Below are 68496 nucleotides of genomic sequence, written 5' to 3' on the forward strand. Positions count from 1 at the left end.
GCACCTGCTGGCCCATTCTCGGCCCCCAGTGTCAGAGGTGAGGTGCTGTGGGGGTGGGGAGTTTGTGGGCTTAAGGAGGACTAGATCCAGAGTCCCATGGGATACAAAAGACACCATTCCTCTAGCTAGATCTACCTACCTACCTTTCTATATTTCTTCTTTCTTTCTTTTTTTAATCCATTACAGACAGAGAGTGTGTGCAAGCAGGGGGAGGGTCAGAGGCAGAGGGAGAAGCAGGCTCCTCACTGAGCGGGGAGCCCAATGTGAGGTTTGATTCCAGGATCCTGGGATCATGACCCAAGCTGAAGGCAGACACTTGACCAACTGAGCCACCCAGGTGCCCCTAGATCTTTAGATCTGGGTTTTCGCTCAAGCGGGGGCATTCTTGAGTTGAGCTTTGCCTTTTTATACCCTTCAGTGGGACCTCAGCCAAGATCCACCAAAGCACAGAGACTCTGGGACCCTGACCCTGGGATTGCTCCTCCGGCCTGAGGGGCTGACCAGTGTCCTTGAGCTGGGTCCAGAGGCCAACCAGCCTGAGGTGAGGAGCCGTGGGGTCTGGGGATGATTTGGGCCTGTCTTGAGAAGTCCAAGCCGTGCGCTGGCAGAAGTGTGGATTATCCTTATGCCACTTAGATTGCAGTCTTTCAGGGGTTTCTGATAGAGCCCATCTTTGTTGATTTCTCCTACCACCCATTGCCTTTCCTCAGGCTTCTGACTTCCGCCGGTTCTGGGGATCTCGCTCAGAGCTTCGGCGTTTCCAGGATGGAGCCATTCGGGAAGCTGTGGTTTGGGAAGCAGGCTCTATGGCCCAGAAGCGCCTTATTCCCCACCAAGTGGTCACCCACCTCTTGGCACTGTGAGTCTTAGCATCTGGATGCCGGGAAGTAGCCATGGATTGGGGAGCCTTTTAGGAGAGTCTGGCCTAGGCTTTGGGCTGAGCAGCTAAAGTCCAGTCGCTTATTCCAGTAGCCTCAATGCCCACACTGAGTCTGTGCTATGCCCCTTTCCCAGCCATGCCAACATCCCAGAGACCTGTGTCCACTATGTGGGGGGCCTTCTGGACACATTGATCCAAAGCCCAAAAGAGGTAAGGGTTGTGTGTCAGGGCTGGGGTCAAGGTGGAGGGTGGTTGCTGAGCAGCCTGTGGGGTGGAATTAAGTAGCTATACCTGAGCCAGACTGCACTTCCCATAGTGTCCAGCAGAGGGGATGCTGGCTCTACCACAGCCTTAGCTGTGGTAAAATCCCAGGTGGGTGGGGGTGGAGTGGGGGAGGGGGATGGGTTCCTAGGGTCCTGGTCTCCTGACTGTATTCTCCTTCTTAGACCTCCAGCACAGGTGAGGAGGCCCTGGCAGCAGCTGTGCGTTGCTATGATGACCTCAGTCGCCTCCTGTGGGGGCTGGAAGGTCTCCCGCTGACTGTGTCTGCTGTGCAGGGAGCTCACCCAGTGCTGCGGTATACTGAGGTGAGGTGCAAGGGGACAGGGAGCCCTTTCTGCTTGGTGACCCCTTCGCCTCTGCCCCACCCACCCAGTATTGCCCCTTTCCAATTCCCATGTTCACTCTCCCCCTGTCTCAGGCCCCTTCCTCAGCCCTACTTCTTCCATAGGTGTTTCCACCTACCCCAGTCAGGCCAGCCTACTCCTTCTACGAGCAGCTTCGAGAGCGGGCCTCGCTGTTACCCCGGCCTGACAAGCCCTGTCCAGCCTACGTGGAGCCCATGACCGGTGAGGATCCTCTTGGGAGGGATGAGATGAAACTTTCCCACTCCAGCCCACAGTCTCGAGAACTCTTACTTTTCTTCCTAGTGGTATGTCACCTGGAGGGCAGTGGTCAGTGGCCACAGGATGCTGAGGCCATACGGCGGGTCCGAGCTGCCTTCCAGCTGCGCCTGGCAGAGCTGCTGACACAACAGCACGGGCTGCAGTGTCGTGCCACGGCCACACACACAGACGTCCTCAAGGTTAGGCTGGTGCAGGGTCAGGAGGCCCCAGGGAGGGAGGAGATGGGGTGTGAGGGTGCTCCAGGCTGACCTGGATCTCTCACCCCATCCCCTCTTCCACCAGGATGGGTTCGTGTTCCGGGTTCGTGTGGCCTATCAGCGGGAGCCCCAGATCCTGAGGGAAATGCGGAGCCCTGAGGGGATGATCTCCTTGAGGGACACACCTGCCTCTCTCCACCTCGAGAGGGAGACGAGGCACTTGCCCCTGCTCACCAGCGCCTTGCATGGGTATGGCCCTGTCTGAGAGGCCAGATGTTATAATAGAGACAGGAGTTATGGAGTCAGGCAAATTCTAGAACCTTCGCCCTGCCACTTCACTGGCTATGTCCTTTTTGGGCAGGGCAGGCCCCCTGCTCCGGCCTTATTTCTTCTCATGTGTAAAATGGGAATTTTAGAGGACCAACCTGTTGGCATTAGATAGGGGTATGTGAGATTCTGTATAGAGTGTGTTAGCACAGAAGGAGACTTCAGGGAAAGGTTGAGTGGAGAGTGGTGGTGGAGATGAAGTACTGTTCTAGGGCCCTGATGTCCTGAGGCTCATTGCCACTACTCTTCCCCATCCGCAGGCTCCAGCAGCAACACCCAGCCTTCTCAGGTGTGGCGCGGCTGGTCAAGCGGTGGGTACGTGCCCAGCTTCTGGGTGCAGGGTTCACGGACGAAAGCCTGGACCTGGTGGTTGCTGCTCTTTTCCTGCATCCTGAGCCCTTCACCCCTCCCAGGTGATTCTCTCCATCTTTACCTTAGACAGAAAGTTCCCCTTGGGGCCGGCTTTCATCCCTTAAGCTATACCTTAAGAAGAAGGGAGAAGGTAGTTGAAATAGGTGACAGAAGGGGTTCTGAGACACCCTCCACCCCCTAATCCCTGCCAAGGGGTCTAGGTTGTCTAGACCACTGGGTGAGCCTTGGAATGTGTGGTTGGGCCCAAACTCTTTGCTCACTTTTTTTTCTCAGCTCCCCCCAAGTCGGCTTCCTTCGGTTCCTTTTCTTGGTATCGACCTTTGATTGGAAGAACAACCCTCTTATTGTCAACCTCAACAACGAGCTCACTGGTAAGTGGTAGGACTGGGGTCAGACTACTGCAGGAAAGACGGCTTATGGATTGCAGAGTAGGGCACATGAGGTTCTCCCTGTCAGTCTGTGAGGTGCCTTTATGTGTGTGTGCCCAACCTTTCCCGGATATTTGTGCTTGACCCCAGTGGCCTTGGTGTGGGGGAATTACTAGGAAGAAGAGGCCCAGTCCAAGTCTTTAGGGAGTTCTGAGGCTGGAGAGCTATGGTTTGCTCACACGATGATCAGAAACAGAATGGGCTAAGGGTGGTAAGCAGGCTACCTGGTGGGGGCTGTGAAGGGAAGAAGGGAGTAGAAGGGGACACTGAATGCTGGGTCAGAAGTCTTGTGTGGAGCAGGAAAGGGCCCAGATTAGATGCCCAGACCTCTTGGGGAGTGGGGGTGATGATTTCCAGTTGTAACATGAGGAGCTCCTGGTCCCAGCAGAGAGGAGGGTGTCAGCTTCCTAATTCCCCAGGTGTGTGGGAGCATAGGGTGGGAGGGGGTCAGGGGCAGGCCTCAGCTTGTGCAAGCCCGGAAACTAGACTGGGGTGCCAGGCAGTGGAAAATTCTGCCTCTGGGCCGAGCTTGGGAGTTTAGTGCCCCACCCAACAGGGGCAGACATGGTGTCCTTTTCATTGCTTTTGTCTGTTGGGGGAGGGCCATCAGAAAATCCCTGCGATGGGCCAGCAGAAGACCTGGGGCTGTAGAACATGTCGGGAAAGGAGCAGGCTGACCCAGGACCCCGTCTTGTTCACAGTGGAGGAGCAGGGAGAGATCCGCGGTGGCTTCCTGGCAACTCGGACACAACTCCCGGTCATGGTCATCATTACACCCCAGGATCGTAAAAACTCTGTATGGACACAGGATGGACCCACGCCCCAGGTGCAATCCCATTCCTACTTCCAAATTTGTGTTTTTCTTCCCCTAAGGAAAAAGTAGGCCCAGTCCGACCGCAGAGAGACCCGTGGTTAGGTCTGATCTGTTTGCTGTATGTGTATCCCCTCTAGATTCTACAGCAGCTTGTAGTCCTGGCCGCTGAGGCCTTGCCTGTCCTAGAGAAGCAGCTAATGGATCCCCAGGGGCCTGGAGACATCAGGGTAAGCCCCTGACCAAGAGTGGCTCTGGGGTTCTGGGGAGTCTGCCTTTGAACATTGGAAGTCTGGAGGTGTGGGGGCCCTCACTGGATGCTCTGTCTTCTTGTTTGGTGAGACTGAATCCACAGAAGGCATCAGAGCTGCCCACGGTGCCTGACAGTGCTGGAGCCTGCAGGACAACCAGGGTCCTGGCTCTCTCCAGGCTGCATACCTCTAGCCTCTGCTCCTCCTGAGAGGGTGAAGCTGACCCCAGCTGGGGCTTGGTGTTCCCACCTTCAGATGAGCATTTGGGCCCATATTGGGGGGTGGGTAGTGACAGACAAAAGAGGAGGAGGAAACCGAGGTGGGCATGTAGGAGGCTTTGTGGTCCACCTCTCAACTCCCAGTGGGCACTGCTGACCCTGTCCTACCCTTCCTTAGACGGTGTTCCGGCCGCCCTTGGATTTGTATGATGTGCTGATCCGCCTTTCTCCCCGCCACATCCCCCGGCACCGCCAAGCCGTGGACTCGCCAGCTGCCTCCTTCTGCCGTGGCCTGCTCAGTGAGCCAGGGCCAACTTCCCTGATGCCTGTGCTGGGCTATGATCCTCCTCAGCTCTATCTGGCACAGCTCAGGGTAGGCCCTAAGGGACTGACTAAACCTGGGGAGGGGACTTCCAAGTGAACCTGGGGCCATGGAGGTGATTCTCAGGTGTCCAACACCTGTAGTCTTATCTGTGTCCTGCCCTTTCCTAGGAGGCCTTTGGGGACCTGGCCCTTTTCTTCTATGACCAGCATGGTGGAGAGGTGATCGGTGTTCTCTGGAAGCCCAGCAGCTTCCAGCCCCAGCCCTTCAAGGTGTGCTGGCTGGTGAAACGTGTGTTCGTGAGTGTGTGCTTACAGTTCCTTGTGGGCACGCCTGTCTGTATGTGGCGTGCTCTCTGAGTGACCGTGGGTCAGGTGTGGAGCACGTGTCTTGCATGTCTGTCTCCACTACTGCTGTTCCCCTCCGCTGCCCATGTGTTGTCTCTTGTGTACCTTTAGGACACTCAGTCCACATTTCTCTGCTTCCCCTAGGCCTCCAATGTGAAGGGGCGCATGGTGACGTCTCGAGGTGGGGAGCTGGTGATGGTGCCCAATGTGGAAGCAATCCTGGAGGACTGGGCCATCCTCGGTGAAGGCCTGGTGCAGGCCGTGGAGGCCCGAAGTGAGAGGTGGACCGTGTGATCTCCAGCCCTAGGAGCAAGCTGTAGGTGACAGCTGGACTTCAAACCTCTGGAATGGCATGACCTCCACCCTTGCCACATATGGATCCTTTGTGGAGTACCTGCCAGTCTGAATGCACTGAGATGTTCCCCCAAAGAAGCCCTGCTCCAGTTTTCTGTCTGATGCCTCAGCACTGGGGCAGGGGCCTGGGATCCTAGAGAGTTCCCTGGGCCTGTCTGAACTCCCAGAAGAGGAGGGTGAGCCAGCTCAGAGAGGGAGCTAAATGAACCCAGAAGATCCATCTACCTGTCAGCCCTGGCCTGGGCTTCTTTTTATCTTCCTAGGATGTTTCCAGAAGCTTGGAGAGGAGGACATGTGTCCAGGGCTGAGGCTCTGTCTCCTTCCTGTTGCCAGGACATGTGCCTAGATCTTACAGTATGCCCTTCAGTGTAGGGTCTGAACTTTAAATAGGGCCCAGAGGGGGACAGCTGGTCCTCTAGTCCAGGAAAGCTGCAGAGAGCACCTGTGCTGTGCTGGCTGCTCAGTGTCTCAGTCCCTCTGGCTCTGTACCTCTGCCCATTCATGTCACAAACTGCCCCCACCTTGTCCCTGCAGCGGGCGTGCAGAGGAGAGCAAGACCCTGATCCTGCTCTCCAGGAGCTCTCCATATGGGGGGCGGGTAGTGGGGTTGCTGCCTCCTTTCAGCCCAGTACACACCCCCTTCCGGCAGCCTCTCCCTTCTCCATCTCCCCTAATCCTGGATGTTTTACAGACTCAGCTCAAATAGTGCTTCCTCCAACCCTTCTCACACCCCCAGTCTGAGGTGCTCTTTTCTCTGAAACATTGGAGCAGTTTTTGTGTGTTCAGCTTACTTGGTGGTCACATTCAGTGGCATGCACCCTTCTGTTGTCTTAAACTTGGATCTTAAATTAAATTACTTTTGGGGCACCTGGGTGGCTCAGTTGTTAGGTGTCTGCCTTTGGCTTAGGTCAGGATCTCAGGGTCCTGGGATCGAGTCCCATGTTGGGCTCCCTGCTCAGCAGGAAGCCTGCTTTTCCCTCTTCCGCTCCTCCTGCTTGTGTTCCCTCTCTTGCTGTGTCTCTGTCAAATAAATAAAATCTTAAAAAGAAAAAAAAAAATCACTTACTTTCCCCATGTTCTTGGCTCTTCTGCTTTCTTCACATGGTTTTAACCTTGTCTTCTACACATAAGCTCTTTGGGGGCACGTGACATGTAGAGTTCTTGGTGCCTTTGTGGCACCGAGGACAGCGCTGTGCTCAAGAAGGGTACAGATGTGTACAGAGGGCTGATGGGAGCAAGCACCAGACTTCAAAGAAAATCACGATTTTTACTCTGCCTAGAATGCGTGGGGTGGTGATGGTGAGCGGATAGTCATAGAGGGCTCGGTAAATGCTGGGTGCTATTAGGTTTTTTACATATCTTCTGTGTGGGAATGTGCTCACACAGTAATACCAGCCCCATGAAGTATGTGCTTTGACTTCTCATCTGAATGAAGGAGCAGGTTCAGCAGCAGGCAGGCCCTTGGCTGCCTGGTCATCAGCCTTCATCCTCAAGATGATAAGCCATTTATGGGAACCCTGATCTCCTTTTATCCCAATTTTGTGAGTCTTTGTGAACCTATGCCAGTCCCTAGCTGTCACTGTTAAGGGATTAGAAATGGGCATAGAGAATATACCGTTGGGCTGTGTGTGTGAGCTGAAATTGGCATTTCCCCATAATCCACAAAGGAAAGCACGAAAGGCTTCACTGTCAGAGAAACAAATACCTTTCAGCGCTCATGGACCTTGGGTGTGTGGTTGTCCCTAGCTGCTCCTCACTCACTTTTCCCCACAGCCCATCCCTGAGGCTCTGAGGAGGGACAGTGCTGGCCTACTTCAGGCAGTCCTGCTTCATGCAAAGGTCAGCTTCAGTCCTTGGTTTCTGGCCTTTCCACAATTCAGTTCTAGAGGATCCCAGTGCAGGAAGGAACAGAATCGGCTCCTAGGGAGAATAGCAGGTGGCTCCGAGAGGGGAAGACAGTGGTCTCCACTCTCGAGATGAGCCCTGGCCCTGCTACCTCCTCATGTGTCCTCGGGCAGGTCACACACCCTTGCTGAGCTCAGCCTTCCCACCTTGAAAATGGGCATGGTACTGGCTTTTTCGGGTGCACAACGTGGCAAGGGAGGAGGCCAGAAGACTCAAACTCAAGAGCTGGGCCATCCTTTCTGCACTCCCTGCTTAGTTTAGAGGGTGGGGTGTGGAGAGTGCTAGAAGCCCAGCCCCTAATCTCAGTCCCTCATACTGCAGCCCCAAGCCGTTTTCCTCATATCTCTGGGAAGTAGGTGAGGAGGCGGTGTGGTCTAAGATGATCTGGAAGTGGGGGTGGCCTGAGGAGCTGGACCTTCATTGGAAGGGAAGGAGAGAAGACTAGAAGGAACTGTGTAAGTGAAGGTGTAGGTTACAGCTCCCCGTGGGTGCGTCTGCCTCTGTGAGCTTCTGCATTTAACTTTGAAGGTGGACAGGGATGGGGTGGGAGTCTGTCTGATGTATGGATTTGTCTGCTCCGTGTTGGCGGGTGTGGATATGTCTGTATGCTCCAGTCTGTGTGCACATTTTTGCCTCTAATTCTGAGTTGCTGTAAAAGGGGAAATATTTTTTTAATCTTAATTTTAATTAATTAATTAATTATTTTTGACAGAGAGAGAGAGAGAGAGCACAAGCAGGTAGAGCAGCTGGCAGGGGGAGAGGGAGAAGCAGGCCCTTCGTGGAGGAGAAAGCCCAATGCGGCTCTTGATCCTGGGAACCTGGGATCATGACCTGAGTAGAAGGAAGACGCCCAACCCACTGAGCCAGCCAGGCACCCAAATCTTTTTTTTAAAGATTTTATTTATTTGTTTGACCACAAGAGACATCCCAAGTAAGCAGAGAGGCAGGCAGAGAGAGCAGGGGGAAGCAGGCTCCCCGCTGAGCAGAGAGCCCAATGCGGGGCTCAGTCACAGGACCCTGAGATCATGACATGAGCCGAAGGCAGAGGCTTAACCCACTGAGCCACCCAGGTGCCCCAGGGAGACTCTGTTTTTGAAGAGCAAGTTGGAAAAGAGCTCTCAGATAAAAGGCAAAAACTCAATTTTTTCCCTGTGGATTTAAAGGCTTTAAACAAAAGCCTTTGCCTTGGGGCTTTGGTTTCTCAGTTCTGTCAGACTTTTTATTTTTTTAAGATTTTATTTTTATTTATTTGACAGAGAGAGACACAGCGAGAGAGGGAACACAAACTGGGGGAGTGGAAGAGGGGGAAGCAGGCTCCCCACTAAGCAAAGAGCCCAATGCGGGGCTCGATCCCAGGACCCCGAGATCACAACCCGAGCTGAAGGCAGAAGCTTAACAACCGAGTCACCCAGGCACCCCTCTGTCAGACTTTCTAAGCCTGTTTACATCGTTAGATTTAGTGAACTCTCAAATGGTCTGCTCTTCTGACTGTGGTATCACCACGTCCTCCAAACCAGAATCCTTTTGGGACTTTTGGGTGATGCAGTGGGTTGGGGATCCGACTTGGTTTCAGCTCAGGTCGAGATCTCAGGGTCGTGGGATCGAGCCTTGGGGCAGACTTCACACCAAGCCAGAGTCTACTTGAGACTCTCTGTCTCCCTCTGCCCCTCCCACTCATGCTCTCTCTCTCTCTAAAATAAACAAATCTTCTAAAAAAAAAAAATTAAAAAGTATTAAACCAGAATCCTTCTAGCTGAAGACCTATTTTCCTCTGCCCCATACCTTACTTTGGAGTAGAAGAGCAAGACCCTTGGGGTCCTTGGAGCAGGTTACATTCAATGAAGTCCTGAGGGCTGCTGAGATTTGGGCTAGCCGGAGCGCCCCCACCCCAGTAAATAAACATGTAACCCCCCCAACATCCGGTACTTGCTTTGTGAGTCATAGATTAATCCAGGTGAGAGATAAAGGGGAGGGGAAGCCTGGGGCACGTGAGTCACCCCTACCCTACTCAGTAAGAGGCTAGCCTGCTTGCCCATCCCTCTGCTGCAAAGAGAGAGGAGGGAGTGTTGGGGGGAGACGGGACTCTTAGACTGCCCACGGCACTAATGGGGACCAGGGTGTTCCAAACCCAGAGGGAGACTCATTTCCCTTTCCCACTTCAGCTTCTGAGAGCAGGATGGGGAGGATAATTTTTTTTTATTTGCACGAGGCCCAGAGAGGTCAGAACTTGTCCGGGGTCACAGAGGGGGCTAGGGGTGGAGACCCAGAGAACCCAGGCATCCTGGCTCCAGGCCTTGCTGCTGAGCCTGGGTTTTCCTGCCGCCAAGGGCTGGAGTGAGGAAAATACAGGAATGGAGAGCTGAGTTCCAGATCTGTGCAGTGGGGCGGAGAGGCGTGCAAAGCCTGGCCCTGTCCCCTGTTCTGGGTCACCTGCCAGCCTTGCTGCTTCCCGTCCACCCAGGGCAGTTGACCGAAGCGGTTAGCAAGACCTAGAGGAGCAGAGTCAAGGATAGGGGAGGGATGGGGGTGTGCACACTCTGGTCCACCTTAGCTCAAGCCTAAGTCTCCTCTGTCCCCCTAGCTGACAATATGGTATTATAATCAACAAACTTGCTAAGAGATTAGACCTTAATTATTCCCGCCACTTAAGAAAGGACAATTATGTAATGGACGTCTAATTATCGCTACAATGGCAATCATATTATACGGCATAGAGAGATATGGCATCTTGGCCTTTGTCTAATCTGCCCCCACAAAATCCCCATCCCCATCTCCCAATCCATGGGGTCTCCCTGGAGTTCAGTTCCCACTGATCCCAGGTCTAGCGATCCTCAGGAAGTCATACTTGAAGTCTGACAGCAGAATCTCCTGCTGGAGCCTGTCCCCTCCCTTAGATCCTTCCCCTCGTGATGCCTCTTCCCTGGGGGCAGGCAGCTGGTAGCTGCCCTGTAATTAGCGCCCAGACTGGGCTGGGATGAGGGGAGAGAATACTGGGTCTCACACATGCCCATGACATTTCTGGAACACCAGATGGAGCCTCCTTCCACCACCTGTTCCCCATCCTTCCCTCTTCAGACCACAGGCCTCTCAGAGAGCAGTTGTCTTGGGCCCCAAATCAGGTTCAAGTTCCAGTCTTCCCAATTCTGCTTGCCTCCATTTTAGTTCCTTGCCAACCTGCCCTCTTCTCTCTGCCCCCTAAATGCCCAAATCAAATCCTCCTCACTCCCCGTAGCTATTGCCCTGCATCTGGTCTCTTTCGCTCCTCCATGGCTTCCTTCCAGGCCTCCTGGCCTCAGCCTCTTCCCTCCAACATATCCTCCACTTCACAGCTGGAGGGATCCTTCTAATGCCTTCCATTAACTGGCAGATGGAGACCATACCACTCCCCTGCTTTAAACCCTCAGGTCTCCGATCAGCTTTTATTCTTAGCAGTGAAATATTTGTCCATTATCATCCTGTTTAGAACCCTGATATAACATGGTTAAAACACTGTGCTTGAAGCAGGAGGCAGGGCCAGGGCTCTGCCTCCTTGGCATCCCTCTCCCCATTTCCAGTGGCAGAGTCACTTTGAGAACTCCCTCAGAGCCCTAGGGATTACAGAAGCACAGTTTGAGTATCTCTGGATCCTCAATAAGGTCCAGGCCCTTAGTACAGAACCCAAACTCCTTCCCCCAGTGGCTCTTCCTGGCTTGATGTACTATAGGTGCTCTCATCATGGCCTAGCCCAGCAGGCTCTCACCTTGAAGACCCTCCTTAAAATCCCCAGCCAAATGTTCCCTCCTCCAGGAAGCCCTCTAGTTGCCTCAGCCCTGCAAGAGCTTCACCCTCTCTTCTTGGCTGCAGGGATTTGCCAGGCCCTAATTCAGGCCCCTCAGGAAGCCCATGAGCTTTTCTTCCTCCTAAAACTCTGGTCATAACCCCTCATTCTCTGAGGCACCCATCCTTGTTCCAGAAGTTTCCTGCTAGTGAAGGAGACAGGAAGACAGAAAACCCAGGGGTTCTGAGGATCTGATCCCTGAGGTGTGAACCTGAGCCTTCCAGACATCCTAGGCCTGTTCACAGGGATAGCCTGGTCTGTGTCAGCTCCATGTCACTAACTCCCCTCCCCCCAGGCTGGCATGGGACAAGCCCAAAGTCTCCAGATTTCTCAACAGATCCCCATCCTCCGTCTCTGTTTTTTTTTTTTTTTAATTTTTTTTAAAATATATATTTTTTAAAGATTTTATTTGCTTGACAGACAGAGATCACAAGTAGGCAGAGAGGCAGGCAGAGAGAGAGAGAGGAGGAAGCAGGCTCCCTGCAAAGCACAGAGCCTGACGTGGGGCTCGATCCCAGGACCCTGGGACTATGACCTGAGCAGAAGGCAGAGGCTTTAACCCATTGAGCCACCCAGGTGCCCTCCGTCTCTGTTTTTTGTAAACACTGGACCCAGAGCCACAGCCAGGCCCAGGCAGGGACACACAGATATCATACAGAGCCCCTGGGACACATAAATGCACACACAGGCCCTCATGGATATACACACACATGCATGGACCCCATGGTTGTCCACGTGTCCATGCAGGCCTCCATGGATACACACACACACAGTCAAGAACACACAGGGACACGTATGCATATTCACGTAGGAGGACATGTGGCTCAGATTAAGGAGGCAGCTTCTAGAATGAGCCTTTCTTTCTATGTTGACTATGTAATACAGTTTTTAAAGCCTGAAGCACCCACAGTCTTGTTTGGTTCTTACAGAGGCCCTGGGTTGGGGGATGGGAGGACCCCATCTGGAAACTTCCAGATGACTGATGAAGAAACTGACACTCTGAGGGCTGGGAGAAGAGAGTTGTCTCTCTCTTCTCACTGGGAGAGAGACAACTCTCTTCTCCCAGTGAGAAGTGGCCAAGCCAAACCTGGAGCTGAGATTCCGGGTCTGTGAGAGGCCTCTGTCCCATCAACCTAGACTTTCTGACTCTGGGCCATTCCTCAGCAAGGATTCTAGGCCTCTGCCCCCATACCTCTTGCCTCCTCTAGGACTTTCTGCTGTCCCCAAAGGGGGGCAAGGGCACCTGAGGGACACCAGAAGGTGAACCCACAATCTTCAGGATATGGGTCTAAAGGTAGATTTTTCTCAGGTTCCAGCTGGACGTCTAGCTGGAAGTGCCAAAGGGGTAGTTTGTGTTTATGGGCTCTCTGCCATCTTGTCTGGAGACAGGGGGTGACTGTTGGCGCAGTGGGAGGAGATGCTAGCCCTCCCCCCAGTCTAGGGACGCTCATAATAGGATGATTCACCTCTGCTATCCACTCCCAATTCCAGTCTGGAGCCAGCCCCCAACTCTTGAGGCCTAGGAGCAGGAATAATGTCCAGCAGTGGCCTAAGAGTGGGACACATTCTAGAAAGGGAGCTCAAGTGTGGAGAGACTTAGTGGGTTCCTGTGTTCTGGCTCCCCACTCCTCCTATGCCTCAGACCTGAGGCTCCCTGGCTTCTCTGCCCTTCTCTACTTCTCCTCCTCATCCCCATGGGGTTTGAGAATCCCAGCTTAACACTTAGTGGCTGAGACCTTAGCAGGTAACTTCTTTTCAAACCTCAGTTTTGTCCTCTGTGAAGCGGGGAGGGATACACTCACTTTTGGGGGTTGCTTTGCAAATGGGGGGATGTGCTTTCTAAACTTGAAAATTTCTGCATGTCTGCTTTGGTCTGCCACTCCCCCCATCCACTCCAATGCTCTGGAGGAGACTAGGGGGTTTGAAGAGGCTGAGGGGACTGTAGCATGATTTGTTTTCCAATGTCTACACTCTTCTCTACCCCACTTGCTGACAGCAAGAACCATGTATCTTCTGATGGTTCAGGCTGCTCCTATTGAAGCAGAAAGAGTTTGGGGGGCAGGAAATGAAGGGTGTGCCACCACATCCCTGCCCCCTTACAGGCCCCAGCCGGCCCCTCTGGTCAAGCAGGCTTGGACCTGCATCTTTAGCCCTTCCCTTGGCTGGGAACCCACTCCCCCAGCTCTGACCTCAAGGAGTCACAGCCTCCCACAGGGTGGATGGGCGGTCAAGGCCCCTTCCTGGGCTCAGCCCTCCCGCCCAGGTGAGACATAGACCTTGCTCAAGACGCCCTGGGAGGAGGTGGTGCCTCATCTGCATCCTCCCAGAGCTCCCAGGTGGGCTGGCTTCTAGCCTGCACTTGGCACTGGTTTTCCTTCTCAAAGCACAGGAGGGAGCCCAGAGAGCTATAAGTAAGCTATGTGACTCAGAGCCAAGCCCTACCAGGCTTTAATCACTTCTCCATGAAGACATGCTTCTTTCTATCTTTTGCCCCAGGGGGGCGCCATTGACATTGAACTATAATGCCCTACAGTGAGGTCGGGCTTCAGCCCCCAAACTCAGGCTAGCCTGGCACTTCTGGACAAAATCCCCAGGTCCTGCCCCCCCCCCCCTTGGAAACAGCTTATTTATTTATTTGTCAGAGAGAGAGAGAGAGCACAGGCAGACAGAGTGGCAGAGGGAAAAGCAGGGCAAGGAGCCCTATGTGGGACTCAATCCCAGGGTGCTGGGATCCTGACCCGAGCCAAAGGCAGCCGCTCAACCAACTGAGCCACCCAGGCATCCCATGTCCTGACCCCTCTTAATCCCACATGAGGACTTGTAGGAATAAAGGACCCTTGGAAGGAATTGTATCCTTTTCCCTCTTTCAGGCCCACTAAGAAGCACGAAGCCCCTACCCATATCGTATCTTCTTAGCTCTGACCCACACCATCCCAATGTGCATGCATATGCATATGTATTTGTATGAATATGTGTGTCCACAGGAATTTTAGATAGGGATGAGTTTGATGGGAGCACTTGGTGCAGCACATGTGAACACCTATAAGCTGAGTACAAACACGTGTGTTTAGGGGCCTTGTGTGTGCCTGTTGGTGGCAAAGCTGCCTCTGTCTTTCTCCAGTGCTCCGCTTCCAGGCCAGGCTAGGATGGGCCACAGTGAGGATGAGGTGCTATGGGCTGGGGTTCCTTACTTTCTTCTAGTGCTGAGGAGCTCCTTGCTAGTTCCTGTCCTTTGCTGCCTTTGCAGCCCCATCTGAGGAATCGAGGGGCTGAGAAGTACAGCACATGATGGGGAGAAGAAAGGGCAGCACCGTGGAGGGTGTGCCCCATTTCCATAGTCTGGGCTCTGGCATCAGGAGTCTAGGGTTGCATCTTGAGTCACAGACTGGCAGTGGGGCGGTGGGTAAGCACAGTGATGTGCCCCTGATTCACCATGGGACCTCCCAGCCCGTGGGGGCCTGGGGAGTGGGGGCGCTTCTCCTTGGGCCTTGGGGAGACCTCTTGTGTGGGTTACATATATGTTTAAGCCCATGGCGAGGCTCTCACGTGAATGGGATCCCATGAGCATGTGAACAGAGCTCAGTGTTTATAGGTGAGAGTGGCTGCCAGCTTTAGGTTGTGTGTGTGTGTGCATGTGCATGTGTGTAAATTTACCCAAAGTGTGTTGCTAAATCTCTGGGCATGAGTCATCTCTGGAGTCCTCATTTCTGACAGCCACTCCGCAAGAGATAAGTCCCCAGGGGACTTAGACCACCTGGATTAAGGACCTCTCCAAAACGTGGTCTCCTCAGTCCCATGGAAGAACAGCCCAGGCAACCACACCTCAGTTTTCCAATTATTAAATGCACTATGGGGAGCAACATGGCCTCATCAGATGGCATCTCACCTCATATGCAGCCGACAACCCTCACAGTTTAGCCAGCTTAACCTCTTAAAGCTTCAAACTTTCCCCTGGCTGGGGAATCAGTGAAGAGTGGGGGTAGGGAGGGTTAAAAACAGTTGGGACTCACCCTGCTGGCAAGCATATGGCACGTGGCGTGTCAGGACAACTGCCGCTCGGCCTCTGGAGCCATGTGCAAAACACAGGCAGGTCCACGTGTGGCAAATGGAGTTAAGCCAGCCAGGTTGGACAGGCATATGAACAGCCATGAGAAATGTCCAAGTGCGATCTGGTACACAGGTCAGATGTCATGTGTGGACACAGCTGTGGACAGAGCTGGTCAGGACATGCAACATGGGACAGGTAGTCAGCACAAGGAACCACGGCCCATGAACGCTGAATATATGTTCTGTGAGCGCACCCAAGTCCGGACTAGGGGAGGGTCTCATCACCCTTCCCGGCCCACAGCCTCATCCCCCCAGCCCCCGACTGAGGAGGACTTGCTGGGGCCCGCCACCCTGCAGAGCTGGGTGGGGCCAATCCTTTCCTTTCCGACCCGTCTCTCTCACTGGCACGGTCGTGCGGATGACTGTGGGGCTCCAAGGTCTCCAGTGGCGGCTGCATGCTCCCCAGCCACGGTCCCGCACCCGCCTGTACCCCACCATTACCTCCCCGCAATCGACCCGCGCAATCCCCTCGGCCCCCAACACGCCTCCTCCTCTAAGTGCCCTCCCGGAGCAACGTCGTCCCTAAAGCTCCTTACAGCCCCCCGCAGCCCCCTCCCTTCCTCCTCAGCTTCCCACAGTCCAGCGTCCCCACCAGCTTACCTGGGCAAGCTTTGGGGGGCGACTGCCCACACCTCGGGCGGGCTCGTGGCTCAGCGGGCGGGGCTGCGGGGCGGGCGGGCGGGGCGCGTGCCTCCAGCTCCTATAAAGGGCGCCACCCGGCGCTTCGGGCCACTGCTGCTGGCCCGCCGCGCTCGAGAGTCCGGCCCGCCCGCTCCGGTGCAGCTCCAGCCATGGGTCGACAGAAGGAGCTGGTGTCCCGCTGCGGGGAGATGCTCCATATCCGCTACCGGCTGCTGCGCCAGGCTCTGGCTGAGTGCCTGGGGACCCTCATCCTCGTGGTGAGTGGAGGGACCCGGAGAGGCCCTTCTCTCTCCAGCCCCCATGCTCCCCGACCCCTCTGTTCACACTGGAGGCGCTTTTTTTAAAGGCAGGCGCCACCCCTCTCCCAGCTTTGCTCCTCACCTTGACCCATTCCAGAGTGGTCTTACCCTTGCTCTAACCCCATCACGGCAGTTCTGACTTCTGCCAGAATGCCAGCTGTCACTCCCACTGTGAGCTCTGATCAGTGGCCCTCTCACTAGGGCCCCAGCCTACCAGCTGGGGGCAGTGGTCTCCCCTGTAGTCTGAGACCCCCAGGGTCCTCTCCTGGTCCTCACCTTCCCAGGTTCCCCAAGTCCCTGGAAGGCAGTGGAGGCATTGGCAAATGGGCCAGTATTAGATTATTTGGGTCCTGGATATCTGGCCCCTAATGAATAATTAAGCTCCAGAAAGTCCAAAAGTTCCTGTGGTGTGAGGACAGTTTGCCATGGGTGGGGGCAGAGGGCGGAGGCCACACAGGGGAAAAGAGCAGAGCTGGACGAAAGGAGGATCCAGAAGATAAGGAGGCCGCGGAAGGCAGGTGGGCCCTGGGCACAGAGCATGTGGTGTCCCTAAAGTCACTCTTCTGTCCTGAGTTGCTCCAGGACCAGACTCTGTCCATCATCCAGACAGATGCTATCATTCTCTGTGCCCAAGCACTCTGATCACTCCCCACCCTCTAACTCAGCCTCTGAGTTTGTGGGTTTTCTGAGTAGGCCACTTCACTGCCTGGGTTACTCCCCAGTCCATTTACTCCTGGTTACACCACTTTCGTCTCTAGGTTGTTCCTGGGTGACTTTGTTTGCATTTTTTGGGTCTGACAGACACACCACTTACAGTCTTTCATTTCCTGTCTCACCTGCTCTCTGATTTTCAGCCCCTCATGTGGTTACACCTGTTTTCTTCTGGGTTACTTTTGGGTTCAGTTGCTTTAATGGGGTGAATGGGTTATTCTTTTCCTTGCCCCAGCTCCAACTGTAGGTACTGTAGACCACTCAGCACCCTGTGGACTAGGAGCTTAACTATAGAGGCAGGTAGGTAGGACTGGGGTGGCCCAAATGGGTGGTGGTGGTGGAGCAGGCTCCATGGTGACAAAAGGTCTTTTTTTTTTTTTTTTAAGATTTTATTTATTTGACAGAGATCACAAGTAGGCAGAGAGGCAGGCAGAGAGGAGGGGAAGCAGGCTCCCTGCTGAGCAGAGAGCCCGATGTGGGGCTTCATCCCAGGACCTGGGGATCATGACCTGAGCCAAAGGCAGAAGCTTTAATCCACTGAGCCACCCAGATGCCCCGTGAGAAGAGGTCTTAGACTCACTTTTGGCTTCCAGGAAGAGCAAGGGAGAAGCCAGGTGGGGCCCTCATCCACAGCCCCTCACAGGGCTAGTGGCCCTACCGTCATCATCTTCCTTTCCCCCTGGAAAGAAGGGGAGGGAAAAGGGGCAGGTGCTTTTTCATTGTCCTGTCCCAGAGTCTTGTGTCCCTCATTCCATATCTGATTGATTGTCCAGGACATCCTTGTCCGAGAGTAGCCAGGACAGGGGAAGTCATCTTCCACATTCATAGAAGGGCTCCAGAACCCCTCACACATCTCAGTTAGCCTCTCCCACAAAGAAGCAGTCAGACCTTTCTCTGAGCCCCAGGATCATTTGGCTGATCCTCAACCACAAAAGGAGGGTGTTACTTCTGTGAAGGCTTTCAGGCTCAGGTGAGTGTAAGGCATCTGGTGTCAGAGAAAAACAGAACCTCAAAGGCTGCCTAGAGGGGAGGGGCTTAGGCCTGGGAGACCCCAGAGTGGTGGGTGGGGGGCTTGCCTGCATACCTCTGTGGGTATGCAGAGCCTGTGGTGGCAAGATCAGGGCTGGCCTTGGGATGAGGGGAGCCCCTTTCTCGGGGGTACCTAGCAAGGCAGGGAGTGGGGGAGGAGGAGGAGGAGGAGGAGGAAGAGGAAGATTAGCCCCAAGGTGGTGGAACTGGATCTGACAGCTTCTTCCTCCAAGGTCTCCTGGGTTGAAGCCAGGTTTGGGCCTCAGGCAGGAAAACTCGAGCTGAGGTCAGGGCCTGCCAAGGTGGGCAGGGTGCCCTGGACCCCCATGTGCCCCCCTGCACCCCCCACATACTCATGGTCTCTGATCTTTGCTCTCACCTGCCTCCACACTTTTGCCCATCATCACTGCCGCTGGCTTCTCCACTATCTCTTGGCTGTTCGGAGGGATGATAATCAAAATGCTTAACAGCTCAGTACAGCAGGTCACTGACCCATCTGAATGGATAAGGGCCCTTAGCACGAGTCTTGGGAGCTGCCCACTGGCTAGGCAGAGCACCTAATTATGGGGAAGTAGAAGAGGAAATGGGGGGCAGGGGCTGGAGTAAGCTTTAAGGAACACTCTTCAAGGCTCAGGGCAAAGCTCTTTGTGGCTGGTGCAGAAGCATTTTTACATTTAAATAAGAGGAACAGGGTGTTCTATACTTGTGGGACATCAGGAACTTGAGTCCTCTTGAATCTCCCCATCACTGCCTGAAACCTTAGGACCAGTCTGCGCACTTGCACTGCCCTGCTGCCTCTAGTGAGAGGGGCCACTGAGATACTGTCTTAGGACCTCCACATCTGAGTAGGGAACCTGGACCCCTGAAGGTGGAGAGGTCAGGGTGGGTGGAGAGACGAGGCTCTGGTACAGGAGCAGGGGCCTAATTCTGGCCTTTTTCCCTGTTTCTCTGTGCCATAAGACAGCCCCCACCCCCACCCCTAAGCTCTTTGGGACAAGGAGGGAGGCATGTGTAGGTGGGGGATCAGTGAGCCGAGCCTGACGGGCTGCAGGAGAAACTGCTAGGGTGAAAGTTGCTCCCCTGTACTCCACTCCTACGGAGATTCCGAAAAAGTCAGAGAAGATGGTCCAGTCATTTTTTGGGCTTCCAGTTGTAGACTGTGCTTCCAGTCCCTTCCATGGGGCCCTGTTAAAGTTTGGGCATTGTGGGTGGAGAGGGGGTATAGCTCAGGGGTAGAGCATTTGACTGCATTGTGGGTGGGAGGGCATGTCTGCTTAATCTGCCAGGTACAATTGTTGCAGGAGGGGTGTGGGTTGGATTCCCCTGAGAAGGGGCTTCCCCGAAGTCTTCCAGATGACAGCTGGTGGAGGTAGGTGGTGGAATTCACTCATTTCCTCTGGAATCCGAGAGCTGCTGGGCCTCACTCTCTGCCTGCCTGGTTCTGTTTCCTGATACAGATGTTTGGCTGTGGCTCTGTGGCCCAGGTGGTACTCAGCCGGGGCACCCACGGTGGTTTCCTCACCATCAACCTAGCCTTTGGCTTCGCTGTCACCTTGGGCATCCTTGTGGCTGGCCAGGTATCTGGTAAGGACTTGCTCTCCCCCTTCATTCTTGACCCTCAAATGGCATTCCCACAAGGAACCCAGCTGGGGAAGGGGGTGGTGGAAGACATTCCCAAGGACAAAGCATAGTTGTGGGCTTAGCTTTTTGAGCCTTTGGAAGAGGAGAATGGAGAAGGAACTCAATACTTCGAACCTTTAACTCTCACCTTGGAATCCAATGATTGGAGGTTGGCCTATTACGTAGTCCAGCCTATCATCTGGTACAGGAAAACCCTTCTCTGCACCCCTGCTTATGAGGGCCAGAGAGGGGGACTAGGGAGGTTAGGGATCTTGGCTTCCCCACTGTGGCAAGCTACAGTGACTAATAGCTCCCATCTCTCCTCTGCCCAGGGGCCCACCTGAACCCTGCTGTGACCTTTGCCATGTGTTTCTTGGCGCGTGAGCCCTGGATCAAGCTGCCCATCTATGCCTTCGCTCAGACACTAGGAGCTTTCCTGGGCGCTGGGATTGTTTTTGGGCTGTATTACGGTGAGCATTCCCCACCCTGCCATCCTCCACTACCTCCCTCCCTCTGTTTGGGACCTGTTGGCACCCGGCCTTTGATGATAGACAGCTGGGACCTGCCCAAGCCCCAGGCTCTTGACTCACTCATCTCCCTCACAGGGCCCAAGGTGGGGGGCATAAGGGGAAAGAAACAAGTTGGACAACAATAGAGTCCCAGGCTGTCCACCCGCCCACCCCCTGCCCCTCCACAGGCTCCTGAGTAATACAGCAGTGATATACCCCACCTGTGATCCCCCAGGAGGGGGTGGGTCCAGCCGGAGACGGAAGAGCAGGTCAGCTTCTGCCTTCACTCACTCTGATCTGTCTGATCTGTCACCAGATGCAATCTGGGACTTTGCCAAGAATGAGCTCGTGGTCTCGGGCCCCAATGGCACAGCTGGCATCTTTGCCACCTACCCCTCGGGACACTTGGACATGGTCAATGGATTCTTCGACCAGGTATGGGCCAGGGAATTGGGAACACGGGGGAGGATCAAGCTGCTCAGCTGCTCATGGGTGGCAGGACGGGACTCCCTGTTTACAGCAGGGTTTCTCAGTTGGGGATTGGGGGACACCTACCTCACAATCATGGCGACAGGTATTTACAAAACAGGAATTGGCATCTTTAGCCAGTTCTCCAGGGAATCCCTTGTGCTCCATCACATTCTAGCACCCCTGCTGGAAAGAGCTGAATATGGGAAATGGTAAGACTCTGGGAGCCCAAGGACAGAGGAAGGACCAGATGGTGGGATGGGGGTAGCTCCTCACCCTGTTCTCCCCACACTCCCCAGTTCATTGGCACCGCCTCCCTCATCGTGTGCGTGCTGGCCATCGTGGACCCCTACAACAACCCCGTCCCCCGCGGCCTGGAGGCCTTCACCGTGGGTCTGGTGGTTCTGGTTATCGGCACCTCCATGGGCTTCAACTCGGGCTATGCTGTCAATCCCGCCCGGGACTTCGGTCCCCGCCTTTTCACCGCCATTGCTGGCTGGGGCTCCGAAGTCTTCACGTGAGTGCCGCCCCCACCTAGCCTGCCTTCGCCTGACCCCCCTCTGCTACCCCACCCGCCCCCGACCGCCTCTTGTCTGTCCCCAGGACTGGCCGCCACTGGTGGTGGGTGCCCATCGTCTCTCCACTCCTGGGTTCCATTGCGGGCGTCTTCGTGTACCAGCTCATGATCGGCTGCCACCTGGAGCAGCCTCCGCCCGCCACTGAGCAGGAGAATGTGAAGCTGGCCCATGTGAAGCACAAGGAGCAGATCTGAGTGGGGCAGGGGCTCCCTCCCCACCCCCTCCCTCGAGCACCCACAGACTGTGCAGGGGCTGCTGCCTAGAAGCCTTCACGGCCCCTTCCCAGATGGAGAAGCTCCTGGTCTCCTCCCACTCCAGTGGACAGCCCCCTTGGGGATTCTCTCCAGGACCCTCCCCAAATGGGCTGTTAGGACACTGTCTTTAAGCAGTGGTGGGACAGGGAGTAGGGCCAACATACCCTTAGTTTCACAAAAAGAATGGGCTGTGTGTGTGCGCATGTGTGCGTGTGTGCGTGTGTGCGTGTGTGTGTGTGTGTGTGTGTGTGTGTGTGTGTGTGGTTTTTAAGACCTTCAGGGCAAGGGACCAAGTGGAAAGGATACTAGCTGTGGGAGGAGCCGGGGGGAAGGGGAGGGTCTGTCTGCAGTGTGTCCCTCCCATCAGTGAGTGAGGAAAAGTGCGAGGGGTCTGCATGTTTCAGAGGCTCCATGTGGAGAAGGGTCCAGATATATTTGTGCTGAGTATGGGTGTGTATGTGCCCTTTTTTCTAAGCAGGGGACTTCTCTAGATTTTAGGGGAAGTAGGGTGGGAATATGGAGGGAGGGTGGGGCAGAGGAGGCCACAGCCCAGGTGTGTGTGGAGCTCGGAGCTCTGGCTGTATATAAGTAGGAACAGAGAACATAGTTCTGTCATAATGTAGGCATAAGGGTGGTGGGGGTGAAGTCCAGGCCGTAAGTTTCTCGTGCTTGATTTTTTTTTTTTTAAATACAGCGGATGTTTGTTTTAGGGATGGGGGTTGGGAGACTCTACTTAAAATAGGGTCTTTACTCCTTTAATCCTCCACTGGAAAAAAAAAGTACTCTTTTCTCCTTTTATATAAAAAAATAATAAAATGTGTGCCTAAAACTGCCAGTTGTGCGAATTTCTCCCAGCTTGTTCTGTTGCTATTCTGGGGCTAAAGTGCTAAGCACTGGACTAAGGTGCTTCACTAGGTTCAGCCACAAACACCAGCTAGGACCCCTGCTTGGTGTTTTCACCTGGCCAGGGCACCAGCCTAGGGCTAGTACTTGGGGGCCCTGCTGGTAGGGTCAGGGGCAGGAATCAGTCCCACAGACAGGTCAGAGCCTCTTCACCAAGACTTTGTTTGAACGCAGTGGCCCCACACTTCCCCCAAGCTTTCAACCTCTTGCACAATGAATGGCATCCCTCCTTCCTGACTCCTGCACCCACCCATCATCCCATGAAAGCAGGCTTGAACCTGGCTTAAGAGAAAAAGGCTTTCTCGGGTAGAGCTGGTCAAAGGGGAGGAGGACTGCTGTTTAGGAAGTAGTGAGCTTCCTGTTGCTGGAGGAAACCAATCAATCAGACCATGGCCCTGAATCATCATCTATAGGTTGCTGTTGAGGCTCTATCACCTCGACCTTTGCCACAGCCCCTTTAGCGGCCTCCCTGGCTCTGGGCCTGCCCCAGCCAGACTCTATAGGAGCAATGAAGGATCTTCTGACACCACTGTTGAAGTGGGCGGCTTGTCCATGGCTCTGCCTGCTCTTCAGACACAACCCGAAACACTCCTGCAACCAGCACCCCCATGACCCCCATGACCGGGCCCGTGGTCCCTGTATGCCCTCTCACCACGCTCCGTCGCCCGTAGATGACTAGGTTCCCTTCTGTGCCGTCCTCCCTTTGGACCTTTGCTCCAAAGTGCTCACTTCGGACCAACTCCTGGTCTTCCCTAGCATCTCCTCCTCCAGAAAGTCATCCTTGCTCTTCCCACCCTTCCACTATTTTCTAGAGTCAGTCGTCTGAACTCAGGGACCACATTTAATCCCGCCTCCCCCTCTTTTCAGTTCTTCAGTCTAACACTTCTGCTGCCCGTAAGCCTGGCATGGGACCCACTGATGGTGGTTATCTGGACAGCCCCTCGGAGGCAAGGGGCTCTGCACACCTGAGCCCAGGAAGCTCTGTGAGGAAATCATGTGCTGCTCCTCACCTTCTCCTTCCCTACCTCCTTAACAGTTACTCCTCAAGTTTCACTGGGAATAAAAGGGTAGGCGGGGCCCCAAGCTTAGCCCTCCTGCAGAGTTAACTCCAGGGCAGCCAGAGGATCTCTGGGTCTGGCAGGAGAAATGTGGCCTTTAGAGATGAAGCTGGTGATCCCCAACCACGTCATAGATGAGGGGACTTGGTCCAGAGAGGGTGGGTGGCAAATGCAGGACCACACAGCCAAGAAGACTCTGGGGGAGGTGGCGATGGGAGAATGCAGTTCCATCTCAGGTCTCCAACCCCTCCTGGTCCCCAGCTCCCAAGAGGTGTGTCTGGAATGTTGGAGAGACCTGAGCCAGAGGGAGTGTCCCCTTCCCAGGCCCTGGGGGGAGGAAGGGCCACCCTTGGGAGGGGAATGTGGTTTCAGAATTTCATTCCAGCCACACCAGTCCTGCCTCTGGTGCCCCTAACCTGCCGTCCTCCCCAGCATGCCCCAAACCTTCTCAAATCCTGCAGCTGATCTGGACCAGTCAGTCCTGAGAGGGGCGGGAGGCCCTATGGTGCAGTGGTTAAAGAATGGTCAAACCTGGATTCCAGGCCCAGCTGGCTTCTTTTTAGCAGTTTGACTTTGGGGTGGTCATTTTTCTTTCCCCGAACCTCAGTTTCCTATGAATTGGGAGATACCGAGTCGAGGAGGTAGTGAAAGATTAAGTCATGAAAAGCACTTAGCAGAGTGACCAGCAGAGAGCAAATAGTCAATAAATGTCACCTTAAGATTTTTCCAGCAGAATTGGGGAGGAAGGGATGGTGGTGGTGGAGAGATGCTGAAGGCTGTTTTTTAAAGGTCACTGAATTCAACATCCTCTTCCGCCTCAGATTCTTTCCACGGCTTCTGAATTTCTCTGAGACGGGGAGGAGGAATGGGGGTGATGGTTTGCTGTGCTCTGACTTGAGGGGCCTTTCCAAGAGGGATCAAAGGGAAACAAGAGGGTCACATGCATAGGTGAAGGGGAACGGGCAGCTCAAAGAATGTGTTAGATGGAGGGTGAGACGGGCCTGAGAAGGGGTGGGGCCTGATTAGGTCCCGAGCAGGAAGTCAGGGCAGGGGCTGGCAGGGGCAGCAGTGTGCGTTTTGCGACCCCTCCCGACGTGGGAGGGAACCGTCCCCCGTCCCCACTCCTGTCCAGGTGCGTTTTGCGACCCCTCCCGGCGTGGGAGGGAACCGTCCCCCGTCCCCACTCCTGTCCAGGCTCTGCCTCTCAATAGCTCTAGCTGATAACAAGTCAAAGAAATGTCTTCATCTAGTTTAGGAAAGTATTTTAATCCACTTTCCAGGGTGGGTTTGGAGGGAGTATCACCTTGCCAGAGGGTAGACAGCCCACACCTCAGCTCGGTCCTTCCATCTGGACTCCTTTGAGGCCTCTTCACCGCTCACTTTGGAGTCACTTGTGTTTCTTTAAAGTTCTAACTTGTTTGTATAGAAATCAGCCTCCCTGAAACCTGAGCTCGGTTCCTGTTTCCTTGTGTGCCTGCCTGTGTGTGTGCACATGTGCGAGTGTGCATTTCTCAGTGTTTCTGGGTGTGGCTGGCTTTCAGTATCTTCTTATGTCTCTGTGGGTCTGTGGCTCTGGCCGACCATGTCTCTGCCCCTTTCTGTGTTTCTGTCACTGCCTGGCTCTTTGTGTCTGGGTCTTTCTTTGTGTACCTCTTAAGTGAACATCTTGTGTACCTCAGCCCTTCTGTGTACAGCTTACTTAGGAGTGACTCTCCTGCCAGCCCAGTCCCGCTCGTCTGACCCCAGGGCATGCCTCCTCCTTAATTCCTGGTAATGAGCTCCCTCCTTGTTGCTAACTCTTTCCCCTTGATTTTGTTTGTCTGAAAACCTGGGTGGGGCTCCCCCAGGCTTGGGGAAGCTTGGGTGGGGTAGAGTTGGGTGGGGTGGGAAGGGGAGAGTAGGGACGACTCCACCCCAGGCAGAGACCCCAGAGGCCACAGGTGCCCTTGATCTTCCAAGGAAGGGGCTGTGGGGGTGTTAGCCTAGGCAAGGCCCTGAAAAGCCTCATTGGGAGGAGGGAGCCTGTGCTGGGGTGGGTCCCCGAGTTGTGGGCCAGGGAATGCTGGTAGTGTAAAGAGAGTAGAGGCTGAGGCACTGGGGCCCTCAGGGAGACTGAAGGGGGGCTCACTGTAGAACTCCTCTGAATCCTAAGTGGGTAGCAGCTGGGGGTGGCCTCCTCTGGGACTCAGTCTCACCTGAGGTCTCAGCCTTTGGTGCCAGGTTTATTTGAGGTAAAGGAGAGAGTGGCAGTGGGAACAGAGCTCTTTCTGGTCTCTTGGCTCCTTGGCTGTCCCAGAGTGGCATGAAGGGGAAACTGAGACCCAGAGTCTCACTCAGGATCTCAGAGCAGTGCGGCAAAGCCTGCATTAGAATCCAGTCTCCTGCCCCTAACATGGCTGCCTGCAGCCCCTTTCCCAGACAGCACTTTGCAATAGCTCAGGGAGCAAGGCTTCGGGTCCAGCTCCCCAGCCCTACCAAGCTATGGGACCTTAGGCATGTGGAGTTCTCTATTTCCCCCACATGTAATCTCTGGCCTGTTCTATGTCGAAGGAGGCAGGAGTAGAGTGCACCCCCTGGGCCATCTTGCTGCTAGCTTACCTTGGCTTTGGCAAACTGGAGACATAGGCAGGAAACCAGAGGGCAGGGCCTTCACACTTTTTCCGGAGCTTTCACTGCATCCCAGTAACACTGCTCTGTTTGGCTGCCTGCTCTCAGTCCTCAGGCTAGTTCGTTCCTCTGACCCTGATGGTGCCTCTGAATGTCGTCCCATCCACAAGCTCACGTCAACGAGGCCCTCTGAGGATACCCTGTTCCTGTTGGATCCCCAACAGAGTCCCCCTCTCTGCTCTTCAGTTTCTTCAGCGGTACAATGCGGATAGTAACAGTCCCTCACCGGGTTGCACGAGGTAAGGATTAAGTGAGTAATGTCTATATACAACAATGCCAGATGCAGAGGTAACTGCTACAGAATGTAAAACAATATTATTATGACTGTTATTCTCATGCTTCCTTGTGAGCTCCCTGTATACTGTGGGGGAGGGAATGTGTGAAGCCAAGGTTGGTTTGGAGAGAAACGCCTGACTTTAAAGGCCCTCTCTTCCAGCTCCAGGCTGTTAGCCATCTGTGAGGCCTTAGTCAGCCAGGGGTCTAGCTTCAGTCCCTCCAACTCTCTTGGACCCAGCTTTCCCTGAGAAGACTGGGGTGAGGGGAGATGGAAGCCAGAGCCCCCTTCCCACCCCGGCTCTTCTCCCGAAAACTTAGGCTTCTGAGAAATGGAGAGGTGACTTTCTCTACCATCTTGTGGGGCTTCAGGAAGCTGATAAGGGTTGAGAGTGGTTGTAACAATGAATTAGGGGATCAGAGGGTGGTATATTTGGGATCAGGGAAGAGAGTCAATCCTGGGGAGGTTGAATCCCAGGGGGAAGCAAAATCCCAATCTGTGTTTCCTAATCTTGTCTCACAACCTTATCAGGAAGTCCCACCTCAGGTCTCACTGCTGGCTTGCTTCAGCTACTCAAGAATGAGGCAGACCAGGACAATTAGCATGATCGAGGGGGGCCTTTGCTAGCTCTTACTAGCGCACTGGGAGTTCCAGCAGCTTTGGGAGTAGGGAAAGAGTCTTGGATACTCTCAATGCCCAGCAGGCCCCAGGGGTGGGGGTAGGAGGCACCAATGGGGAGGGCACTGGCCAAGTTTGCCAGTGGGATGAGGTTATGAGTAGGCTTAAAGAGACTCACCTGATTCATCTTGGGGTCTCTTCCCTTGACCATATGGTCCCTTCATTTGTCAGAATGAGGTTTGGTGTGGTGTAGAAAAGGGGTAAATGTTACCTTTCCCATCCCTAGAGCTCTCTGGGGACAAAGCCTTTAACTAGATTAATCACCTTGATCAGCTCCAATTTCTTGCTGTGGTGCTGTGGTGTATTCCCACCATCCTCTACCCTCTGAGTTTTTCTGGAAGCCTGAGACTAGTGATAGGCCTTTGCCAGGCTTCCTCACTGCTCTCAGGACCAAGGAGGCCTCTCTGGGAGAGGCTGGGTGAGGGGAGAAAGAACTCTGAGAGCCCCGATAATCATCTGGACATGGTCCACCTCTTGTCTCTACGGAGACGCCCCCCCCCCCCAATAGCCAAGGGCGCCCCTGGAATGTCCACCCACCTCCCTCATCCTCTGCCTCTCTGCTCAGGGTCACTGCCAGGGCCTGGCCGGAAATGGGCTGAGGGAGGGGAGGAGGTGGGCTGGCCCAAGTTGGGAGGCAGGCTGCTGGTCAGACAGAGCTCTTTTCCTGGTAGAGGCAGCCTTTAGCTTATGGATCCATAGATATGGATCCTTAGTTCCATGTCAGGAATGGAAAGGGGAGAGTGACCCCTGCCTGTGGATAAAATCTTCCCTTTAGGGGTGCCTGTGGCTCAGTGGGTTAAAGCCTCTGCCTTTAGCTCAGGTCATGATCCCAGGGTCCTGGGATTGATGGAGCCCTGCATCGGGCTCTCTGCTCAGCAGGGAGCCTGCTTCTTCCTCTCTCTCTGCCTGCTTCTCTGACTACTTGTGATCTCTGTCTGTCAAATAAGTAAATGAAATCTTTAAAAAACAAAAATCTTTTCTTTATGGGAGTAAGGGTTTGAACGCAAGCCACTTTGGGCCCTTAGACATGCATGTGTGCCCACATACACATGAAGGTATGTCTGCTGTGCCTGGGGAAGACAGGGTCTGTGTTTACACTCACACAAACACATCATTTACACCCTCACTCACCAGCACCCCCCCACTCAATCCTTACTCAACCCATCTATACCTATGCATGCACACTCATACTCTGATTCACACTCAGCCAGGCACTCAGGTACTCAAACACACTTAGAACCACTTATGTGCACTCACGTATGCACATAATCGTATGGACACCATGTTTATACTCCATGTCTTTATCCTTTTTTTTTTTTTTTTTTTAGATTTCCATTTATTTCATTTGACAGAGAGAAATCACAAGTAGATGGAGAGGCAGGCAGAGAGAGAGAGAGAGAGGGAAGCAGGCTCCCTGCCAAGCAGAGAGCCCGATGCGGGACTCGATCCCAGGACCCCGAGATCATGACCCGAGCCGAAGGCAGCGGCTCAACCCACTGAGCCACCCAGGCGCCCCCAATGTCTTTATCCTTACACACACTCACAGTCATGAATGCTCACTTACTCTTAAACGCACACTTACCAACACTCACACTCAAATACACTCCTACTCGTGGGTCTCCAGGGGCCACACACCTGTGGATGAGGGCAGCAAAGGCAAAGGATGCATCTAGCAGCTGAAAGTGTTGGGGGGCAGAGGCGGTGCAGAGACGGGGGACAGAGAGATCGGGGTCACAGGATGTGGGGTTGGTCAGGATGTGGAGTTCAGAAGCCTTTAGGTTTTGGGGTCACAACCCAGATTTTCAGAGCCACGGTTCAGGAGGCAGGAGGTTTAAAGAATGTGGCTGAGAGTCCCAGTGTGTAAGCAGGGCACACAGTAGCTGTTGACAAACACTGGCTGAGTAAGAGAACAGCAGGACTGACTAAAACTCTCCATTTCTAGCTAGTAGAGCCTCCTGTCCGTCTCACTGAAGTTTAGAATCCCAGGCAAGGAGACAGAGAGATGGCAAGGGCCATCTCAACCCCAGCAGTCAATGGGCCCACATCTTCTCGGGTAGTCTACACAGTAGGAGGCTGAGTATAGTTGTGAAGGCTCCTCCACACTGCAAGATGACTCAAGTACAGGTGACTTGGACAAAGCTACTGCATAGGCCCGCCCAGGCAGGGGTCCCTGGTCTCAGAGTACAGCTGTGGCTTCTTTTTCTTTTTTTTCTCTCTCTCTTTTCTTTTTTTACAAGCTTTATTAATTTACTTTTTTTTTTTAAGATTTTATTTATTTTTTATGTATTTGACAGAGAGAGAGCTCACAAGTGGGCAGAGAGGCGGGCAGGGGGGCAGGGGAACAGGCTCCCTGCTGAGGAGAGAGCCTGACGAGGGGCTCAATCCCAAGCCTCTGAGATCATGACCTGAGCTGAAGGCAGAGGCCCAACCCACTGATTCACTCAGGCGCCCCTATTCATTTACCTTTTTTTTTTAAGATTTTACTTATTTATTTGACAGAGAGAGATCACAAGTAGGCAGAGAGAGAGAGAGAGAGAGAGAGAGAGAGAGGAGGAAGCAGGCTCCCTGCCAAGCAGAGAGCCTGATGCGGGACTCAATCCCAGGACCCTGGGATCACAACCCGAGCCGATGGCAGGGGCTTAACCCACTGAGCCAACCAGGCGCCCTGTTCATTTACTTTTTTAAGTAAGCTCTACTCCTAATGTGGGGCTTGAACTCCCAACCTCAAGAGTCACATGCTCTACTGTCTAAGCCAGGCACCCCTTTTAGCTTCTAAACCTAGAGAGACCCATCTGCCTGGGGATAAACAGAAAGTGACTAAGCTCTGGGCTGTCCCAGAGATTTGAGCCTATCCAGGAAAGAGGGGGACCTATAGGAGTCTCTGGAGGTGTGCGGGATCAGGGAGACCCATAGAAATTCCACCCAGGGGCTCCTGGAACTGTCTCGTGTGTAATGTAGTGTCTCTGGTGTTTCTGCCAGAGGTCTTGGGTTTATTCCATTCATTTGCTTGTTTATTATTTCATCAAATAGTTGTTGAGGATCTTTTTTGTGCCAGGTTGTGGAAGGTAGCAAGAGTGCCAGAATGAACACGATGCATATGATACCAGGTAGGAAGTGTCTGGATGCAAAAAAAAAAAGTGGAATTCTGATTCAAAGTGGTGTAGGCAACGGCGCTAACGCACTGGCTTACATAACTGAAAAGTCAGAGGAAACTTCAGGTGAGGCTTAATCTAGCACCCAGGTCCTTTCTCTCTCCCACAGCATCAGCCTCACTGGAAGCCTTCCAGCAGGGAAGAGGGAACATGGGCCTTGGCTTCTCCACGGTGGCACCTCTGTCCCAGCACCTCATCCTATCCAGCTTCCTGGCCTCTGGCCACATCCCCGGTTTTCTTAACTTTCTCATCTCCCCTCCTCACTTTCTGCCCCTTGGCATACTCTCAGTTTTGTTTTGTTTTGCCCAAGTATTCAACTGAGCAAATGGCAAAAGGGTCACCAGCTCAGGGTCCGAGGTTTCCTTTAATGGGACCCACTTTCCTTAGGTTTTGAAAAGCAGTTTGTAGCCCCTTCCCCACCCCAGCCCCCATCACAAGGGAATAGCACGCTCTCTCTCTCGATGATGATGATGATGACTGCTATTGACATATCTATTCCCCAGACCAAGCTTCATGGAGACAGGAACCGAAGGTCTGGTTGGAAAAGCTAGCCCCTTGTATGCTGCAGGGGGCTCAACAAATATTTGTGGGATGAGTGGGTGGGGTTATTCAGACACCCCCATCCTGAAGCCCACCTTCCTTTCTCTCTCTTTCCAGGGAATGGTTATGACAAAACTTTCGAAGCCCCAGAAACTTTTAATGGGGTTAGTTGTGGCAGATTCTAGTGGAATACACCTGGCTAGGGCACTTGTGGCAAAAGTTGTGTTCTCCAAGGAGAGGAAGGTTAGTAGTTCTCGATGGACATCAGATTGGTATGGATGTGAACCCAGGGGGGGAGGAGGCAGAGATGACGCTAAGGTTCCATACTTAGGTCCCTTGATAGGCCTGGACATAGCCTGGGAGGGCATCCAGCCAGCCTCTTTGGCACTGGCTATGCCTGCAGATCTTATCTGGGACCAGGCTGTTGCGTGGTACTGAGTCATTGGACCTGCGGCCTAAGAAACAGTTCTGGTGTTGAAATGGGCCCAGAGGAGGGAGTGGAGTGGGTGTCTCTAATTTGCCACCAGCAAAGACATCATCACCACTCATGCTTCCTGTCATCCCTGGGTCACCTTCATGGTCATCACTCATCTCTGACCTTGTCACTCATTTGTCACCCTCACTATCACCCCTGCATCACAACCACTGGTCCTTTCTTAACCATGCTGCCACTTGACCCAGTTCCCATCCCTGTGTTACCTTCTTTAGCAAGCCACCATCCCTGTCCCCTCCTCGTTCTCAAGGCTCTTGCTATCTGAACCAACCCTGTCTTCTTTATCAACTGCCTCTACCCCAAACCTGTTACTGGCTAGTTCCACTCCCATCTCACCTATCACCCTGATGTCACCACCTGTCCCTGTCATCCTCATCACCTTTGTCACCACACCCTCCACCACCTGTCCCAGTTTTGCCCATCACCTTTAAGTCTTTGGACTATAGTTGGCTCCCCTGTCTCCTCTGTTGGTTCACCAGCACTGTCCATCTCTGCCTCCCCGCTGTCGCTACCATCAACATCCTTCTTCTCTCTAGCTCCTCTTCTAGGTCCCCAGATGGGCTTTCCCCTCTGGTATAGATATCCTCAACATGTGTGCCTAGAAGCCTTTGCCCCGGCCTTTCCAGTCTCCAGCCTCCTCTGGGCTTCCCTAGCTGGGACTGCCATGCTGCTTCCCTGCACGCTCTGCCCTGACACTTGGCTTCATTTCACTCCTAGGGTAGCCAGACCTGGGGGCCTGGCACTTACTCCTAGGGTATCAAAAGCGTACTGTCGGGAGCCTTGCCAGGAAACCCTGACTCTTCTCTACCTGCACCCATGACATTTGGCAATGTTTCCACCCAGCCTGGCCATAAAATCTCCATTTATTTTATTTTATTTTTTTTAAAGATTTTATTTATTTATTTGACAGAGAGAGATCACAAGTAGGCAGAGAGGCAGGCAGAGAGAGAGGAAGGGAAGCAGGCTCCCCGCTGAGCAGAGAGCCCGATGCGGGACTCGATCCCAGCACCCCGAGATCATGACCTGAGCCGAAGGCAGCGGCCCAACCCACTGAGCCACCCAGGCGCCCCAAAATCTCCATTTATTAAATTGATTATTATTTCCCTTTTAGAGTTCCCTGATGCCCCCTCAAACTGTCATTTATCCCCTTATAATACATTCTCATGGCCCCGCAGTACCTTATCATATCACACTTAGGATCAACTGCTTATTTGTATAATCGGAAGGCTGTCTTGCCCACCAGAGAAGGACACTCTGGGAAGGCAGGAACCTTGTCTGTCTAGGCTGCTGCCAGTCCCCAGAGCCTGGCACAGTGCCTCCCTTCTGGTAGGGGCTCAGTGAATGTCTGTTGAGTGAATAAATACTATTAATTGAGTACTTAACAGTACCAGATACAGTGGTAACTGCTGTATACATACTAACGTTCATTCTCTGTCATGTTTTGGTCTCCCTTTTCACTTTATTTGCTTTTGGGCATTTCAAGGGTTTTTTAGCTGATTTGGCATAAGCTATTTTGACAAAGTTCAAGCAGAGAAGCACATTTCCAGTTACTCATCAGAAAGTGAGGACACTTAGAGAAAGTTAGTTACTCACAGAACAAGGAAAAACACTTCCTTGTAATTAGGGCAAAGAGAATTGCAACTTGTAAGGTAACCTCTTGATTTCATTCTTCTGCTCTCTGAGGGAGGTAGGAGAAGCTGGGGGCTAAGGTGAGGGGGCTGGGGAGTACCTGAAGAAGATCCCTTCTCATCTCCAGAAAGCAAGAATTAGATCCTCACCTTACACCATTAAACTGCTGTGTGTGTGTGTTTTTATTTTTATTTTATTTTATTTTTATTTTTTTATTTTTTTTACTTATTTGACAGACAGAGATCACAAGTAGGCAGAGAAATAGGCAGAGAGAGAGAGAGGAAGGGAAGCAGACTCCCTGCTGAGCAGAGAGCCCGACTCGGGGCTCGATCCCAGGACCCCGGGATCATGACCCGAGTAGAAGGCAGAGGTTTTAACCCACTGAGCCACCCAGGCACCCCTGTGTGTGTGTTTTTAAAGATTTATTTATTTGGGGCACCTGGGTGGCTCAGCTGTTGAGCATCTGCCTTCGGCTCAGGTCATGATCCCAGGGTCCTGGGATCGAGCCCCACATTGGGCTCCCTGCTCGAAGGGAAGCCTGCTTCTCCCTCTGCCACTCCCCCTACTTGTATTCCCTCTCTTGCTGTATCTCTCTGCCAAATAAATAAAATCTAAAAGAAAGAAAGAAAGAACAGATTTATTTATTTGAGAGAGAGAGAAGGGGAGGGGCAGAGGGAGCGTCTTAAGCAGACTCTGTGCTGAGTGGAGCCCAATGTGGGGCTCAGTCACAAGACCCTGAGATCACCACCTGAGCTGAAACCAAGAGTCAGTTGCTTAACCAAATGGGCCACCCAGGTGCCCCCAAACTGATGATTTTTTTTTAAAGATTTTATTTATTTATTTGACAGACAAAGATCGCAAGTAGGCAGAGAGAAAGAGGAGGAAGCAGGCTCCCCACTGAGCAGAGAGCCCAAAGCAGGGCTCGATTCCAGGACCCTGAGATCATGACCTGAGCCAAAGGCAGAGGCTTTAACCCACCTGAGCCACCCAGGTACCCCCTGATGATTTTTTTTTTAAAAGATTTTATTTAAAAATAAAAAAGGTTTTATTTATTTATTTGACAGACAGAGATCACAAGTAGGCAGAGAGGCAGGCAGGGAGAAAGAGGAGTAAGCAGGCTCCCCACTGAGCAGAGAGCCCGATGTGGGGCTCGATCCCAGGATCATGACCTGAGCCAAAGGCAGAAGCTTTAACCCACTGAGCCACCCAGGTGCTCCCAAACTGATGATTTTTAAGAGATAAATAAAAAAGTGTTAAAATAAAGCTGGATGTTTCTTATATTCTTTGTCCCAGTTATTTCATCCCTGGGAATTTATCCCTGGGAAAATAACTAGAGATGTACACAAAGCCTTTGTCCAAAAATCTTCATTGCAATGCTGTCTATACCACTGAAACATTGAAATACAAATATGTATTTATGAATGAAAAATATATAAATTTTAAAAGTTGAAAAGACAGATGAAATAAAGTGTGGTCTGACTTTTAGTTACTGAAATCATGGTCTTGAAGAGTTCATTATTCTATAACCATGGCATTCAGTGAAAAGGGCATCATATGAACAGGCATCCGCAGAACTGTTTTCAGTTATATCAACAGAGTACTCAGAAAGATCAAAGCATGAAAAGGAGTGAAAGGATTAATAGGTATTGTGTGGTTTCTGAATTGTCAGTAGTTTATTTTTATTTCTTGTAGTTATCACCTATCTATGATTATCATTATCACTTTGATAATAAAACTTAGGCATTTGTAAAAATAACAAGGGGCACCTGGGTGGCTCAGTTGGTGAGCGGCTGCCTTGGGTTCAGGTCGTGATCTCAGGATCCTGGGATCGAGCCCCTGGCTGGGGGCTCCCTGCTCAGCAGGGAGTTTGCTTCTCCCTCTCCCTCTGTTTCCAAATAAGTAAATAAAATCTTTATAAAACAACAACAGCAAGGAGGCAAGAATAATGTTTTATGTGAAAGTGTCAGTAGTTTATAGCCCTGTATTATTTTTTGATTTACTAGATTGTCAATCCTAGGAGGCCAGGCTACTTGTCTATTTCTCAGTAGCAGACCTGAAGGAGAGAATGACTGGTAAAGTGTGATGGAGTTAATGAAATGTACTTTTCTGGGACCACATCTCTCACTAACTTTTTTCCTTTTTTTCTATTTTTAAAGATTTCATTTTTAACTGATCTCTACACCCACCCTGGGACTTGAACTCACAACCCTGAGATCAAGAGTGGCATGCTTCACCACCTGAGCCAGTTGGGGACTGTTCACTAATTTTCATCTTGATTCTTCAGAATAACCCCTTCCTACCCAGAAAGAGTGTTTTGGGGGCTGCCTTGATCAGCAAAACCAAAAACCCTCACACACGTGACGGCACATTGAAAAAAGCAATGCGAATTTGAGCAATTCTTATCAGAAATATGAAAACAAGACCTGATTATGCACTAAACCTGCCCCTCCTTCTTTGTTCCTGGTTCAGAGCAGGGCACTACCCAGCCAGAAACCCGGAGTCACCCACACCTCCTGCTCCCGCACTCCCGCAGTCCATCACACTTCAGGGCAGCCCAAACCCTTTCCCATAGTTAATGCCACTCCCTGTTGCAGCCTGGGCTTCCTGCCTTCATCAAGCCCAGCTGCCTCCTGACCAAGTTTCTCTGCTCCACTCTTGCTCTTCCCACCCAAATTCATGCCTTACAACCTACGGCCATGCTGAGCTTTCTAATACTCTGATCCACTCTGCCATTCCCCTGTTTACAGCCCTTCAGTGGCTCGCCATCATTCTCAGGAGCAAGTACAAGATGGCTCACGATCTGGTTCAGGCCACCGCTGTCATCACCGTGCTTCCCCCCATCTGGCCACACAGAATTTCTCTGGGTGATGGTTCCTCCGGACCTTTGCATGAGTTGTCCCTTTTCCTGGGGAAAATGATCCTTTCTGTCCCACACTTCCCTGTCTGGCTAACTCCTTCTCACCTCTCAGTTGTTAAAGTGGATGTCCCTTCCTCCATGCACTCGGTTCTGTCCCCCTCTTCTCAACTCCCACAGGCTTCTTTGCTTACTGCCTCTGCTATCTGCATTGTACCTTCTTATTTTACTCACCATCTTCCCTGTGTGCCTTGGAATCCCTCCAGCTCTGGGACTGCAACTAGCTCTCCATTGCAAATAGGCACCTCACCATGGTGGGGCTTCCATGGCTGTTGATGAATGAACGAATGACAAATAAATCTAATACTCTTGTAAGAATTGGTTAATATTTCTTTTTTTTTTTTAAGATTTTATTTATTTATTTGGCAGAGATCACAAGTAGGCAGAGAGGCAGGCAGAGAGAAAGAGGAGGAAGCAGGCTCCCCGATGAGCAGAGAGCCCGATGCAGGGCTCCATCCCAGGACCCCGGAATCATGATCTGAGCCAAAGGCAGAAGAGGCTTTAACCCACTGAGCCACCCAGGTGCCCCTGGTTAATATTTCTAATATGCATAGGAGCAGACATTCAGAAAAAGATGTCCTAAAAGGACCCATAAATTCTACCAAGGAGGTGAAACTGTCTTATGATCAAAGAAATATTGTGGATTTGATAGACCAGAATCGAGGGTCAATCTGTATTTAGGAACAGTGGGAGGGAGCTCTGGGAGTGGTCCATCCCATCTGACATTGTTTTAGGATTACTGTTGTTGGTGATGAGAAGCAGCAAGATTGCTTTTAATCAGGGATGCCTGGGTGGCTCAGTTGGTTAAGCAGCTGCCTTGGGCTCAGGTCATGATCCCAGCGTCCTGGGATCGAGTCCCACATGGGGCTCCTTGCTTGGCAGGGAGCCTGCTTCTCCCTCTCCCTCTGCCTCTGCCTGTCACTCTGTCTGCCTGTGCTTGCTCTCTCTCCCTCTCTCTGATAAATAAATAAAATCTTTTTTTAAAAAATTGCTTTTAATCAGTTTTACTGTTTTTAAATTGTCTGCTGCTGATATACCCTTCCTGCTTGTCCCCAGCTCGGACTGCTTCCACCCTGTCCCCATGTAGTATGCCACTGGTAAGAAATCCCGATTACGGAGTGACCCATCCGTTGATTTTCCTTCCTTCATTTATTTATTTATTTTAAAGATTATATTTATTTATTTGAGAGAGAGAGAGAGAGTGAGAGAGGGAACACAAGCAGAGGGAGGGAGTGGGAGATGGAGAAAAAGGCATCCTGCCGAGCAGGGAGCCCGATGTGGGGCTCAATCCCAGGATCCTGGGATCATGACCTGAGCCGAAGGCAGACTTAACAACTGAGCCACCCAGGCGCCCCTGTTTTCCTCCCTTCAGCTCAGAGCCGGGAGTAATTTCAGAGGTGTCCAACCTCTCAAAACTCCGCTGGGCATTGTTGTCCTTGACCAGAGTTGGGACCCTTCTGTGACTCTTCTGGAACCCAGCTTCCTCAGGGGAACCCTCTAAGTCTGTGACAAGGAGGCAGAGATGGGGGATTATGCATGGGGTCCAGCCCCAGATCCAGCCCTGTCCTTCCACAAACACCCTTGAGGCCTTGGGCTGGTCTCAGGGCCCATGTTCTCTAGTCCTTCATGGCTTTACTTTGCCCACTCATAAAACTGGGGCATTTAGTGACCTGGGCCCTGGGGTCCTTCATGAACTTCCCAAGCTGAGAAAGGGATGCCAGCCATGGGCATTTGCTCCCTCAGGCTCCCTCTTTCTGTTCCTCTCTCTAACTTGAGTGAGACATTCAACCACCTGGGACTCACTAGTTTGGGTGTGTCACCTAGCAGGACGGCGGGCGAGTCTGGACAGGTGGACAGTGGAGCCTGGGCTCCAGGATGGGGTGTGTGTATGTGTCGTGGAGACTGGGTAGACGAGGTGTATCCCAGGCAAAGGTCAAGGATGGGAGAGGTGGCTCCAGCAGGCCGGCTGCCCTTTCTTGGTGACAGCCTTCAGGAACTGCAGAGACAGAAGCTGGGTTGGGCCAGGCCCTGGCTCTGCCATGCAGCTAGGGGGTGGAGAACAGCCCTTTAGTGAGGTCACTTCTAGGGTGGGAGCCAAGGGCCCTTTCTGGGAAGGAAAGGTGATGTCATGAATGCAGAAGGGATTCAGGTTAGACTGCAGGAGGGGCAGGTGATGGTGGATCAGGGAACGTGAGGTGCCTTTAATTAAGCTGTTTCCCAGAAGGGAGGGGAAGAGCTCTACTATTTAGCCCCTCCATGGGAGAGAGGACTGTCTTGTCAGTAGGCAGGGGTGTTAGACAGAATGAGCTGGGGAACAAGATAGCCTGTAGCCCTTAGCCAGGTTTGTGGAATTCATAGCTGAAGAGGAAGTCCTGGGACATCTAGGGCTTGGGTCAGACACCTGCCAGCCCTGGATCTCAGTCGTTCCTCTCAGTGAAATGGAGAGAACCTTCTTGGTCCTTTGCCTACCAAAGACAAAGTGTCCCCTAACCTGGTCACAGAAGACCAGGGATCTCTGTTACACGTTACTTGTGAAGTCCTGGGAGCTAAGAGAAAACTCAGCTGAAATTTGGACTAAGGACGGTGGAGATGGGGGAGCCTGGACCTTCTGGGGGCAGAGTGGTGCCTTTGCATGCAAGCACCTGCAAGCTCCCCAACAGCTAGGGAACATTCTTACCCGGTCTTCCCAGACATTCTGAGCCCCCAATGAAGTCGCTATCATCAGATCCCAACTTCCCTAACCCTGTCTCTTTCCCCCAGTGTCCCTCTGCAAGGCTCCTCAGCCCCTCCTGGTTGCATTCCATGAACATTGATTGAGTGCCTTCTATCTGCCAGGCATTTTTGAAGCCCTAGGGATTCAGAGGTGAACGAGATAGTTGGTCCTGGTGCTCCGCCACCCAGAGGGAAAAAAAGCCAGAAAGTGAAGGAGGTAGCTTAGCCTTCACTGGCCATGAAAGAAAGAAGCGAACATGACTGTGGGAACCCAGAGGAGGCCCCACGTCCACCCTAGGAAAGGTCGGGGCAGAGGTAACGGACCAAGTCTAGAAGGGCCGGCTGGCCTTTGCTGGGGAGGCTTTGGGGGATGGGCGGGGCAGAGTCTGGAACCATCCCAACAGGCTCACAAGAGTGGTTCCAGGAATTTTTACAAACCGCTTACTAAACACAGCCATTATTAAACATTAAATTATATAAATTATTTATTTTTAATATTTAATTTTATTTACTTATTTTTAAGACTTTATTTATTTGACAGATAGATCACAAGTAGGCAGAGAGACAGGCAGAGAGAGAGGAGGAAGCAGGCTCCCCGCTGAGTAGAGAGCCCGATGTGGGGCTCCATCTCAGCACCCTGGGATCATGACGTGAGCAGAGGCTTAACCCACTGAGCCACCCAGGCGCCCCTATTTTTAATAATTAATTTTTAAAAAGATTTGAGTGAGAGAGAGCACACGAGCATGAGCAGGGGAAAGGGCAGAGGGAGAGAGAGAGAGAGGGGATCTCCAGCAGAGTCCCTGCTGAGCATGGAGCCTAACATGGGGAGGGACTTGGTACCAGGACCCTGAGGTTATGACCTGAGCCAAAATCAAGAGTCAGATGCTCAACTGACTGAGCCACCCAGGCATTGCTTAAGATTTTATTTTTCAGTAATCTCTATACTCACTGTGGGGCTGGAACTCACAAGACAGAGCTCAAGAGTTGTACCTGAGCCAGCAAGAACCCCTAAATATAAATTACTTAAAACAAAGGTAATAAACTCATCGCTTTCTAATTGTTACTGCATTTTACTATTGTGTATGCTCTTGTATTTATATCAATTGTAGTTTTTAAAAACTGTATTTACTTATTTATTTTATTTTATTTTACTTATTTATTTAAAAGATTTTATTTATTTATTTGAGAGAGAGACAGAGAGAGCACAAGCGGGTTGAGGGGCTGAGGGAGAGGGACAAGTAGACTCCAAGCTGAGCACAGAGCCCTTAGGTAGGACTCGATTCCAGCACCCTGAGATCATGGCCTTAGCCGAATTCAGACATTTAACCAACTGAGGCACCGTGGTGCCCCTTTACTTATTTATTTTTAAGTAATCTCTACACTCAATGTGGGGCTCAAGTTCATGACCCTGAGATCAAGAGTCACATGTTCCATAGCCTGAGGCAGTCAGGCACCCCTGTTTACATCAATTGCATCTTTAAGATGGAGAAGCTGTATAATGGTGCGCTGCTACTCACGTCTTCCCAACTCCTTGTTCAGTGACGTCATGTAGGCAGAGGAGGCAGCTGAGGCAGCTGAGGCAGCTGAGGCACAGAGAGGTTAAATAAGCGCCAAGCAGCAGAGGGGGAATTGGAACCCAGGAGTCTTCAGAGGCTATCCTTCAACCACTAGAGGTCACATTTTCAGAATAGGAAAATAATGAGACCTAGAGTAATGTTGTTGGTTTTTTTTTTTTTAAAGATTTTATTTATTTATATCACAGATGGAGAGATCACAAGTAGGCAGAGAGGCAGGCAGAGAGAGAGGAAAAAGCAGGCTCCCCGCTGAGCAGAGAGCCCGATGCGAGGCTCGATTTCGGGACCCTGAAACCATGACCTGAGCCGAAGGCAGATGCTGAACCCCCTGAGCCACCCAGATGCCCCGAGAGTAATGTTTTTTATCTTAACGCACGCACAAAGTTGACCATATATTCACAGACATGCCTGGAATATAGTAGGACCTTGAGAACAGTCTTCAGAGCAGTGGGACTTGAGTTGGTGGTGATAACAGATTAGGAGGAGCCAGGGAAGGGGGCATTTACTAGGCTCCCCCATTTGTTGGGTGATACACTCACATGTGCTACTCTGCCCTTACGTTCTCTGTTTGTGGACTGTGCCTCCATCCTCAGGGAGCTTGAATTCTCAGGGACATATCCCCTGAGCAGGAATACAAAGGGCCAGGGGCACCTGGGTGGCTCCGTTGTTAAGCGTCTGCCTTTGGCTCAGGTCATGAGCCGGGGGTCCTGGGATGGAGCCGCACATTGGGCTCCCTGCTCATCAAGGAGTCTGCTTCTCCCTCTCTGTCTGATCCCTCCCTCTGCTTGTGCTCTCTCTCTCTCTCTCTCTCTCAAATACATAAAGAAAATCTTAAACAACAACAACAAAAAGGAGTACACAGGAGGGAGAGGGCAGTGAGACTGCCCAGGCCCAGAGTGGGGCTCTTGGCTCAAGTATATACAGCTAAGAGGAACGAGAGGTGTGAATTATGATGGACAGAGAGGGTTCCTGTGCAGGGGCATAGATGGAAGGCTTGGGTTTGGACAGGGGAGAGGAGAGCCAGTAGGTTCTGCTACCATCTTGGTTTTTCCCATGCCTGTATGGCAGAAGTTCGATGGTAGCCTTCGAGGCACAGTGACAGACAACTCAGCTGCAGATACATATATAAAAATATTATTTATATATATGAAGTTGAAATTTGAAAGGAATAGAGGTGTTTTCTGGGGGAAATGGGGGATTGGGGTTTGCTGGAGGCAGGTGGCAGGGCGGACCCCATGCAGGGTGTTGGTCCCCTGAGGCCACATCTGTCAGCTTGGGGCTTCCCATTCTGCTGGCTCAGCAGGTCCCACAGGTTGGCAGGTGACCCATGGCTCACCCTCATATGACCTTGGTCCAGGAAGGGGCAGGGGGTGTATGGAATGGAGCCCTTGTGTGCTCCTGTGTGTAGGGTATATTCTGTGTTATGCGCTTGTGTGTGAGATGTGTGCCCATGTCTGATTATGTATATGGGCTGCTAAGTCCCTGGGCACACAGCCACACAGAAATGTGGGCCATAGGTGTGGAGGGTGGGCACATTATGAGGCAGGAGTGATGTGGGGGAGCACATAGGTTTCCCTAGAACACATGTGCATGGGTGCAGGTCTCTCCCTGAAAGAGAAATGCAGCTTCAGAGCCACCAGAGGAGGCTTGGGTGGTTGGCAGGTGAGAAGGGTTCTCTGGTGACAGCTCATCCACGCCGAGGAGGGCTTGGTGGAGCCAGCTGGCAGGGCCGGGCAGTCTAAGCCCATGGTGACAGCAGTGGTTTTCCCTAAGCTTATCCCTTAAGCTCCTGGCTGCAGGCCAGGGTGGCTCCCCCATCTTAGCCCTGAGAGGACATGCACACCCTACATGCCACACATGGAGGTCAGGAGCAGTGAGTGTGATGGGTGGGCACTGAGCCAGAGCTTTCTCTCATCCTCTGAGGGCAGGAAGGACAGAGGGTCTGTGTGACGTCTGCTCTGTTGGGATATGAGGAAGGCATGTCAGCCCTGGGCTGCCCGTGCCCCTGGTTTGGGTGGCACTGTGTGTGCTGACATGCAGTGTATGTGTGTACCCATGTCTGGGTGTGCTGGCCCCTGCCCCAGTGCCCGGGCCCTTGGGCTGCCTTCCCATCATGCTCCACGATCTGAGAGATGCTTCAAGTGGGACAAAGGGCCTGGGCTAGGACCCGGGAGGCCAGGGTTCTCCTCCAGGTTTTCTCATAGTGACTTTGGAGAGGTCCCTTTGTCCTCTCTGGGGCTCAACTTTCTCATCGTAAAGCACAGAGGGGCAATAATCCCTCCAGGGCCACCTCTCGAGGCTGAGGCTGCTGGGTGACAAAACGTTTGGAAGGCCTGGTCTAGGGGCTTCACAAGGGGAAGGACAGCATTCCCTGTGTTGTTTAGCTGTAGGATTAGAGGGTGAAAGCAGGTAGTGACCTCTAGGGGACCTGCACCCTGCCCTACAAGGGGTGTTCAAACCTCCTGGGGAAGTGAGGTCTTTAGCGTTCCAGGGCTGAGCTTCAAAACCAATTAATGTTACAGGCTAAGACCTGCCCTTGGTGAGGCTGGGAAAGTCTGCCTACCCATCTCTGCACCTCCCAGCCCTGCCTGCCTGCTAAGGGAGGAAAAGCAGTGCCCCCTAGATGGAGGTTGGGAACCAGCTCACAGCTCACCCTCTCTCGTATTCCATCCCTTCTCTTCACTCCCTTCTCTTCACTCCCTGCCCACCCCCACCCCCCAGTCTCCACCCCCAGATTGCTGTCTTTCAGGTTCACACCTCCTGCGTTTAGAGTTTTTCATCCTGGGGCTGTAGGCTTAGCCAGAGCAGACAGACAGCACTAATGTCAACAACACAAAAAAGAAGCTGCACAGGAGATATACAAAAGAAAACTTGGAAGCTACAGTGAAGGTGTGCAGGCTGGGCAGGATGGAGCCATGTGTCTCCCCTCACAGCAGCACCCTGGGGCTAGGGCTGGTCCTGCCAATATCTTATGGGGTACCTGAGGAGGGGGTTCATGGGGGTGCCTCCAGGGGACCCAGGTCAAAGAAGTGAGATGAGATCATCAGCAGGGGATTCTAGTGCTCAGACTAATGAGTGCTGTAAAAAGGATGTGGTGGCTGGGGAGAGGGGATGCTTCTGACTGCCCCCCCCCCGCCCCGCAACAGTTGCTGCTACGTGGAGGCCAGGGTTGTGAGTGGAAGCAGGTAGGGATTCGGTTAACAGTCTAGAACATGAGCAGGATTGGAGTTGGGGTTCTGTGCCCTGCCCCAGCTGCTCACCTCAGGGCTCAGGATCCTGGAGCCACATTCCCGAGATTCCCAAAACATGCTCCCTTGCCCCACCCACAGGCATAGTCGCCCTCCCTGACAACCTATTCCTCTCCACTCAGGGTAGGTGGAGCTCAGTTCTCTTAACATATGTTTGTTGTGCACCTGCTAGGCACAATGTGCTATCAGGCTGGGGCATCCCCAGCAGGCGGCCTGTCCCAGGCCCTGTCACGCCTGGATCCCCCAGATGCCTGGGAAGCTGACTGCTTATTGATGGAGCTAGTGATTGTAGGGTGCCTGGGGCAGCCCCGCCCCTAGACCCGAAAGGGCAACCAGGGAGTCAAGTCCAGGTTGCTGAGTGGCCGGGCTGCCCTGGGAAGGGCGGAGAGACCAGACTCACCTGGCTGGAGCAGCCTGGAGTCTAAGTGGAAGTCCACAGGCTGTGGTCTTGCTGTCTGTGGAATGAAGGTCGTGTACTCCGCGCTCAGCCCTTCTGGCTTGGCCCTGGAGTCAGGCAAGAGTTGGTCAGGGCACACGGGTGAGGTGCAGGGTCGCTTTCTCAAACAGGCATCCTCTCCACCTCTCCACAGAGTGATTATTCTCTACCAGGCACTTGTCACGCCACCTACCAACTCAGTCTATTCTTCCAACGCCCCTTTGAGGTAAGGAGTAGTAGATCTCCATCGCACAGATGAAGACACACAAATGTCTTGCTCAAAGTCACCTAGCTCCAGTTAAGAAGCTGAACTGGAGGGGTGTCTGGGTGGCTCAGTTGTTAGGCATCTGCTTTGGCTCGGGTCATGATTCCAGGGTCCTGGGATCAAGCCCTGCATTGGGCTCCCTGCTCACTGGGGAGCCTGCTTCTCCCTCTTCCGCTCCCTCCACATGTATTCTCTTTCTATCAAATAAATACATAAAATCTTTTTTTTTTAAGATTTTTTATTTATTTGTCAGAGAGAGAGAGAGAGAGAGAGAGAGAGAGAGCACAGGCAGACAGAGAGGCAGGCAGAGTCAGAGGGAGAAGCAGGCTCCCTGCTGAGCAAGGAGCCCAATGTGGGACTCGATCCTAGGATGCTGGGATCACGACCTGAGCCAAAGGCAGCTGCTTAACCAACTGAGCCACCCAGGCGTCCCAATACATAAAATCTTAAAAAAAAGAAGAAGAAGAAGAAGCTGAACTGGATTCAAGCTCAGACCTGCTGCCCAGGTATAAACCTGAGCCATGAGTCATAACTTACCACCCAGATGGGGGAGGCCCCCCTCAATAGCCAAACCCCAAACCAGCCCCAGACTCAGGTTATAGAACAGGAGGTCCCTGGGTTTTCCACTGCTCTTTTCTGCCACCACCTCAGTCTTTCACCCCTCCCAGAAGGCATCGCCGATCCCGACTCCCCTCTTCATTATAATTATGCTGGTACCTGACACCCCACCATTATTAGATCCCTTCTTTTCTACTGTGGAAGGATTTTGAAGTTGATTAGGTAGAAATGAAAGAAGGGGAATGGTTGATGAGGAACTTGACAAGGGAGGGATCAGGCAGCATCTGTCTGGACCTACTGACTGGTCAGCCTCACCAAGCAATTGGACATTATCTCTGAATAGGACAGGAAAGAAAGCACAGAGCACTATCTACAGGGTAAAGGATCCTCTGCCCCTCTGCCTGCCCTTGACCCTAAATAAAATCACACCGTTAAAACTAACTTCCTGCATATTTTACAAAATGCAGGAGAAGGAGAAGTTAAATGGCAGCACAAAGAACCAACAAACAAAACCAGAACATGGACTTCCACAGAACCACGTTTACTCAACAAGTCAGTGACGTGAACAAATCAAAGGGAGATGGGGAGCAGCTGTTTAAGAGAGACCTTAACCCAGTGTAACGTGTGAGCTTTTTGGATCCTGACTCAAACCAACCAACAAATTAATGCATAGAGACATTTTGAAATAATTGTGGGGACTCTCTAATTCCATGGGCTTGTTCATTTTGTTAGGTATGGCATTGTGACTATTTAAGAAAATGTTCATATATTTTGAAAATGAATATTGAAGAATGTAGGAGGAAAATAACATGGCTGGAGTTTGTTTTAAAATATTTCATAAAAAATGGGGCGCTTCGGGCACCTGGGTGGCTCAGGTCGTGATTCCAGGGTCCTGGGATCGAGTCCCACGTCAGCCTCCCCGCTCAGTGAGGAGTCTGCTTCTCCCTCTCTCCCTCTGCCTGCCTCTCTGCCTACTTGTGATCTCTGTCTGTCAAATAAATAAATAAAATCTTTTAAAAAATAAAATATTTCCTAAAAGAGAAACTGATGAAACTAGAATGGACAGACTTGGGAGAAGTTTCGAGGAGGCTAGACTGAAGCTGGTGAAGGTAGACATGTTTATTAGATGAATGAAAAAAAAAACAAGAGAAGGATGTTAGAGCAGTGGGGTGACATGTGGGCAGGCGACAGGCCTGGGGAGATGGCAGCATTTGTGTGGTGGGAGAGGACACTGGGGACGTTTGGGGCTGACTTTTCCATTGGACACAGAAGGTGCTGTGCCTGCCAAGATCTTCTATTTAAGGGCCCACAAAAATATATTTTGTTTTAAAATTTAAAAAATGAACTCAGTTGAAGAAAAGGTTTTAATACACAACACTGATATATTTGTCTTTACAGCAATGTGTTTGTAAAATATAATTTTTATTTTATTTATTTATTTTTTTTTGTGGAGGAAGGGGCCCGAAAAGGCAAAGGTGACAAGGGCATGTAGGTCAGAATGTGGCCACAGGGTGGGAAAGAAACTGCCCAGAGATGGAATCTGAGGGAGGTGAGAAGCCTCTAAGTCTGCACTGTGGGGAGCACTCACCGTCCTGGGAGTCCTCCTCCTCCTTCTGTGCTCCATCCTTGCATCTCCCAAACAGAGATGCCTGAGGACATCCTCAAGCTGGGCTAAACACCAGGACACCTAGGTTTGAATCACTCTAGACCCTGGGCTGTGCTCAGAGCAGAAGACACTGTCTCTGCTTGTCCAGCCCAGTCTGGCCCAGCTTTCTCTCCGGGGACCAGGGTAGGGTTGGCAAGAACCTCCACTGACACTGGGAGATGCCTGGGAACTGGGAGGCCCCACCCCGCCTGGGGTCTCCGTGTTCCGCTGAGCCTTCCTGGTTGAGGCTCAGTGCCTATGGGTGCCTGTGCCCTAGGCCTTGCCCACATAGACTTATGCACAGGCTCTTTGCGCAACCACTGTATGCCCCAAAAGCTGTAAATTAAATCCCCCCTTCCCACACGCTAGCTCAGTCATTTTTAAAGCTACTTTCCTGCTGAAGGGGGGAGGCACCCTGTGGGCATTTCCTTAGGGTCTCTACCCTTGTTTGTCCTCAGTGGCACATCTCTGTGTGGAAAGGCCTCAGGATTTGGGCAAAGGTGAGGGAGGCAGGAGGTAACTTACGTAGCAGCTGGCTTTAGCCTTCGGGAGGCAGGCAGGGAGGCTGCCCCCTCGGGAGTCCCTACTGTGAGTTGGGAGATAGGGAAGTCATCTCACATTGGAGCTGCCTGGCCTCTGGGCGTGGCTCCTTTCTCAGGCAGAGCAGGAGAGTGGAGAGAGAGAGTTGCTTTCTCTGGGGGAACTGAGATGGGCTCCCTGCCACCCCGAGCCCCCTGTTCCAGGCCCCCAGCTCCTGACCAGATCAGATAGGGCACGTTCCTGCTGTGAGCTGCCTGCTGACTGGGACCTGGGCTGACGCAGGCAGGAAAATATTAACCCAGTGGAATGGGCACATGTAAATGTGCGCATGACTCCATGTGTTTGTGTGTGTGTGCGTGTGTACGTGTATACCCACAGAGGTTTTCACATGCAAGGCCAGACACAGATATGTAGGTATACATACACACCTGTCCATTCACACTTATAGATGCTCACATACAGACATACACAAAAACACAAATGCTTCTCACACATGCAAATTCCCTCAGGATTATCCTCCAAATTCTGTCAGTTAGACTGCCTCCACTAACAGGCCCTCCCTGATAGCTCTAGCTCATACTGGGAAGTAGCAGGCCTGAGCTCTGTGCCTGGTTTCTGATGCTAAATTAGGCAACATGACATAGGCCTTAGAGTGGAACAGGATTGTTTTTGAATTCTGGTTCCTCATTTGTCCTTGGGCCAGTGGCTGTGCCTCCTGGTCCTATCTTCACTGGTCTCTATCCCTTCTGTCCTGGACACCCACGTATGACTCTGAAAAGGATGAGAGGCTGGGCTGAGGGAAGGGGAGTCTGGTCATTGGAGAAGGACAAGGTTACCTACTGTCCTGGGTCCTGCTTGTGCGCCTATCCCTCCCCAACCTAGCCCCTGGTTCTCCTAAGTCGGGGGCCCTGGCCTCCTAGAGCAGGGGACAGAGCCCTGATCTGGATGTTCTAGGTCTGGGTGATCTTGAGCAAGTTGTTACCTTGCTCTGAATCTCAGTTTCCCTATCTCAAGTGTTCGAAAGGTGACACTTACTTGGGTGAGACTTAAGGGCCCTTTCTTTTTTTCTTTCTGACTTCAAGTGATTTCAGAGAGACCAGGGTCCCTTGAAGAACGTGTGTTGTGTTCCCACGGCCATCCCCGCTCCTTCAGCCAGAGCATTTTCTTTCTTACTGATTGATACACAGGCTCCTAAGTTATACACCGTATTCGGTAGCTCAAAAGAGTCTGAAAAACCCCAAGTGTAAAACAATTTGGTTATTTTAAAAATAGAAATACATATAGTTATATATATGTGTGTATATATATATATATATAAAATCTATAAGATTTTATTTATATATTTGACAGAGAGATAAAGAGCACAAATGCAGCTGCAGGCAGAGGGAGAGGAAGAAGCAGGCTGTCTGCTGAGCAGGGAGCCCAATGCAGGGCTCAATCTCAGGACTCTGGGATCATGACCTGAGCCAAAGGCAGATGCAGCATGGACTGAGCTACCCACACACCCCTTAAACAATTTGACCGAAAGTAGTTTGTGTGATACGTTAATCAAATAGAATATTGGTTGAAACAAATAATTAGCTGAAATGATTAGTTTTTTTACACACCACTTTGGTGAATATTTTGGGGAAAGTTCAGAGAAGTTTTAACATCTTTTGGCAGTTTTCTTTCCTTATTCTGATTTTTTTTAAAAGATTTTATTTATTTATTTGACAGACAGAGATCACAAGTAGGCAGAGAAGCAGGCAGAGAGAGAGAGAGGAGGAAGCAGGCTCCCTGCTGAGCAGAGAGCCCGATGCGGGGCTCAATCCCAGGACCCTGGAATCATGACCTGAGCCGAAGGCAGAGGCTTTAACCCACTGAGCCACTCAGGCGCCCCACCTTATTCTGATTTTTAAAAACTTTTATTTGCATTTTCATTCCTAATTTTGGGTTTTGGCCTCTTGTGTCTGCCCCATGCTGTTCCTAATAGGGAGGAATTGGAAACATTTAAAATAGGGGACAGTTGTGTCCTGTATAGTCACATACAAGATATGGATATAGACCTATTAGCATGGAAAGATAGTCTCAATAATGTTAGAGAGGAAAAACGTCCTTTACAAAATAAGTTTCATTCTACTTATTATTGACCAAGTAGGGAGGGGATATGTGTACATATAAAAGGATTAGAAGGAAATCTACCAAAATGTTAGTAATAGTTGTCACAGAGGGAAAATGGGTCTTTTAAGGTTCCTTTGGCTTGGCTTTTAGTTTAAAAAAGAATAAAATAAAAGGATCTGAGATTCTTTTTATTTGTTTTCTATTAAAAAAATTTCCACTCCAATAATAGACAATTATATCTGCTCGACTTGCTTGGCTATGTGTTGATAAATATTTAAATTTTCAGTTAGGTTGAACATTAATGTCCCCAGTTACCAATTCACATTGTAAGATTTTTAGTGTAGTGAGTAAGAAACAGGAGGTGGAGAGGCACCTGGCTGGCTCAGTTGGTAGAGTATGCAACTCTTGCTTTTGGGGTTGAGTTTGAGCCCTATGTTAGTTAGGCTTAGAGCTTACTTAAAAAAAAAAAAAAAGAAGAAGAAGGTTGATGAGCATTGGGTTATTTCCAAATTTTCACTAGCAAAGGGAAAAAAATGTATTGCAGACAAAATGAGAATAAGAAAACTAAATTTCTTCAAGAAGGACTAAATGCTGAGAGGTACATCAACGTTTGACAACTTGCCCTGTAGCACACTAATATTACCACTTCTCTTTTTTTTTTTTTTTAAAGATTTATTTATTTATTTGACAGAGAGAGAGAGGGAGAGATCACAAGTAGGCAGAGAGGCAGGCAGAGAGAGAGAGAGGAAGGGAAGCAAGTTCCCCGCTGAGCAGAGAGCCCGATGCGGGACTTGATCCCAGGACCCTGAGATCATGACCTGAGCCGAAGGCAGCGGCTTAACCCACTGAGCCACCCAGGTGCCCCACCACTTCATTTTCAACCCATTTATCATTTCCACTAAATTTGTTTTTTTACTTACTGGGCCACTGTGCCTCCCTAAACCTTTTCTTGGGCCCGGGTGGGAGGGACCACATATCCTCCCAGCCCATTTCTCAGGTGAGGAAACAGAGGCCCAAGGGCAGGACGGAGCCACTTCTCTAGCCCTCTGCGAGCCACTCACAGAATGGGTTAGGTTTTCTCACAACCCCTCCGGGGTTCAAATGACTTCAAATAACCACCAGCACCGCTCCCTCCCTCGCTCACCTTGGAGCCCTCAGCTTCCCTGTCATCTCTTCCAGATGATTCTTGCCTCCCTCCAGGCTGGCTTAGCTGCTGCCTATATTCCGTCCACCTTATCACGGCGTCTCCTATGTCACCTGCTGTTTACCCATCTCTCATAAGAGACAGACAGGACCGACTGTCTTCTCTACATCTGGGTCTCCCAGTACCTTGCCCAGTAAATGAGCCAAGGTCTCGATCCCTCACTAACCAACATGGATCCTGAGTCCCTCCTTCACCAACTTGATACCCGCCCAATCCAAGTCCACCCAAGCACTGCTCTCATCCAAGACCCCAGCTTCACTTTTGACCCTTACCTTACTCTGACCCTGACAGTACACACCAGAAAGGAATAAAGGCAGGTGTCTCCTATGTCCAAAGGTTACATCTCTCCCTTCCTAAAAGAAGCAGTTACTATCCTGAGCCCACCTGAGTCTGCAGAGTGGAGTGAGGGGCAGAACCTCAGTTGCGGGGGGGTGGGGAGGGGCAGCAGTGGAAGAGTTTGCTCCTTAAGGACAGCTTCTGACCGGGAAGCCCTCAGATTGCAGCCTGCCCCTGCCTCTCTCCCTGCAGAGTGACCTGCAGGGCAATTTGGGGTTGGGACATGGACAATGTGCGTTCAGACCTGGCTTGGTCTATTGGCACCCTCTAGAGGACAGTTCTGCTACCAGAGCTAGCTTTGGGCAACCCAATCCTATATGGCCGCCCCACCAGCCTCAGTGCTCCCGTACTTACTGCCCACTGCCCACCACTCCCCCTGGCAGGTCTCCTCACAGTCTGCAGACCAGCAGCCACTCCCCGTGTCTCAACCCAAGTCACCCTTTCAAACACCACATTGCCCCATCCTTGGAGGCCCAGTAATGCCCTGGCTCCAGAAGTCCACTCAGATGGCAGCTAATCCCCTAGCTTACTCCTGACCCCACCTTAGCCACTAAGTTTCTGCAGCTCTGCCCTGGGGCCCCATACTCTGGTCCAGCTTTGGCCCCTTCACAGAGGTGTTGCTTGCTGTTCCCAAGGGAGGCATTTTCCTGAAGATGGGGCATAGGTTTTCCCTTCCCCTGCTCAGATGGGGGTTCCCAAAGGAGGCGGCCCAGGCTTCTCTCTGCCAATAGACGAGGGACCCCAGAAGACCAGGCTTGGCTCTGTCTCCCTTTTCAGAGCAGGGTTTCTCTGCTAACATGGCTTATGTGTCCTCCTTCCCCTGAGACGGGGAGGGGACAGAGTTTTCCTTTCCTTCTCCAGAATGGGGGTTTCCTGAGGACTGAACTAGGTTTCCTCCCTAACCCCTCCACCTGGCTGTTGATCTCCGGATCTTCCCATCTCCAGTTCCCATTCTGCACAGCTTTTCCCACAGCCAGGGGCTCCAGAGCCTCTGTGCCCTCCCTCAGGCCTGGGGCCCCGGGAGGACTTGCTCTGGCTTTGGGGTGGACACCCGGCTTGGAGGACAGGCCCTTCCTCTGGGACCCATCCTGAGCTCTACCTCTGACCTCACAAGGGCTGCCTCAGAACCTGGTCTCCGTGGCGCCGCTGGCAGGAGAGGGGATGCTATTTTAGGCAGTGTGTCTGGACTTGGCCCAAGTGGCACGGGCCAAACCCCTGCCCCACTGACCTCTCCCCTGGAGGAGCAGAGCAGAGCAGCACGTGGGGGCACCCCAAGGGGGGGCCGAGAGGCGGGCTCTAGGCTGGGGACACAGGGACAGTGGAGTCCCAGCCGGGGGTGCAGCCAGAGCCCGGGCCAGTCATGGAGGAACAAGACCAAGACCTCCTGTAACTGAGAAGCTGCCAGGGTGGATACTGAGGAACATAAGGCCTTTCAGTAGAGTGAGTTGGGTTCCAGGCAGAGCTGGAACAGGGGGCCTCCCCTTTGGCTCAAGCCTCAGTGCTACGTCCTGGGGGACCTATTGTTGGGGGGAGAGATGACCATGGGACTAGCTGGGGAAGGAACTCCAGGTGGGAGTTAAAAGCCAAAATGTTGGTTCTGGTTTAGTCCTGAGTTGCTGTGTGACATAGGCATGTCCCACGCTCTCTCTGGGCTCTAGTTTCCTTACCTGGAATTTGACTACTGGGGGGAACAGCAGTGCCGCAGAGGCCGGGAGGCTGTGTAGGGCTGGGGTGTCAGGAGACCGCTGGCCAAGGAAGGAGGAGAGCAGGCAGACCAGATCCTGGACCAAAGCCGAAGGCATGCAGATCAGAGAGATGGTTCAATTGCTGGCTTAGCTGGAGTGGTTTCTCCCCTGGGAGTTCCCTCCTGAAGAGCTGGGGCTGGGGGTTGCAGGGTCCTGCAGTCAGGACTAGGGATGTGACCTTTGTGCTACAGCTACAGGGAATCCGGCTAGAGAACCAGGGGACTTACAGAATGGGGAAACTCAAGGGTTACCTCTGTGTGGTCATTTGTGTGGACAATGGGAATACGCTGGGGAATATTCAGGAAAGGTAAGAGGGTGGACTTTGTTCTGAGGTGGCACCATGGACTAAATGAATTCTCAAGACTTCACTTGTGAGTGTGTGTGTGTACTCGAGGAAAAGGCCCTGGAAAATCAGAATTTAAGTCAGCAGCAAGAGGGCTTGAGGTTAGACTCAAGGCAGTAATACCCAGATATGTGAGGGTGGTACCACTGACGGGAGGCTGCGGGCCTCTCCACTGTCCAAGCTGGCAACCTGGGGAGATCAGGAGGACCTGTGAAGGGCCTGGTCCAGGGGTCCCGAGGCAGGCGAGGGTGAGGGGGTGGGACTCCAGGGCCTTTCCCCATTGGCTGAGGCACAGCCACACCCCTCCTTGCCAGCTTGGCTGGTTGAGGGATTGGAACTGGCAGGACCTGTCCCTGTGTCTTCCCTCCTGGGCGGCTGAGGTCTGGTGAGAATGTGGGGCCAAATGCTGTGTCCCCTAGCCCTAATGACCTCTCTTTGGGTCTGCAGCATCTAAAAATCTCAAAGACGGAACATGGCTCACAGAGATAAGAAGAGGCGGTAAGTACCCTACTCACTGGTTTTCCTCTTCCTGCCTCTCACCCCCCACCCACCTGCACACCCCTACTCTCTGCCTCTCCCTCATGGCAGCTGACCCTCCCTAACCCCCCTCCTTCCCATTCCCCCTCTGGGTCAGGAGGCTTAGAAGAAGGGCCTCTCCTTCCTGGGTCCTAGGCTGGGCCCTGGGGTGACAGAAGGCTGAGAAAGAACTGGGTGAGGGCCAAGGAGTTGGTGAGTGGGTTCCGGCTGCCGTTATGTAGGTGGTGCTCAACAGAACTGAGCTCACCGCTTCTCACCCTCACGGGCTCAAGTCTCTTTGGGGTACAATAAAAGCCAAGGTCCTTGCAACGGCCCAGGGCCTGCCCTTCTAGTCCTGGTTTCCTCTCTGACCTTCCCCCACGCTGTCCCTGCTGTCTCCCACTCCAGTCACACTGGCTTCTTTCCTTTCCCTCAGATATGCTCAGAATCCTTCAGTGACTTCCCCTCTGCCTGCAGTGCTCTTCCCTCACCTCCTCCTCTCTGTCACCTTCTCGATGAGGCTTTCCCCAACTGCTCTACTTAAAATCATACCCCACCCCATTTCCTTGCTCTATTTTTCTCCATAGGCCATCCTACCTCCTTCCTTCCTTTCTTTCTAATATTTTTTAAAAATGTATTTAGGAGAGAGGGACAGAGAGCACAAGTGGGCTGGAGGGAGGGGCAGAGGGAGAGGGAGAGGCGGGCTCTCAGCAGAGCACCGACACTGACACTGAATGTGGGATTCACCACCTGAGCCATAGGCAGCTGCTTAACCGCCTGAGCCACCCAGGCACTACCCCCAGAGTATGCTAATGTACTTATTACATTTCATCGCTGCCTGCCAGCTCTGTGTGAGCAGAGAGTTTTGTCTCTGCACTCCTGGACAGACAGAATGAATGGCTCCCCTTTGTGTTGGACTCTCTCTGGGGCCTTAGACACTGTTTCCAAAGCTCCACTGGCATCCCTTTGAAAACAGCCTCCATACCCCAAGCCCACTCCTCTTCCTGTGACCTCAGCTCAGCCCAGGATCCCTTCCTCCACTGCTCACGCCAGAAGTCAAGACCCTGCCCTTGACACTTCTGTCTCCCCATGCCTTATATCAGGTCGCATCTCCTAAAATGTCTAGACTGTGCTCACTCCCACCATTCTTTCCCCCTCGACCCTCCTCCCGCACAGGCACGTTAGGCCACCACCTGCCCACACTCTTCAGAAGTCTCTGCAGGCCTCACCTCCCACCCCTGGTCTCTCGGCTCTGATGGCACTGCCGTTAACCATCAGGCCTACTAGATGAATGAGCCAAGGGTGGAGACTCGGTTTGTACACGGACCGCTGGGGCCCGGCTGGCTTACAGGTGGTTGGTTAATTAGGTCATTAAATGAGCTGGGGAATAGGAGACTCCGTTAGCTGGCCAAGCTGCTAGATAAGTAGTTAGTTGAAGGGTTGGTTGGTGAGTTATTAGCTATTTAGCTCCTTCATAGGCAGGTACTTAGATAATGATCAGGTTGGCCATTAGCTTCGTGGCTTGTAGGCCGGTTCTTCTCATTCTGCACCCTTTCCTTGAGCTATCTCATCTCTGCCCAAGGATCAAATGACCACCTGTGATCTCCGGACGTGTGTCTGTAAATAAGACACTACCAGCTGCCTCCACATTACCGGCCATCTCCACCTAGATGTCCAGGAGGCTCTTCAAACTCCACACAGCCGGAGGGACTCCTCATGCCCTGCCTAAGCCTGCAGCTTATCTCCTCTGCTCGCTTGTCATTCTGCTGATGATCATTCTACACGTCCTGAGGACATCACTGGCTCTTCCCTCTCCATTTCCCTCTTCAGCCAAACACGAAGTGTGTCATTTTGACTGGCTTCTGGCCCTGAGGCTTTCTGCCGTCTGGCCTTATGCCCTCTCTGCCCACCTCATGCTACTTTCTCTCTCTCTCTCTTGCCAGCCCATCCTCGGGGAGTCCGTCTACCTGCTGTCTTAGCAGCAAGCCTCTGCCATGCCATTCCAAGGCCCAATTTCCCCTGACTCCCAGGATGCTCCTTCATGGGGCCAGCCTTCCACTCTCAGCCCTTTCCTCTTCCCTGGGTGACCCTCCCACGCCCCTCCTCGAGGTCGTTTGTTTTCTCCCTGCAATCCAGTGACACCTGCCTTTCGCCTGTGGCAACACTCCTCATGCTTTATAGTAATTACTTCATTGTTTTTCTTCTTGAGAGTTTTTCTTCCTGAGAGCAGGGGTCCTGACAATGTTTTCTATGATGGTGCTTGATTGTAGTAGGCATTTGATCAGTCTCTGGGTGAGTGGCTGGTTGATTTGTTGCTTACTGTGTCTCACCTGCTGTGTGGTGAGGAGGAAGGGGCGGCGGTTAGAAAGTTCTCTTGGTGTCCTTGGCTTCCTGCTCCGTACACCTCTCCACTACTTCCGTGGTACTTTCCCAGGACCATCTTCGGTACTTACCTGCCTCAAGCTACTCACAGGCCCTTCTTCAGAGCTGAGAAGCTGGTAACAGGGGCAAAGAGACCCCCCCTCCCGTGCCCCACCAAGATGCTGCGTGGGAGCTGGAGTTGGATGGACATTGGTAAATTGTCCCTTGACTCTATATACCCCTCCATATGCTCAGCCCTTGGTTTGTTTTCCTGGGATAAGGACAGAGCAAGGACCCGGGTGGGTGAGATTAAACACAGGGTCTCAGCCAGGAAAATGGAAGGTGTTTTATTCATGCCTGATTTACGATTCTTACTCCCTTTACTAATTCTGTGCTGCTGTAGGGCTGGAGAAATCTCGGGAAGCCTGGGGTGCGGTGGGGGTGATGTTGTTATCCCAGGAGGAGGAGGCAGTAGAGGGGCTGGGGTCAGCTTCAGGCATTCATTAGGAGCCGGGTCACCAGTCTGACAAGCACTAAGGCCACACTTAGAGGGCTCTGTAGCCCCTCCTCCTCCTCTTTAGCCTCCAGACCTCATCTCCTTCCCCAAACCAGAACTCTCTACCCCACCCCCAACAGATGATGCGACCTGTAACTCATTTTTTGGTCTAGCTCTTCATCCAACCATGCATTTATTAAACAAATATTTGTCAAGCATATACCATGTGCCAGGCCCTGTAGGAGATTCTGGGGATCTAGTGGAGAGTACAACAGATAAATTCCCCAGTTTTTATTCAGTGGACAATATCTATTGCACACCTGCTCTGTATTTGGCCCTGTGCTGGGCAGGTGAGCATACAACAGAGGGGAAGACCCAGTCCCTCCTTGCCTCCCTCCCTCTCTCATTTGTTCATTCCTTCATTCGCGCACAGAAGTCTGTTTGTGTCAACCTGGTTGCCGAGCCTGCTGTACTTCGCAGATACTTTCCCCTCTGGCAGAACCTGATGCAAGTTTCAGGCCTCAGTGTTTAAGGAGCCCTGAGCGGACTCTGCCACACCCTGTGTCTGCCAAGTGCCTTGCTATTAACAAGTCCTGCCTGATGCCTGGCCTGTGTTCTCAAAGCTTTGGCTCCTGCAGACAGGCAGGCAGACAGACTGACGGGCAGCTGAGCCCTCTCTTCTGCCTGTCCTCTCCGATCTGCTTCTCCTCTGGGACTCACTGGCACCGCAGATGGCACTTTTCGGCTCCCCATTACCTTCTCTGCAGAATGACCTCTTTAGTGCACCCTTCCCACTGGTCCAGTCCCCTCCAGAAAGAAGGGACCTAGCCTGGCCATCTAGCACCAGTCCCTCTCCACACTCCTGTGCCTCTCAGTCGTCTCTCATCCCAGCTCTACCAGCTGCCCTGGGCAAGAGGAGGTGTGTGTGGGTAACCTCTGGGTTACCCATTAACTCAGCCATGACCTAAAGGGCCGATGGCAGCAAGTACACTCGAGTCTCTTTCCTGCCCATGGGCTTGGGCTGCTGCTCCATGTCCACCTGCAGCTCCAAGATGGTCTCATCGCCCACGGTAATCACAAGGATGCAAGCAATCATGCAGAAGGAGATGGTGCGAGAGTTCCTGGCCGAGTTCATGAGCACGTATGTCATGATGGTGAGTGGGTAGGTGGCATGGGCTGGGTGGGTTCTGAGGGAGGGAAAGGAACCTCAGGACCTCAGGAGGGTGGGGCTCGGTGAAAGCAATCCATGACCCCCTCCCCACCGCTGACCCCTGGGTCACATTATCCCTTCTCCAGCCTTGGAAGCTGGGCTCCTCAAGGAGAAGCATGAGAAAGTAAAGAGAGAGCTCTCTTTTCCTGGCTGTCTTTTTGGGAAAGAAAGAGATCATAGTATGTGGGGAAAGAACAAAACCATGGGCTGGGGTGCAGGTGTCAGGGGGCATGGTTGGAACTGGAGAGAAGGGAAACTAAGAGTATAGAGATTAGAGAGAAGTGTCATTGAGCACCATGCTTTGAGAATCCTGAGAGCCATGAAGAGGTGTGGAAGGTTTTCAAGCTGGGGAGTGATGTGTTCACATTTGGATTTTAGAAGGTGTCTGGGATGCAGTGAGCCTTAGCAGAGCTGGCAGAACTGATGGGAGGAAAAGCAGTTAGGAGGCTGTTGACCTAGGATAGAGAGAGGGTGATGACTGGTCCAGGGATGGAGGAGAAAGCACACAGTTGAGGGAGCTGTGGAGGAACCAAGACTTTGCAAGCAGCAGATGAGGGTAAGTGCTGAGGAGGCCACTCTGGAGCCCAGGGCCCACTTCAGGGTGAGAAGCAAGGTCAGTTTGGGTGTGCTCAGGTGAGGTGCCAGGTGTCTGGGAGCTTGGATATAGAGGTCTGGGAGCTCAAGAGAGGGACCTGGACTGCAAGTAAGGCGTTAGAGCTCATCAGAATATGGATGGTGGTTATAAAAGTGTCCGGTGAGAGTTCACAGAAAGAGAAAAATAAGTTGAGGACAGAACCTTAAAGAGGAGTGGCCAGAAAAGTGGGAGGAGAAGGGGGTGTTGCTATAGAAAGGAGGGTCCACAGGGAGGGCGTGGTCAGCAGTGGGGGGCTGCAGACAGGCCAGAGAAAGTGGCTGCTGGCAAGGGACTATAGGGATTAGCAACATGGAGGTCACCAGGGACCTCGACAAGGGCTCTTTTACTGGCTGATGGGGCAGAAACCAGACTGCAGGTGGGATGCGAGGTTTCTTAGAAACCCCCCCTCTCGCCACCTACAGCAGTCCGCCTCTGCCCTGAAGCTGTAGCCATCCCTGTCTGAATCTCATGGAGGCCCCAAGTCCATGAAAAGAAGGGGCAGCTCTGGGAAGGAAAGCCAACATGGAAGTGGGGGTGAGAGAGTACGAGAGCGCCTGAGTGCATGTGGTTATGTGTGTGCACAGGAGGAAGTATTACCGGTAGTATGTGTGTGAGAGTGCATCGAGCCACAGTGTAGGAGACACTGGACGTAAGAATCCTGATTCTGCCACTGAGTCACCAGCTGGACCTGAGCTGGTCTCTCCGCGGCTGAGTCTGTCTTCTCGTTTTTTATTTTTTATTTTGTAAAGATCTTATGTATTTCTCTGTCTATTTGAGAGAGAGAGAGAGAGAGCGCATGAGCAGGGTGCAGGGGCAGAGGGGGAGGGAGAGAGAATCTCTCAAGCAGACTCCACCCCTGAGCTGGAGCCTGATGCGGGGCTCGACACCATGACCCTGAGATCATGATCTGAGCTGAAAGCAAGAGTCAGATGCTCAACTATCTAAGCCATCCAGGCGTCCCTGTCCTGTCAGTTATTAAGCATATTGTTGAATCAGACCTTCATGGGCTGTGGAGCTGTTTGAGTCCTGCTGTCTTCTCAATGTGTGATCTTTTGCAAGTGTCTTGACTCTTTAAAACTTCAGCTTCCTCGTCAGTAAACGTGACACTAACATCAAGCTGGCAGACACCCAGTACACATGCAGGACATATGTGCTGGTCTCTGTCGTGACACGTGCTCTCAACTGCCCTCCCCTCCCTGCCTCCTGTGCTTTTCCCTTTCCCCATGACTTGCCTTCCTGTTTTGACTCCTGAGCAGTGAGGACAGTAACTGGATGGTGTCCAGCCTTAATACAGGGCAAAGTCATTCATTTATGACAAGACATTCCAGCCTCGTGAGGGCTGTTAAACCTTGGAACCATGGAGGTGAGAGGGCACCTCCTCAGAGAGCTCTTAGGGGAAGCCGGCACCACTTCCATGCACTGATGCCTTCCCATGTCCCTGTTTCTCTTCCTTTTTTTGAGATTATTATTGAGCTGTATGCCAGGCGCGATGATGCCCAGCCCCTTACATGTAGTATCTTCTCAAATCCGCACAGCAAAGCGTTGTGCTCTTCCTACGAGGGAGGTTCTTTCATTATCCCCATTTCACAGGTGGGGAAACTGAGCCTCCGTGAGACTAAGTTATTTGTCCAACGTCACATTTTAAGTTAAGATCAAATCCAGTCCAACCTAATATCACAGCCTTGACCCTTAGTTTCTATACTCTCTATCCCTTAGCTTAACTGTGGCAGGATTTACAACACTCTGGCTTGTTTATTCTCCCCCAGCGGAGGTAAGGCCCTTACTTTCAGGCTTTTGGTAGTCTCTGGGCCTCAATTTCCCCATCTGTAGAACAGGAGCAGAAACATTTGCCAGGCAGATCTGCTGTGAGGATGGAAGGGGAATAACACAAAAGAACTCTGAGGTTTAAGCTCATATAGGACATTGCGTTGTTGTTCGCAGTTGTTGGGCCTATGCCGAGAAGTGGGGGCTTTTTTGATTATAGGAAGCTCAATGAGTCATCAGGGCAAAGGTTTTGCCAGAAAAACTGGTGTGACCTTGGGCCGCATTTACTGCAGCCAGGATGAGGGAAGTGGACTGTTCTTCCGGAGCCTCCCAGAGTGCTGTGCTCAGGACCGGCCTTGTGGCGATGGGGACTGGAATGGGCTGGGCCACATCCACCCACCACGGAGAGGAGGAGCTGGGCCATTAGGGCCCTGGAAAAGCAGTTGTCGACAGGAACCTGAGAGGGAGGAGTTGCCAATGTACACGCCATGGGGACCAGACAGTGAAGTCAGAGTGGTGGGGACTGTGGCAAGCGGTGGAGTGCCGGCCTGCGCAAAGGCATCTCTGCCACTAGCCCAGCAGACTGTCACCACACAGGGCAGGACGCAGGCTAGCGTTGCCTGGGCTTCTGATTTTTCAAGAGAGCCTGAAACTCTCTCTTTGGTGGTCAAAACCAAGGTACCCAAACAAAACCTTTGTTCTGGATAGACTGGCCCATGGGCTGCCAGTTGGCAACCTTGACACAGGAGATCATGTGGGGTTTAGTGACTCATTCATTATTTTTAGCAAATGGTTTTGCCCTCCTGCTTGGAAGTGTGGACCCTCGGTCTTCAGACCCTCCATGTGTGCTCCAGCCTCTGCACCTCCTGTCAGCCTGTCCTGGCCTCACACCCTACGCCCTGCCCCATCTGTTCCTGTCCTCTCCTGCCTCATCCTACCCTTGGCCTAAGTTTTCCTGCGTCTGGGCTCCCCTGCACCTGTCCTAGAGCCCTTGGGGGACCTACGTGGCCCTGCTCAACTCTCTCTCCCCTACCCTATGCAGGCAATTCCTCTTATTCTCGGGTTTTCCCAGAGCTGCTCTGTACTCTGCTCCCCTGCCTTTTTAAAATCAGCAAATGGCTGGATTGCTAGCTTGACAGAGAAGACCATCAGGCAGGCTTCCTGCGTCTGGCTCCTCACCCACCTGTCCCTGCAGCACCAGGCTCCACTTACCTGCACATCCACATATCCCCTCCTTGGCGAGGGCGGGGTTCCTCCTTCATGGAGGACCCCCCACTCCGGTACGAGTCCCAGCCTCCAGTCCACTCAGGTACTTTGTTTCATCCTGAGGCAGAGCCTCTCCTTCTCCCAGCCTTGCCACACTGAAGTCTCTCTACTTAAACCGGCACAACACCAAACATTCCTCCCTTCCCCTGTGAGTCCCTTCAATGATCATGCTCTCCCTCCCTCCCTCCTCAGGCAGGTTCTCAAAGAGATGACTGCACTGGTACCTTCAGCTCTTCTTCACCACCTACTTACCTCTCAATTTCTGGGACCGGGTTTCTGTTCCCATGGCCTGATGATGCCGTGCTGAGCACATTACGAAGGACTGCCGGATTGTCACATCCAGAGGGATGCTTTTCAGGCCTTCATGCACTTGACCTGGAGGCTGCATGTGGCCTTGGGGACCACACCCTCCTGGGAAGCTCTGCTGCTCTCTCATGTCCAGGGCACGTTCTCCCTTTGTTCCTCTTCCATTTCAACACCTGCTCCATCTGGGGTTTCTGACGCCAACCTACATGGGGCAGCCCACAGTCAACCATCCTCTTACCTTCATCCTCCCTGAAGGCTCAGCTAGAGCTCCCATGTCCACAATTCTCTAGGCTTTCTTTTTCGAAATGTAATTAAATTTGAATTGTAATTAAAATTTTTCTAGTCCCCACATTAAAGAGGTAAAAAGCAACTGGTGAAATTAATTCAAAAAATTATTGCATTTAATCCATATAGCCAAAATATTATTACCAGTTCAACATGTAATCAATATAAAATTATTAATAAGATATTCTACATTCTCTTTCTCCTACTAAGTCTTTGAAATCTGGCATGTACTTTATTTACACTTAGCGTGGGTCTCAATTTGGACTGGCCACATTTCAAGTACTTACAAGCTGCGTGTAGCTAGTGGCCATCATATTGGAGGATGAATCTAGACTTCCATTTCCAGCAGCCTTGATATCTATAGGTCCCTCAGAGACAGCGTATCGAAAGCACAGGGAATTTTCAAAGGAGGTGCTTTCCAGGTGTGGCTTTAGAGTAACGAGTTTTCAGAATCTGGCATCTGGAACTCCAGACAGAGGGAACAGCACATGCAAAACCACAGAATCATTCAAAAACAAGGCACGCAGGGAGCAGTGTGGTGGTTTGGTGTGAGGCTGTTTGGCGCAGCCGACTGCCTAGATTCGAATCCTGGCTCACCCCGTGCGGGTTGTGTGCTTTGGACAAGCCGCTCAGCTTCTCTAGGACTTGGTTAACAATCTGTCAAATGGGGAGAAGAAGAGCACGTAACCCACAAGCTGGTGTGGTGTGAGGGTTAAAGGAGGTGATAGATACAACTTGCTTACAAGTGCCTCACACACAGTAAGTGATCAAGAAGTGGTGATTATGGTTTAGTAGTAATACTGTTGCTGAACATAGAGAACACTGGAGCAGATCGGAAACTGAGAGGCAGAAGGGATAAGATTATACAGGGTCTTAAATGGTGCCCTACTGAGTTTGGACTTTATCCTAGAAATGGAGGGGAGCCAGTAAATGTTTGAACAAGGGCAGACACGATCAAATTTTTCTGCTAGAAAGGTCACTCTGGCTAAAAGGAGGAGGCTGGGTGAGATCTGGATAGAATGAAGGCAGAGCTGACTGGTGTGGGGGATGAGGGGGAGGAAGCTCTCACCTGTGACTTCTGAGTTTCTGGCTTGGCCGACTGGGATGGGGAACATAGGATGAGGATCACATTTTCTGGGAGATGGTGAGCTTTCAACATAGAACCTTTGAAAAACCCATAGACGCCTTTGAAAAACCCAGGGTCCCAGCAGGTATTTGAAGATAGGGATTTAGCTCCTAGGTGGAGGTTTTGGGCATTTTAGTGCATCAGGCATATCTGAAGCCATAGACGTGGTAAGAAGGCCCAGGAAGAGTGACGAGAGAGACAGGAAAGGGGTCAAGGATGGAGCTCTGGAGTCATCCAGATGAAGGAAGAAGAATGTGGGAAGGAACTGCAGAGAGGGAGGCTGCCGAGGTAAGAGAAAACCGGAGGAGACAGAGATGTCATGGAGGCCAAAGAGGGACTTTCCAGAAGCCCAGAGTGGTTAAGAAGGTCAGAGTTAGCAAAATCAAGTAAGACAATGTCCAGGAGACTGGAGCCCTTGGGGAGACTTTTGGTGTCTGTGACATGTGGAAGCCGGAGCCAGATTGAAGAGGGAGAGCTTTAAGGAAGGGATCAAGGAGCCAGCCAGTGTGTCTTTCCTAGACCCTAGATCACACAGGGAGGGGGTGTCCAGGGGTCCATGGCAGGAAGGAAGAGACCCGAGCCTCTGGGAGCTGTCAAGGGGAGGGTGGAAGATACAGGAAAGAGGGAAGTGACTGGAGAGGGATAGAGAAGCTGGGCACAGGACCAGAGCTAAAGGGGAAGGCAGATTCCAGTAGGAGCTGCAGGAGGTTAAGTGAGGGCTTAGCTTCAGGCCTCTAATCTCCCTGTGAAGGGGATCAGTGGGGTTTATTTTCTGAGGCGATCCAACAGTTAACGATGGGCAAGGGCAAGAAGTTCAGAAATGACACCCAAGGGCATTGGAAATGTTGCTGAAGGCAAAGGAGGCCCCTGGCTCCCGGGGCCACTATGTGTGTAGGGGCTAGGGTTCTGGCACAGTCCAGGCCAGAAGTTTGAAGATCCCTTGAAGAAACTTCCTGCAGGTTAGGTTGAAGCATAAGATACTCTGAGGGGTTCTATCCACACCGGCCATGCCCTCCTTGAAGCCCTACCCCTACCGTGAACATCAGGTGGGCTTGGGGTCTAGGGGCCTGGATGTGTCCTTAAGAGCCCCTCACACTGCCATTTTTCCTCCCAGCTCCTTGTACAGCCCCACTCAGCTCTCGCTGGTAGCATCGTCAAGGAAAGTCAGGGAGGAAAATTTCTGGAGGAAGAGGGCATGACAGTGGGTCTCCAGCAGCAACACATGGTGGCCTGGGGCATAGGGTTGAGGAACCCAGTCTGAGCCCGAGTCCTCCTGTGAGGTTGGGGCTTCTGTGCAGGTGATCCCCTCAGAGGCCCTCCCTTGCAGGTGTTTGGCCTTGGCTCCGTGGCCCATATGGTTCTAGGAGGTAAACTTGGGAGCTTCCTCGGTGTCAACTTGGGTTTTGGCTTCGGAGTCACCATGGGAGTGCACATGGCAGGGAACATCTCTGGTGAGTGATGCCGGGGCCCCATCTCATCAGCAAGGCCAGGTGTCCTCTGCAGGCTCTGCCTGCCTACCTCCAGGCAGCCCCTTCTCTTAAGTCCACCCAAACCCAATACTCACTGGCCTGGGGGGAGGGAGAACACCCTGAACCCCTTTCTTCTGACCCTCTCTGCCCAGAATCTAGAATCTTCATAAGCATGCCCAGGCCCCACATTTTTACTAGCTGGGTCAACTTAGGCAAGTTATTTAACTTCTGTCTCTTACTTTCCTTAATGGTGAAATGGGGATGGTAGTCCTTGCCTCGTGGGGTCTTTGTGAGGATTAAATGAATCCACTCCATAAACACTAGCTGTTATTATTATTATTATTAGGCTAAGCAGGGAGCCTGATGCAGGGCTCAATCCCAGGACCCCAGGATCATGACCTGAGCAAAAGCAGACGCTTCACCGACTGAGCCACCCAGGTGCTCTGTTCTCACACTTCTGACACTTCTGCCCCTCCCTGCAGGGGCCCACATGAATGCAGCCTTGACCTTCACCAACTGTGCACTAGGCCGCATGTCATGGAAGAAGTTTCCTGTGTACATCCTGGGTCAGTTTCTGGGTTCCTTCCTGGCTGCTGCCACCATCTACTGCCTCTTCTACAGTGAGTGTCCTGCCCTGGGTTGTTCATCTCTGGCCTCAGCCTCGTCCTCTGAAACATGGGCAGATCCAACCCCAGTGTCCTCGTCTGTGAAAACATCTGGGAGAGAAAGCCTTGGAGGAGCTCCCCACCCCTGGATCCTACAGCCTTAATCCTGGGACTCCAGTGGGGTTTAGCTGGTGGCAGGTTGACACTCAGTCTGTGTCTCCACAGCAGCCATTATCGAATTTTCGGGCGGACGTCTGACAGTGACTGGCCCCAAAGCCACCGCTAGCATTTTTGCCACCTACCTTCCTGACCACTCAACGCTGTGGAGGGGCTTCCTGGATGAGGTCAGTGGCCCCGCGTGGATTCCCCTCCTCCAGCCCCCCACCCCACACCTAGCAGGCAGCCCTCACAGGAGAAAGGACAAGAACTCTGGTTGTGCTCTCTGCTTGTGGGTTGGGGCTGGGGGCACTGCTGAAGCTCTGTGGTTTGGCTAAGGGCCCGGGGGGGCTCCCACGGTGTCTGCTCCCCAGGTGCTGGTGACAGGTTTGCTCCAGCTATGTCTCTTCGCCATCACGGACAAGGAGAACAACCCAGCACTGCAAGGGACGCAGGCCCTGGTGATCGGCATCCTCGTTGTTGTCATTGGCATATCCCTGGGCATGAATACAGGATATGCCATGAACCCATCCCGGGACCTGCCCCCCCGCTTCTTCACTTACATTGCTGGCTGGGGTATACAGGTCTTCAGGTACTTCCCTGCCTAGTCCACTCCTGCACGGTTTCTTGTGGGCACCCTGCATGCAGGGGGGTTGGGGTGATGTGAGGAGCAGCTCGGGAGAGTCCTGTCCAGCTCCTGGGTGGCCTGGGGAGACAGGTGTGGGACCCCATTTCCTCCAGATGAGCACCAACGCAGATCCTGCTCTTAGACTGAATGTCAGTCCTGCCCCAGGACAGGCTCAGGGGCAACTCTAAGGCTAGAACGGGGGTCACTCCTCGACTCTCAGGCCCTACTCTCTGTCTCAGCCTGAGTGGACATGGGCACTATGCTGGGGATCAGTGCCTTCAGCAGGCCTCTGCCTCTTGCCTGCAGGGCCCGGGACTGGTGGTGGGTGCCGGTGGTGGCACCGTTCCTAGGTGCCTACTTAGGTGGAATCATCTACTTGGTCTTCATTGGCTCCACCATCACACGGAGGCCCCACATATTGGAGGACTCCATGATGTCTGAAGACCGCAGAATACCTGTGTTGCCCAAGACCATGCCAAACCCAGCCACGACCTCTCCCCTCACCCCTGTCTCTGTGTCTCCCACAGTCCGAACTGTTGCCCCCTTAAGTGACCCCATCCTCCTGGAGCAATTCTAAGAAAGATTATTTGTGACCCTATCCCCCCACTCCAATAAAGAAAGCCTTGTCCAACACAGCGGCACCCCCACTTCCTGGGTGCCTCCTGTGGTTGGGCTTCCCTACTGGATTCTTCCAGGAACTCCAGGGTTATGCAGTAGCCCAAGGCTGGAGCACAGAGCTGAGGGGTCTCTAACTCCTCCCAGCTTTGGGAACTGGGGTGGAATGGGGGAAGACCTGACCTATGGCCTCAGTAGGAACAGGAGATTAAAGGATGCCAGACACAGAATGGTGGACTTCGAGGCATAGGGTAGGGGAGGGATGGTTTTGGGGAAAGGACAACAGCTAGCTGGAGGTAAGCTCTGGGGATACTTTGAGCTTCCCTGGGATAGGACTCTAGTCTCCCTCAGTTCTGGCTAGTCCTAGACCAGACAAAGCGAGGCCCAAGCATGTAGATTAGAGTTTCTCAACCCTTTTTTTTTTTTTTCATTATTGCTCCCCTCAGAAGCCTTTTAGACATTTTCTTTCTTAATCACATGGCATTTTAATACCACAGATATACTATATGTGTTTAAGTATTGTATATATACATATATGTGCTTTATACAAAAGAGAGTAAGATTTTTCCATCTTTCTCTTCCAAGAATCAGTGTTCTTACCTTTGGAGGAAAAACCACCGCCCACCTTGAAAAGGTCTAATGTAGACTGAAAGTAGGTGAAGGGTTTGTTTCTTCTTTTTGCTACCAGTGCCAGAGCTCTCCCACACTAAGTCTTTCCGGAGTCAGAAGGAAGATGCAGAGAAGGAAGTTCTTCCAAAAGATGCAGGACAGGAAATGGCTTCATGGGGTTCAGGGGACAGGCACAGAGGCTTGGGGGGGAGGTGGCAGCCAGCATCCCCACCCACTCTGGGATCAAACAGGAATTACCCTGCTTTCTGGGACTCAGAAAGCATCACCCATGGTTCCTGTCATTGTCCATTTAGCCTTTCAACAATTCCTAAGAACCTCCTGTGTGCAGGCCCTGCCTGGGCACTGGAGATGTTGAAGTGGATGAGGCTGAGCCTCTGCCTTTGAGGATCACAGTCTGATGAGGATGGGTAATCATGAGGAAGGAGCTAAGTGGCAGAGAGGGGGCTGTGGGGCTCAGAGGGGGCTCACCATCCAGCTGTGGGGCGGGGGCAAGGGATGGCTTCCCAGAGGAGGAGGCAGAGCCAAGTGGAGGACAAGTGTTGTCCTTTCTGGGGTTGGTGCACTTTGCAGTTTGAGGAGAGGGAGGCGAGGAGGCTGGGCTTTCTTCGGGAGCTGGGGACATGGTGAGATGAGATTTAGCAAGCCCGCCTGAGCTGCAGTGTGCAAGCTGCTGGGAAAGGGGAGACGAGCTTGTGAGGGAGTGTGGTGAGAGGCAATAATCCAGGAGGAGCAGCAGATGGGAGAAAGGGGATTCACCAGATACGGAGGAGGTAAAGCCCACAGGACTTGGGCTCAGATTGGGAGGAGTGGGCAAGGATGCGGTGGGGATCAGGCTGACTTCAGTTTTTGGCTTGGGCCTGGGGCACTGGAGATGTGCCACCTGAGTGTTCATGGGAGACAAACTGATTTGGAGAGGAAGATAAGTTACATCGTGGGCATGTTGAGTTTGAGTTGCCTGTGGGACTTGGGGGTAAGAGGTATGTATCTTAAACAAGTTATTCCACCTCTCTGGGCTTCTGTTTTCTCATTTGTAAAAGGGATCGCGTATTACCTACCATTTGTGAATGGTATATGTGACTATTCAATGAAATAAAATGTGTACTATGCTGAGAACAGTGCTTGGCTCAGAATAAGTGCACAATAAACAATTATGCCTTTTATGTGGTCTGGAGATCAGAAGAGAGTTGAAGATGGCGATTGAGGAAGTCATGGTTGTGTGGATACCACGGGGGCCATGGGAGAGTGAAAGAAGGGTCAGTGAACCGTCCTGGGAGCATGGCTGGGAGGCGGCTGGGAGGTGTGGAGTGCGCACCTGACTGAGGAGCACGCAAGGTGGGTGATCACTGGGCCCTGCAATCAAAGACAAGTGTCCATCAGGAGGGGAGCAGATACTTACCTTGCTGTATAGTCACGGACAACAGGACATGATATATCGGTGAAAACGGAGGCACGACAGCTTCCTGTAACAACACGGACAAAGTGTGGAAGGCATAAACAGCAATGTAGTAGACTACATACAGAATGACACCAAGGGATATCATTGAAATATAAGCCAAAAGCAATATATTCTTTGGGCATACATGTGCGATAAAACCACTTTATTTTTTAAGATTTTATTTTTGTGAGGGAGAGCAAGCACAAGATAGGGGAGGGGCAGAGGGAGAAGCAGGATCCCTGATGAGCAGGGAGCCTGACATAGGGCTCAATCCCAGGACCCTGGGGTCATGACTTGAGCCAAAGGCAGATGCTTAACCAACTAAGCCATCCGGGTATCTCCAGATAAAACTACTTTAAAAAAAAAAAGAGAAGGGATAGGGGTGCCTGGCTGGCTCACTCTGTGGAGGTATGACTCTTGGTCTTGGAGTTGTGAGTTTGAGCCCCTCACTGAGTTAAATAAAATCTTTAAAAATAAAAACAAAACAGGGACGCCTGAGTGGCTCAGTTGGTTGGACAACTGCCTTCGGCTCAGGTCATGATCCCGGAGTCCTGGGATCGAGTCCCGCATCAGGCTCCCAGCTCCACGGGGAGTCTGCTTCTCCCTCTGACCTTCTCCTCGCTCATGCT

The 68496-nt window shown here is 52.2% G+C and overlaps 3 protein-coding genes and 1 long non-coding RNA gene across 10 annotated transcripts in view; all 4 read left to right on the forward strand.

Moving 5' to 3' along the window:
• Positions 1-6469, forward strand: part of NOL6 (nucleolar protein 6) — a 13192-nt gene extending 6723 nt beyond the window's left edge. The window contains exons 12-26 of the mRNA XM_059411489.1: positions 1-37; positions 419-541; positions 711-859; positions 1015-1090; positions 1327-1467; positions 1611-1728; positions 1810-1964; positions 2068-2231; positions 2570-2722; positions 2955-3052; positions 3811-3935; positions 4061-4150; positions 4568-4762; positions 4882-4983; positions 5203-6469. The exon at positions 1-37 is cut by the window's left edge and continues 141 nt beyond it. Of these exons, the coding sequence (XP_059267472.1) occupies positions 1-37; positions 419-541; positions 711-859; positions 1015-1090; positions 1327-1467; positions 1611-1728; positions 1810-1964; positions 2068-2231; positions 2570-2722; positions 2955-3052; positions 3811-3935; positions 4061-4150; positions 4568-4762; positions 4882-4983; positions 5203-5352 (1876 nt within the window). The 3' untranslated portion in view covers positions 5353-6469. The remainder of the gene's footprint in view (positions 38-418; positions 542-710; positions 860-1014; positions 1091-1326; positions 1468-1610; positions 1729-1809; positions 1965-2067; positions 2232-2569; positions 2723-2954; positions 3053-3810; positions 3936-4060; positions 4151-4567; positions 4763-4881; positions 4984-5202) is intronic.
• Positions 6470-15971: 9502 nt separating this feature from the next.
• On the forward strand, positions 15972-22186 carry AQP3 (aquaporin 3 (Gill blood group)). Its single transcript, XM_059411490.1, has 6 exons — positions 15972-16140; positions 19380-19506; positions 19875-20012; positions 20368-20486; positions 20819-21036; positions 21123-22186. Exons 1-6 carry the CDS (start codon positions 16033-16035, stop codon positions 21289-21291), a joined length of 879 nt encoding a protein of 292 aa, XP_059267473.1. The 5' UTR covers positions 15972-16032; the 3' UTR covers positions 21292-22186.
• Positions 22187-24777: 2591 nt separating this feature from the next.
• Positions 24778-45398, forward strand: LOC132024665 (uncharacterized). 2 transcript variants are annotated; one of them, XR_009406273.1, is made up of 3 exons: positions 24778-25082; positions 26028-26218; positions 44920-45398. It is a non-coding gene; the product is annotated as an uncharacterized LOC132024665 (long non-coding RNA). The 2 variants fall into 2 exon arrangements; XR_009406272.1 differs by lacking the exon at positions 44920-45398 and adding an exon at positions 34902-35954.
• A 6210-nt stretch (positions 45399-51608) lies between these two features.
• AQP7 (aquaporin 7) lies at positions 51609-67592 on the forward strand. Of its 6 annotated transcripts, none has more exons than XM_059411493.1 (8): positions 51609-51717; positions 52813-52863; positions 56784-56892; positions 63657-63780; positions 64281-64418; positions 64629-64747; positions 64934-65151; positions 65494-67592. In XM_059411493.1, exons 2-8 carry the CDS (start codon positions 52838-52840, stop codon positions 65762-65764), a joined length of 1005 nt encoding a protein of 334 aa, XP_059267476.1. In that variant the 5' UTR covers positions 51609-51717; positions 52813-52837; the 3' UTR covers positions 65765-67592. The 6 variants fall into 6 exon arrangements, with proteins under 6 accessions (XP_059267476.1, XP_059267478.1, XP_059267479.1 ...); XM_059411496.1 differs by lacking the exon at positions 51609-51717 and adding an exon at positions 55316-55455 and having other exon boundaries at positions 52697-52863; XM_059411495.1 differs by lacking the exon at positions 51609-51717 and having other exon boundaries at positions 52696-52863; positions 64632-64747.
• Positions 67593-68496: the final 904 nt, after the last annotated feature.

Source organism: Mustela nigripes, chromosome 9, assembly GCF_022355385.1.
Source record: "Mustela nigripes isolate SB6536 chromosome 9, MUSNIG.SB6536, whole genome shotgun sequence".
In the NCBI taxonomy this organism is placed as follows: Eukaryota; Metazoa; Chordata; class Mammalia; order Carnivora; family Mustelidae; genus Mustela; species Mustela nigripes.

Coding starts and splice junctions, on each gene's coding strand:
- AQP7 (XM_059411491.1), top strand. CDS start 56,749: ATGGGCTTGGGCTGCTGCTCCATGTCCACCTGCAGCTCCAAGATGGTC. Junction 63,781..64,280: donor CATGGCAGGGAACATCTCTG/GTGAGTGATGCC, acceptor CCCTCCCTGCAG/GGGCCCACATGAATGCAGCC. Junction 65,152..65,493: donor TGGGGTATACAGGTCTTCAG/GTACTTCCCTGC, acceptor TCTTGCCTGCAG/GGCCCGGGACTGGTGGTGGG.
- AQP3 (XM_059411490.1), top strand. CDS start 16,033: ATGGGTCGACAGAAGGAGCTGGTGTCCCGCTGCGGGGAGATGCTCCAT. Junction 20,013..20,367: donor TGTTTTTGGGCTGTATTACG/GTGAGCATTCCC, acceptor ATCTGTCACCAG/ATGCAATCTGGGACTTTGCC. Junction 20,487..20,818: donor TCAATGGATTCTTCGACCAG/GTATGGGCCAGG, acceptor CACACTCCCCAG/TTCATTGGCACCGCCTCCCT.